This window comes from Salmo trutta, chromosome 15 (assembly GCF_901001165.1).
Source record: "Salmo trutta chromosome 15, fSalTru1.1, whole genome shotgun sequence".
NCBI classification, from domain to species: Eukaryota; Metazoa; Chordata; class Actinopteri; order Salmoniformes; family Salmonidae; genus Salmo; species Salmo trutta.
In genome coordinates, this window is record NC_042971.1 from 39,084,734 (window position 1) to 39,141,491 (window position 56,758).

General features: G+C 41.4%; 3 protein-coding genes across 14 annotated transcripts; 2 read left to right on the top strand and 1 right to left on the bottom strand.

Annotated features, from left to right (window-relative positions):
• The first annotated feature begins 5,542 nt into the window (after window positions 1-5,542).
• Window positions 5,543-34,127, top strand: LOC115148987 (ribose-phosphate pyrophosphokinase 1). Of its 10 annotated transcripts, none has more exons than XM_029691373.1 (14): window positions 5,571-5,720; window positions 5,796-5,924; window positions 7,871-8,060; window positions 13,876-13,974; window positions 14,204-14,328; window positions 14,656-14,829; window positions 15,053-15,212; window positions 18,940-19,161; window positions 27,574-28,103; window positions 28,497-28,636; window positions 28,772-28,926; window positions 30,600-30,731; window positions 32,882-33,175; window positions 33,329-34,127. In XM_029691373.1, coding segments are annotated over exons 1-8 (972 nt in total). In that variant the 5' UTR covers window positions 5,571-5,718; the 3' UTR covers window positions 19,033-19,161; window positions 27,574-28,103; window positions 28,497-28,636; window positions 28,772-28,926; window positions 30,600-30,731; window positions 32,882-33,175; window positions 33,329-34,127. The 10 variants fall into 10 exon arrangements, with proteins under 10 accessions (XP_029547237.1, XP_029547233.1, XP_029547231.1 ...); XM_029691371.1 differs by having other exon boundaries at window positions 33,335-34,127; XM_029691372.1 differs by having other exon boundaries at window positions 33,351-34,127.
• A 902-nt stretch (window positions 34,128-35,029) lies between these two features.
• LOC115148985 (zinc finger protein 711) lies at window positions 35,030-41,712 on the top strand. Of its 3 annotated transcripts, none has more exons than XM_029691366.1 (8): window positions 35,030-35,217; window positions 37,145-37,242; window positions 37,348-37,794; window positions 38,664-38,822; window positions 38,923-39,060; window positions 39,196-39,330; window positions 39,493-39,636; window positions 39,739-41,712. In XM_029691366.1, the coding sequence occupies exons 2-8, from the start codon at window positions 37,164-37,166 to the stop codon at window positions 40,914-40,916; spliced, it is 2,280 nt and encodes a 759-aa protein (XP_029547226.1). In that variant the 5' UTR covers window positions 35,030-35,217; window positions 37,145-37,163; the 3' UTR covers window positions 40,917-41,712. The 3 variants fall into 3 exon arrangements, with proteins under 3 accessions (XP_029547226.1, XP_029547228.1, XP_029547227.1); XM_029691368.1 differs by having other exon boundaries at window positions 37,148-37,242; XM_029691367.1 differs by lacking the exon at window positions 35,030-35,217 and adding an exon at window positions 36,263-36,488.
• Window positions 41,713-45,480: 3,768 nt separating this feature from the next.
• On the bottom strand, window positions 45,481-55,449 carry LOC115148988 (protein transport protein SEC31). Its single transcript, XM_029691381.1, has 9 exons — window positions 55,313-55,449; window positions 54,774-54,882; window positions 51,085-51,267; window positions 50,397-50,487; window positions 47,696-47,772; window positions 47,504-47,575; window positions 47,261-47,332; window positions 46,637-46,790; window positions 45,481-46,443 (listed from the first exon to the last, which is right to left on the bottom strand). The coding sequence occupies exons 1-9, from the start codon at window positions 55,386-55,388 to the stop codon at window positions 46,330-46,332; spliced, it is 948 nt and encodes a 315-aa protein (XP_029547241.1). The 5' UTR covers window positions 55,389-55,449; the 3' UTR covers window positions 45,481-46,329.
• Between the last annotated feature and the right edge of the window lie 1,309 nt (window positions 55,450-56,758).

Here is a 56,758-nt window from a genome sequence, read left to right on the forward strand (position 1 = left end):
CAAGGCCAGAGTGACAAATGGACTGAGCAGCCCAGCAGCTAGGGATTGCCTAAATCTCCCCTGACGTGGGCATGTTTTCAATACAGACTCCTTTTGTCATACAGTATTCCATATAAGGCATCCAGACCTTATGAAAGTTGCACAGTATACCCTTAATCTTAAAACAAATCTAGTGATACTGTACATAACTTGACATTTCTTCCATATATTGTGGGAGGATAACCAACCTTCCAATTATTGGCAATTCATTTATTAGCCACTATGAATGCTAGGTTACACAGATTCTTCTGATAACAGTCTCCAGTATCAACATTTCCAAGCAAACAAAAACAGGTATAAATGAGAATCTGTAGACATGCTGAGACAAAAGAACATACTCTTTGCCAGAATTCAGCCAGCCTTCACAAGACCACAACATATGCAAATATGTCCCCTTTAGTGTTTTAGACCTACAGCAGAATAATACAATTTCTGAGTGAATGATATTCAGTTTCACTGGCATATAGTACGTTCTATGGATGGTCTTAAACTGCCATAATTTATGTCTGAGATTATTTGAACATGACTGGGCATTCTAATATATCTGTATCCATTCCTCACATGGTTTGTGTCATCGGGAAAAGCCCCTATCAACCCTTGATACAGTTTGGAAATCAACTTGAGGTTTGTCAGACTGCCTTAAAATAGCATCTGGCTTGTCCAGTTTGCAGGAATAAAGTGTTGTATTTTCACAAATTCACCTCACCTGTCAGACTGGTCTTCCCTGGCTGCCTGACTCTGAGACCCCTGTCACCATCTGATCCTCCTAAAATGAGACATGACAAATAATTACCTTGGTGTACATTTATACATTATATTATCCAAGAATAGAATCAATGGTTCAATAATTGAAACGACCACTATTCTCAGATCCCAGACTGTTTCATGCTGGGAGCAGGGGTCAGACCGACGACTTTAGGATTACAATATTTTTGTTGTCCCACAGATTATTTTGAAATGGTCCTCTTTCTGCTTTGTATGCGTTAGCCTACCTATTGTATTAAAAACACATATGTTTCGCATTATTCACAATTCGCTGCATCAATTTAAGTAGTCTACCTCTCCTAGTTGGGCGTGAGAGTTCAAGTGCGCCTAGTATGTGTGGTCTCATTGAAATAGAGTAGGCTGCCTACATGGGCAGAGAATCACTAGGCAGTTGACTTGAATATGTGTCAGTAAATAAATATTGATAATGAAAAGAAGTGGAGGGCGCTCAACCAACGTCTTGCTGCCTCTTAAGTAGCCATACCTGCGAGATCAGGTGCGCGTGTGGTCTCAATTAAATAGACTAGGTTAGCCTATTTATACATGGGCTGAGAAGCACGGGACAGTTTTATCTTTCCAAGGAAATGTACTTCCTAAATAGGCCTATGATTATATAGTTTACTACATTGCCTAGAAATAGGCCTAAATATTGATTACCCATATTTCTGAAAATCTTCCCACTTCTAAAAAGTAGGCTATAAATATAGCTCAATAGAAAGTGCAAGTCTCTCCAACTCTGCTCTCTTCAATCTACACATCTAGCATATTGGCCGATATAGCCCTTTAATACAATGTAAGGGTCATGTGAGAATCTCTGGTAATTTAAAGTATTTCTTAAGTTATTTTTGCGGATTTGAATTTGCCTATTGGGCGCAAAATTACTGGGACCATGGCTGGCAAGTGAGCTGCGTCACATACGCCTAACTTAACATTGTGGGACTGCGGTTGGGTTTGGGACCAGTCCTTGCAGTAGCAGGTGGGAGTCGGACAGAAAGCCAGCGGGACCTCTGCTGTGCACCATGACACTGAAGCCTGTAACACTTTAGAGCTGTTTATTATTGTGTCAGCGTGAAAAGTAGGGAATTAGCTAGGTAAACTGACAGACCAATAACGTTACATTGACATACTGACTAATATAACTCACATTGCACTGAAAAAACGTTAGAATATCAATCTTCAATCGTTTGGCCGATGGTTTTTCATCGTTTGATTCGGATCTAGTTTGATCGAGGCAAAAACAAGAGCTAATGAGCCAACTTTTGGCCAGCTCTCTCTCTCTAACGCTACATATAGCTATCTGACAGATAACTAGAGGCTAGAGTTGACCTAGCTGTGGTAGCTACCCACTACTGTAGTTTATTCATCTACCTCAGTCGAGAGGGGATGAAACATTAGCTAATGTTACATGTCAGTTACAATACTAGCGCAGCAATGCGAATAAACACTAGGTTCGTTTTTTTCCTGTTAAATTAACCCGTGTGCTTTGCTGGAAAACAATTACGTCCATTGTGGTATGGGTCAGATTGACCCACACAGTTTAAACACATTCAAGACAGTCAAAGAATCAAGTAACAACAGCCCAAACTTTATTTTGTCTTTCCAGACCTTTAAAAAAAAAGAAATACAACAACATTTGATAAAAAATAAAAAACTCTATATTTAAGAACCATTTGTTAAACATACTTCCTTCTCACAAACAAGCATTTTCTGTTTGGAACTCATTTTTGAGTGCCTGTGTGAGAGATCTGCTGCTCTCGCACTGAGAAGGAGAAGCTTGGGAAAGCTCCTTTTCACCCAAACAAAATTATAAAAATGCTACCAGAACCAGTCAAAACAGAAGCTTTGCCTTCACACAGCCTGTCAGCCCACCCTTGGTGTCCACGTTGTCTTAAATTCAGTCATATTAAACACTCCAAACAGCCTACCCGACTGCTTGGAGGCATCTGAGTGGTCCTAAAGCACACCGTCACCTTTTTTGTATCGCATTCCAATTTATTTTATCTTTATTTAACTAGGCAAGTCAGTTAAGAACAAATTCTTATTTACAATGACGGCCTACCCCGGCCAAACCTTACCCCAGACAATGCTGGGCCAATTGTGAGCCGCCCTATGGGACTCCCAATCCCGCCTGATTGTGATACAGCCTGGAATCGAAACCAGGGTCTGTAGTGACACCTCTAGCACTGAGATGCAGTGCTTTAGACCACTGCGCTACTCGGGAGCCATTGATAAAACTGTAGGGGACAAAAATCCAATTTCAGAATGGGGGAGACATGTCCCAGTGAAAGTTGCGCCCCTGCTTTAAATATCATCCCTCAAAAATCGCAAAGTAACAAAGTCGTCCAATTTTTTGCGTTCATTTAATGTTCAAAGCATCCTGAATACACCTGAACTGTGTTTAAAAAAAAAATGTATCCGCCCTGGTCATACGCCTAAGCCATGTAAAAACAGTACAATTGCAGGAAATTCACTTTAAAACAGTAAAATGTCCCCCCCCCCCCGTCTAGGGGTTGTGCTCGGGCGCAATGAAATTCACATAGCAAATCTCACTCCAAGCTTTCTTCAAAAGTTGGCAGCGCTGTCTTTATTTGCAATGCTGGCTGCCATGGTTAACACAAACGCAGGACATTGAATGCTACCTGAATTGAAATATACATATGTAGGCCTACAGTATCACAGCGTGGTCAAACAGGTGTGTGTGTTAGTCAGATTATCCAGTGTCCACAGCAACACACTGATTATTCTCTACCCCCAGTGCATGTGGTGTGTACTATGGTCTTAGCCATGTTCACACTAAGCCTCATCTTTTCTCTTTCTCCACATCCAGAGGGCCTGAGGCTTTAGGACCATGACTGAGGACACCCTGGCCTGACACCTGGATATGCCTGGCCCAATCCCAACTGGACCCCGCCACCTCCTACATTCCTGTTGCTGCCTCCACTGGTTCTTTTTCCCCCTCAAGTCACTCACTCCCCACACACCTAGAAACTTGAATTCCATTACTTACCACAACGTCTTTATGAAAAGCCATCTGACCATAGGGCTTTGAAGTGTTAATACTTTCTCTATAGTCATTATGGATATTGTCTGAACCTGCTGGCCATTAATACTGGTATAGCGCTTTCCTTATTGAAATGATGAATAAAGGAAGACTATGCTTTCATTTGCAATTAAGACAATGATGCCCCAGCATTAGGAAATCATTAGAGAAAGAATTCCAGTTTGCACTAATCTTTATTTGACTTGCTGTAATACAGAGATACAGACCATATAAAAGCATACATTAAAATAACTGTGTATTTTGTCAGTTATCAGTTATTCCATATCAAGGATAGATGGGGCTGAATGGCAACAACTGCAATGCAACTAATTAATGTCATTAGTCCATGACTGTTCAGTCTTGAATATGTATGTAGATATGGTCAAAAGACTATACCGCTCCCGTGTCTAGCTAGGACTCCACAGCCCCGAAGGCCCAAATTCCTGCCTTTATCCTATCACTAACACACTTACCACAGTACAATGAATGGGAAAAAGGGGGAGACAAAATCTAAGTTACACTATTAACAAAAGGAATATATCTCAATCAGGTAAATATAAATCATAAAGGTATGTACCTAATATTTCATCATATATATTCATATATTTACACACACAGTGCTCTGAATGTTCTGTCTTTTATACATATATGTCTAAATCAGCTCTAACAGAATGTTTTATTAAACCTTCAAAAGGGACACACACCTACACAATAATGGAAGTTTATCAATCAAAGTAATTGACAGGAAAAGTAATTTACTACATCAATTATAGTAGCAGCCTCTCCCCCTCATTTGCTTAACTGGGGGAATGGAAGGGAGAAAAGGTTTACTATAGGCAGGGTGGGGCTCAACAGGTTCACTGCATCCCAATGGGCATCCTTTTCCCTGTATAATGCCCTACGTTTGACCAGAGCCCTATGGCCCTTGGTCAAAATTAGTGCACTATGTATAGGGAATAGGGTGCCATTTGGGACACATCCAGTCCATCTGTTGATGAAGCCACATGAAATCAATGGCTGCATATCAATTGTCTATCCAAGCATTAGACAGGTGTAAGTACTGGCTTGAGATACTTTATACCATTATTAAATCCCTGAGATGAGAAGAAATGTGCAAGTCCACACTTTGGGAGAAGGACAATGGATATGCAGCCAATGTTAATGGTCACACAACTTTGAGTCATTAGTAAAAATTCAAAAAAAGGTATTCTGTAAAAGGGAAAATAACTGACAAGTTGTTGCAGTAGTATGTAAGACAATGGATGCAGAGTATAGGTTAATTATGGACTTAGAAAATTGCGGTTAACAGCGCCACACTCAGGCAGAAAACGGAATGTTATATTCTCAGCCAGGCCCGTCTTTTCAAAGCAAATTTAATTATGTCTTTATTTGTATTTCTAATGTATTCCAAACACAGGTTGCAACTAGATGATCCCAATAATTTAGGTAGTAAACGATGCCCCCTCTGGTATGTTCTGTTGCGAACTGTTTGGGACTCGTTGTTTCCCTGTTTAGGACTACAAAAAAATAAAAAATGAACTGCAATACATTGGTCTCAAATATACTAGCATAACTAGTCTACACAGAACCACCGCTGACCCATAGCAAAATGACAGGCTATAAAACGTGTCCCGGTGCAACATGTTTAGCTCGGTACACTGGGGCGTGGCTTACGGAGCGCTCTCTGAAGTAAACGCTCGTATCGTATTTCAACCGATCGCGTTCTCACCACACAACCTTCCCCTGTCATCAATCTGGGCACCCGGCGTGTCCATTTCAGCACCGTATAGTAAGAGTAACCCAGCCAACCTATAGACAAAAATCATTCACCATCCCAAGCGCTCCTCTTGGCGGGTTAGCTAAAGAGAAGACTTATGTATGTTTTTGCTTGTTAGCCGTGTATTTATGTACTACGGGTGTTATTTGGTTAATTCAATCGTATCCCTTGTAGGTCCAAAATGCCTAACATAAAGATATTCAGCGGCAGCTCTCATCCGGACCTTGGCCAGAAAATTGCCGACCGCCTGGGACTTGAACTGGGGAAGGTTGTGACAAAAAAATTCAGCAATCAGGAGACATGGTAGGTTGTGTTTAAGCAATTGAGATTTTACCGAATACAAGTTATATTGCAAGCAAACGTTAGTTATTTTTGACAAATGTGTGAATTTTGTAGTAATTGTTTGCCAACGTTAGATAACGGAGAGTTATGTTAGCCCACTTGGCCAATTGAAAGTGCGAGTGAGTGGTCGTTGTTGCTAGCTATAGTGGCTAAAATGAGTTTACCACAAACCGGGATTGGAGTTTAAACAGCGGTTGGCATCTACAAACCTGTACTAGTAGTATCTAGTTAACTAGTTGTGTTGGCAATTTTATAATTTACCTTCAAATGAGACCGGGTAAGGGAAGGAGGCCTCGAACTTCTACTCCCAAAAACCGTTTGGATTGTAATCGTGGGATGTAATTTCAATGACCTTTCATGGGATCGTCACTTGTTGCCACAATGTCAAACCCCGTCTATTTCTAAAATACATAATCAAATGTGATTTCAAACCTAAACTTAACGTTACGCCTAACCTTACATTAAAACCAAACAGCAAATGTACAATTTTTCCGATTTTGACGTTGTGGCTGCTATCTAGTGGAAACCCCTTCGTGGCCCTTTACATGTATAAATAGCTAGCAAGCAGAGCGGGCTAGTTAACCTTCTCCCATTAATACATTCACAGTGAATCACATACCATTCATTGTCCCTCACGTGTGAATACTATGCGCTACTTATGCATGGATGCCGCGTTCACGTGCTATTCGGAACTAAGAAACTCCGAAATTTCTGGTTTGTTAACTGGATGAACGCAGCACGTGTATAACTACAACCAGTTAGCAAGTCTGACATTTCCGAACATTTCCATTTTTTTAGTTCCGACTATTACGGGAACGCTGCATGAGACCATGGCATCATTACCTTTCTTCAGGTTGACTGTTGGCGTTTCAAGACAACTATGAACTCGTACTTCAGAACGGAAAGTAGGAACTCTAGAAAGATGCCGCGTTCAAAACAACTGGAAACTCGAAAAAATACGAGGTCAAATCATGACGTCAGTGATCTTCATGTCGGAAATGCAGAGCTCTATAAATAGTTTCCGAGTTGGATGAACGTTAAAATCGTTTTTTCCCGCGTTCCCAGTTGTTTTGAACGCACTGAAGTCGGAGATATCAGAGTTCCCAGTTTTGAACACGGCAAGAGGCCAGAGTTTCCGATTTGAATTACCTTTAAACGATTTCCCACCAGTTTTCCGAGTTCCAGTTGTCTTGAATGCTCTGAAGTCGTAGATTTCTGAGGTCCCAGTTGTTTTGAAAGCGGCATTTGGCTAGCTAACTTTACATCCTCCAAGTAGTGGGAATCATTGACTTCTAGCCAATTTGTCAGGCTAAAAGCTTATAATTGTATTACTCTACTTCCTTTTGATGCTAGCACCCACACTGACCCTCTAGCAGTAGGGGAAGTTGGTAGGCTATATACTCTGTTGCAACAAATCATTTTCCATCCATCACAGGAGTTGTCTTATCAAACCAATTTAAATAATTTTCATATAACCATATTAGTACTTCTAAGTTGTATTGTGTTTTACTAGTGTTGTAAAATGATCCTTTTGACAGTAGACATGGGACTTGCTTGCTTGTTGCAGGGGTATAAGTAGCAGGTGCATTTGACATGTGAAAAGCTTAAGAATATTGTTTACCTGGAGGTTTGTAATAATAGCGCTCATCCTGAGTGTAGGGTTAGGGTTATAGGGTTCTTCAATATCCTCTGTTTCTTTTTCAAGTTATGATGTTGGTATAATGTCAGATCACAGAATAGTTGGTTGTTCAGAAATGTATGACTGTGAATATACAGAACATTCATTCATTGAGTTGTATCCATTGACCTGGAAGCCCATGATGCTATGATCTTAATGTTCTCTACCTGTTATGGTCCTGTCACCATGTATAGTCTACTGTCTGACACCACATGATTTACCCCTGCAGCGTGGAGATTGGGGAGAGTGTCAGAGGAGAGGATGTCTACATTGTCCAGAGTGGTTGTGGTGAGATTAACGATAACTTAATGGAGCTCCTCATCATGATCAATGCCTGTAAGATTGCCTCTGCCTCACGAGTCACGGCTGTCATCCCCTGTTTCCCATATGCAAGACAAGACAAGAAGGACAAGGTGGGGGTGAGGGAAACTTAAATAGTTTGTTCTCTATTCACAGCACCAACACACTACACCAGGGGTTCCCAAACGTTTTTGGCCCACGACCCCATTTTGACATCTAAAAATTCTCACGGCCCCAACCATGTGGACATTGTTTGTTGTAATTAACAGCCAATGTTAACTTTGTTTTATTTGGGGCAATGGCAGTCAATTGAAAAACATTCTAATACTATTTCTGATTGTCTTCTCAAATTATCACATACTTTTAATGTGGGGCTATGACAGTCATTTGCAAATTAGTCTGATGTCTCTTCTCACCGCCACTAATGAGATGGGTGTGCTTGATGCATGTCGCGTCAGGAGGCGTGGTCGAAAGTGTGCACCTCATCTCTGCTGTCACATCCAACCTGGATCTATATTTGGTTTTAATGCAGAAAAGATAACTGAATCCAGCTTCACACAGATATGAGCTGGCGACGGGTACCATGAGTTGTAATGCTTAGAGGGAGACTGCAGGTTATTCCCTTTGAGTCGGGAACAAAAACTCCTACGTTGTCTGCAGCATTACGGTCACATGACCGCTTGATCAGCTGTTCGATTTCACTTACCGGCATGTCAACTGAGTCTGGATTGGGAAGTAGGTCAGAAAGTGCTCTTCCAAGTGTTGGAGGTGCGCAGCCATCACTTGTGTGGGACACTTACTGATTCTGTTATCTGTTAGAAACATGCACAGCTGAGGGAAGGTGTCATGGTTCACTTTGGAAAGATAAGAACTCTTATTCCAATAAGAATTCTTTCCTCTGAATCCACTGATTCACTCATCTGTAAAATGTTTTTGTATTTCCCCTGCATGCTTGCGTTCAGTTTCCCAAATATGTCTGTTACATGACAACAGTTCATCGCTCAATGCGAAAAAATCTTTCCAGCACTCCATCTCGATAACTGCCAAGCCTTGGTGTGAAATAGAACATTGTCATGCTCTGATCCCATATCTCCACATAGTTTTGTGAACAGGTGTGTGTGCAGTGGATGTAGTTTAATGTAGTTTACAATCAAAGTTACCTGCTGCAATTTATCTCAGTTCTGTGCTCAGCTCTTTTGCCGCCAGTTGCTCTCAGTATATCCATATGGGAGAGGGAGACATTCATAACTAGAGTGCAGAGGCTTGCCCTGCCCCGCCATAGATTGAGCCCCATCTGTACAAAAGTCCACCGTTTGAGCCCATGGAATTTGTTTTTCATCAATATGGCCACGCAGCACACTGAACATCTCCTCTGCCGTTTTATGCTCTTGAATCGTGAGACAGAGCAATAGGTCCTCGTGAATAGCATTCCCTGACGTGTGTAGCGAACAAAAGTTAATGCGTGGGCATCTCGGCCCTCACAGCTCATTTTCATTTGGAGAGCATAAGCTGGAGAGTTTGTCATTCAGTCAGTTTTCTTTTGATTGCTAGCAATAGCATTAATTCTTAGTTTAACAGTGTTATCTGACAAAGGTATTGATGTGAGTTTCTGCACCTCTGCCTCCCCACACATTGTTTTCACTATATCAATTGCGTCCGGTGACATGAACGTCTCTGCAATAGTGTGTGGTTTCATAGTATAGCGGGCCTAGTAATTCACAGTGGGAATGAAATTCTCCCGTGACCCCATTTTTAACATCAGGAGACCACACATGGAGCTCGTAACCCCTAGTTTAGGAACCGCTGCTCTGCACTATCAATATCAGTCAGTGATTTGATTTGATTGATCTCAGCAAATATTTGACTGCTTTTCAAAAACGCCCTATTGGACGAACCACTTTGGTTGAATGGACTAACTAGGGTTGCACATTTTGGGGAATATTGAGGTGGAAACTTTCTATGGGAATTAACGGAAATATATGCAAATTATTAATACCATTTAAATTTAGATGTTTTTTGCATTGCATATATTTACCATATTATATGGAAACATAAGGTAAAATGTTTATCATAAGTAGACATAATTGCAAATTACTAAATCCTTCCAATAGAAAAAGAAAATTGCTATGAATTGAACTTTAATTAAATGAGTTGACTCTTCACATGGGATGATTTCACTGAACAACAAAAGGAAGGGAATATTGAATGATCCATCGCATCTCCCAAAAATGTTTTCAACGTGCATCTGTAAAATGATAACCAAAGCTTTAGTTTCTAGACTGTCTTCCTCAGGCTTCCATGTCTTTTCCCTGGACCTCCTCAATGTCCAACTATTGAACATCAGACTCTGAGGCCTCATCTTCACTGTCACTTTCCAACCTTGTTGAGGATGGCTCAAATTTTCCAAACAAGTACCAGTTGCACTCTGAGGTGGCTGATGTTGGTGGGATTTGGAGGATGATGGCGGCAACAGGGGAAAGAGCCTCCGATCCACAAAGTCCCTTCCACCAGGTGGCTGATGAGATATGTTGGCACGACTGCTATATTGCATCTCCATCCCAATGCCCTTGCTTGGAAGTGTACTTCACCAGACTGCCAAGAACCGTGCCCTCATCCAGGCCAAGGTGGCAAGACACGGTAGTCATGACACCATAGGCCTCGTTGATCTCTGCACCAGAAAGGGTGCTCTTGCCAGCATACTTGGGGTCCAACATGTACGCTGCGGCGTGTATGGGCTTCAGGCAGAAGTCTTCATGCTTTTTGATGTATTTCAGAACTGCAGTTTCCTCTGCTTGGAGCAACAGTGAAGGGGGCAGGGCAGTACGGATTTCTTCTCTTACATCTGCAAGCAGAGTCTGAACATCAGACAGGATGGCATTGTCTCCCTCAATCTGTTCAATGGCTACTGCTATAGGTTTCAGGCTGCTTACCACTGTCTCCCAAAATACATAATCCAGGAGGATCCTCTTGATGGCAGACTGTGATATGGCCATTTCTTGGAGAGACTGCTTTTATTTATTTTACCTTTATTTTACTAGGCAAGTCAGTTAAGAACAAATTCTTATTTTCAATGATGGCCTAGGAACAGTGGGTTAACCTCTCTAGGGTATGTGGGATGAAATCGTCCCACCTACTCAACAGCCAGTGGAATCCCGTGGCGCGATATTCAAAATACCTTAGAAATGCTATTACTTAAATTTCTCAAACATATGACTATTTTACACCATTTTAAAGACAAGACTCTCGTTAATCTAACCACACTGTCCGATTTCAAAAAGGCTTTACAACGAAAGCAAAACATTAGATTATGTCAGCAGAGTACCCAGCCAGAAATAATCAGACACCCATTTTTCAAGCTAGCATATAATGTCACATAAACCCAAACCACAGCTAAATGCAGCACTAACCTTTGATCTTCATCAGATGACACTCCTAGGACATTATGTTATACAATACATGCATGTCTGTTCAATCAAGTTCATATTTATATCAAAAACCAGCATTTTACATTAGCATGTGACGTTCAGAACTAGCATACCCACCGCAAACTTCCGGTGAATTTACTAAATTACTCACGATAAACGTTCACAAAAAACATATCTATAATTGTTACAGAACTCCTTTATGCAATCGCTATGTCCGATTTTAAAATAGCTTTTCGGCAAAAGCACATTTTGCAATATTCTGAGTAGATGGCTCGCCATCACGGGCTAGCTATTTTGACACCCACCAAGTTTGGCACTCACCAAACTCAGATTTACTATAAGAAAAATTGGATTACCTTTGCTGTTCTTCGTCAGAATGCACTCCCAGGACTTCTACTTCAATAACAAATGTTGGTTTGGTTCAAAATAATTCATAGTTATGTTCAAATATCCTCTGTTTTGTTCATGCGTTCAAGACACTATCTGAAGGGTAACGAAGGGTGACGTGCGTATCGTGACAAAAAAATTCTAAATATTCCATTACCGTACTTCGAAGCATGTCAACCGCTGTTTAAAATCAATTTTTATGCGTTTTTTTTTTTTTTTCTCTCGTAAAAAAGCGATAATATTCCGACCGGGAAACCCTGTTTTCTTTCAAAGACTAAAAATGTAAAATGGACTCTTCATGTGCACGCGCGCCCCCGTCTCATTGTTCTCTGATCGACCACTTACCAAATGCGCTACTGTTTTTCAGCCATGGTCAGCCAAAGTCATCATTCAACGTTCTGGCGCCCTCTGAGAGCCTATGGGAGCCGTAGGAAGTGTCACGTTACAGCAGAGATCCTCAGTTTTCAATAAAGAGAGTGTAGAAGGCCAAGAAATGGTCAGAGAGGGCACTTCCTGTTTGGAATCTTCTCAGGTTTTTGCCTGCCATATGAGTTCTGTTATACTCACAGACACCATTCAAACAGTTTTAGAAACTTTAGGGTGTTTTCTGTCCAAATCAAACAATTATATGCATATTCTAGTTTCTGGGCAGTAGTAATAACCAGATTAAATCGGGTACGTTTTTTTTATCCGGCCATGCAAATACTGCCCCCTACCCTAGAGAGGTTAACTGCCTTGTTCAGGGGCAGAACGACAGATTTGTACATTGTCAGCTCGGGGAATCGATCTTGCAACCTTTTGGTTACCAGTCCAACGCTCTAACCACTAGGCTACGCTTCCCCTCCAGGAGACTGTCAAACAGTTAATTATTGTAGTTAATTATTCCTTGCCCACAAACATTTGACCACCCATCAGAGATGATTGCAAAACGGTCTGCTTTCTCTATGATTTGCTTGACCTTCACTTGAACTCTGCATCCAGAAAATGAGAAGATAAAGCATATCTGGTTGGAGGGGTGTATGCTGGGCGAAGAACATTCAGAAATCTCTTCCAATACACATTGCCTGTGAGCATCAGAGGTGAACCAGTTGCATACACAGCTCGAACAAGACATTCATCAGCATTTCTGACTACGTTCCTCCATTGAGTCCAAAAAACTTCTGATTCCAGGAGGACCATGAGCTTTTGCTATCGATAAGGTGTCTGATTCATAATTTTCACCTCGAATAGAAGTAGAGGGACTCTTGTCAGAGGTTGCTTGTTGTGAGAGCTGAGGGAACTTTATGCACTTGGCCAGATAATTCTGCATCTTTGTTGCACTCTTCACATATGATTTGGCTCAGTATTTGCAAATGTACACAGCTTTTCCTTCTATATTAGCTGCAGTGAAATGTCTCCACACATCAGATAGTGCCCGTGGGATTTTCCTGTAAAGATTAGGAAAAAATGAGTAAAAAAATAATAAAACAACTCCATGTACAGAAATAGTTTAGCAGTTAGATTAAACAACTACTTTCTAAGATATATTTTTTTAAATGAAGCATGTATGGAAACAGGCGAATTAACACTCTTCAGTTAGCAGGCTCAAGCAAGCTAAAACCCACATGGTACAAAAAACTAACTAGCAGAAATTAGCAAGTTAGAAATGATTTAAACACACTTTCCTGTAGGCTAGAAAACATGTAGTCCTTGACTCAGACAGTGTAGTAGTGTGGGCTCGATAGCATCTCATTAGTGTGCAAGATCTTCAGAATCAGCTGTACATGTGATGGAAGAATGCACTGTGCATGCAGAGGGTTGCAATTCCATTGAATTGGGGATAGTTTAACCAAAATATGCCACAAGACCTAGAATTAACTTATGTGTACCGCACAAAAATGGTTCACTGTTATAAGCACATTTTTGTGATGAATTTAAGCAACATTTCCAAAATCCTAGGGCTTAACTTCCCATGAAAAATTTCTGGAAATTTACCAGAAAGTTTCCAACCCTTTGCAACCCTACTGACAAAGCTAATTCAGAAAGGAGATGGGTATTCCTCTTTTTTATATATATAATTACAGTGGCTCAATGGTCCTTCAGGCATTGTATAAGCATAAAGGTTAACAATGTTTTTCTTCAGAGTCGGGCACCCATCTCTGCAAAGCTGGTGGCCAACATGTTGTCAGTTTCAGGAGCCAATCACATTATCACCATGGACCTGCATGCCTCGCAGATACAGGTGAGCAATCTGGCACATTAGTTGTCTCATTCCATCAGTATATTGCGGTCACTATTGTAGTATTCACAAGTAAGATGTAAAAACTATTCATTAGACTATACTTGTGTTACATACTATAATGAGTCACATTACATTTTTTCCAAAAAGCTGTTGCAAGTAAGGAAGTTTGAGGACACTGACTAATGATCCTGTATCTTATAATGGTTTTGCTCTCTGTACGCCTCTATAGGGGTTCTTTGATATCCCTGTGGACAATCTATACGCTGAGCCAGCTGTGCTGAAATGGATCAAAGAGAACATCAATGAGTGGAAGAATTGCACCATTGTGTCTCCTGATGCCGGAGGAGCAAAAAGGTAAAGCAGGTACCAATGGGCCTACAGATGCTTCATCAATTCAAAGGGAGACATTTTAGTTGTTAGAAATATCAGCATGTTGAAAGGATGATTGTGGATCAATTCATTAACGTGTTTGTTACTTTCACCTCGTTCATTATTACAACCATTTAGTTGTAATAGGCAACAACCTTTTTGATACTGTCATCAGTGCATGCGTTTGCAATTTGGGATTTATCATATAGTAAGAAACAGGTTTATAGTTCTATGTTAATTGTGATGTAACTTTGTGGTGAGGTTATGGTACTACAGATGTCAATTATTCCAATCTGTGGATTCCCCTTGCAGGGTCACCTCTATAGCAGACAGGCTGAATGTGGACTTCGCGCTCATCCACAAAGAGAGAAAGAAGGCTAACGAGGTGGACCGCATGGTCCTGGTGGGGGACGTGAAGGACAGAGTGGCCATCTTGGTTGATGACATGGCAGACACCTGCGGCACCATCTGCCATGCTGCAGATAAGTGAGTCACTACTGTGTTTTAGCTGCATAGATCTTTACAGAGCAGAGACTGAATATTCAATCTTTAAATGTACTACCGATACTGACGAGCTATTACATTTGTTTAGGGAACAGTCTCTGAAAATATACATTTGATAGCAAGGTTGTTTGCAAACAAAAGGGGGGGAATTTGACCTATTTTCTTTTTCTTTTTTGTTTGTCTTTTTTTCCTTCTGGACATCCAGGCTCGTCTCTGCTGGAGCTACAAAGGTCTTCGCTATCCTGACCCATGGGATCTTTTCAGGCCCTGCCATCACCCGCATTAACGATGCCTGTTTTGAGGCTGTGGTTGTCACGAATACCATCCCTCAGGAGGACAAGATGAAACACTGTTCAAAAATACAGGTCAGAATAGGGCTGGGCGATATGGAGATTCGCAATATATATTTTTTGTACAATAAAGGTAAAATACACTGCATGTCAAACAGTCAGCAATAATCTAATGAATTCAGGGCTTGTGAAATTATACCTAGGCTAAAATATAAGCCTTCCACAACCATAAGACCCACTAATAATTAGAGCGACTAACTGAAATGTAGGTTATTTTTTGTTTTTTAAACAACTGACAGATGTTGACTACATTTGTTTGAGTTTCATTTCATTAGTTTTTTTTCCTGTGAGCTCAAGGCACACGTTACACAGTTTCTCTACGGATAAATCAGATCCATCCTGAACTGTGTGATGTAGTAGGGAGTTGTAACAGGCCAATATTCTACATACAGTACCAGTCAAAAGTTTGGACACACCTACTCATTCAAAGGTTTTCCTCTATTTGGACTATTTTCTACATTGTAGAATAATACTGAAGACATCAAAACTATGAAATAACACATGGAATCAAGTAGTAACCAAAAAAGTGTTAAATATTTTAGATTCTTCAAAATAACCACCCATTCTTTTCCTTGACAGCTTTGCGCACTCTTGGTATTCTCTCAACCAGCTTCACCTGGAATGCTTTTCCAACGGTCTTTAAGGAGTTCCCACATACAGTGAGGGGAAAAAAGTATTTGATCCCCTGCTGATTTTGTACGTTTGCCCACTGACAAAGAAATGATCAGTCTATAATTTTAATGGTAGGTTTATTTGAACAGTGAGAGACAGAATAACAACAACAAAAAATCCAGAAAAACGCATGTCAAAAATGTTATACAATGATTTGCATTTTAATGAGGGAATATATTGGAATCTGATAAGTATGGGAAAAAAATCGCTAAATTGCACTCCAGACCAAAGGATTTACATAATCAAACCAACCTCGAAGCACTAATCGCTCAGCACTACTAATCATTTATTTATTTTATCAAAATAGTTTAACTTGCTTTTTTTTTTAATAATCACTGATCTGGCTTTCAAGTCTGAAAATGCCTTTTGGTTACAAATTTAACCAGAACCATGCACATTCACTAATAATGACCAACTTAGCAGGCAGTATAGAAAATGAACACTGGCCTCATAAACATCTCTCAAGCACAAGCCCACGTGCTGGGGAGTAGCCAGCTAATATTTATATTTAAAGTCTAGCTAATTTGGATCAATTTGCTTGCTAACAAGGTAGAACAGTTGAATAATTAACACACCCTTCTGTTAGTCTCCAACTGTTTGAACAGCATGATAGACTATCCACTTTGTTCAGATGTTGAATTCAAGTGGCCTACCTTATTTGTCAGAATGAGAACGAGTTGCCAATTCCTTATATAATTGTTGTTTATGCTCATTGCACATTTTATAAAATAAGTCTGGCTAAAATGCTGCTAAGGGTATCCGCACCTGACAAACTGAGCATTCATTTTCCAGACTCAATATTCATTGATACTCCTGTTTTTCCAGTGTCTGCTCATTGAGGAGTTGAGGCACAACCTTTCCAATGATACCCTTTTTAAGTTCTCGTCTATTACAGTAAAATAATTTCTCAATGTGTTACGGTGTCCATATGACCGATTCTGTTGGACCAAACCTCAAATGCAAATGGAAGTTGAAACCACTTGTCAGAAGGTTTTCTTTAATCTTTGTTGTGCATGGGAGGGTGCGTGTGTGATAAGAATGTGCACCATCGCAGAAGTGAAAACGAAGGAGACCAAAAAGACATGAGAACAAGTGGGCTTAAGCGCTTATACATGAACATTTTTTTTATAGAGATTCTTGTGATATAGGCGTTTGGAATATCGCACTAAAACATAATTAATTTGATAAATCGTCCAGCCCTAGGTGCTGAGGCAGGGATTCACACCTAATGCTTTACGTGTTGTTGCAGGGTTTAGGTCACTTGGAGAATTTAAACATATTATTTTCTAAAATTTAATTGTAGTTCATTTTCTGAACTGTAAGAAATTCACTGAAAGTTGCTGAAGTTTGGACAAATGTTTTGCTTTCACAAATAGCAGATCACGTGACACCAGTACAGAGCACACATACCAACCTCCCTCCACTCCATAGCAACCTCTTTAAACAATGATTAGCTAAGCAGCAGGCTGTCAACATCTTCATTTCCATGGCTCAGCATGTTGCCTTAACTACAGTATCTGCTTGATTCATTCTTACTGTGTATTGCATTGTCCTCGCTCTTTACTGTGTTGAAACTACGCTACAGTGTCTTCAGAAAGTACTCCGACCCCTTGACTTTTCCCACATTTTGTTACGTTACAGCCTTATTCTAAAGTAGGATTGAAATAATTGTATCTACACACAATACCCCATAATGACAAGGCGAAAACAGGTTTTTAGAAATGTTTGCAAATGTATTACAATTAAAAACAGATGCCTTATTTACATATGTATTCAGACCCTTTGCTATGAGATTTGAAATTGAGCTCAGGTACATCCTGTTTACATTGACCATCCTTTGTTTCTACAACTTGATTGGTCCACCTGTGGTAAATGGGACTTTCCAGAAGGACAACCATCTCTGCGGCACTCCACCAATCAGGCCTTTATGGTAGAGTGGCCAGAAGGAAGCCACTCCTCAGTAAAAGGAACATGACATCCCGCTTGGAGGTTGCCAAAAGGAACCTAAAGACACTCAGACCGTAAGAAACAAGATTCTCTGGTCTGTTGGAACCAAGATTGAACTCTTTGGCCTGACTGCCAAGCATCTGGAGGAAACCTGGCACCATCCCTATGGTAAAGCGTGGTGGTGGCATCATGCTGTGGGGATGTTATTCAGTGGCAGGGACTGGGAGACTAGTCAGGATCGAGGATCGAACACAGAAAAGTACAGAGAGATCCTTGATGAAAACCTGCTCCAGAGCACTCAGGACCTCAGTCTGGTACGAAGGTTCACCTTCCAACAGGACAACGACCCTAAGCACACAGCCAACGCAGGAGTGGCTTCAGGACAAGTCTCAATGTCCTTGAGTAACCCGGGCTTGAACCCGATCGAACATCTCTGGAGAGACCTGAAAATAGCTGTGCAGCGACGCTCCCCATCCAACCTGACAGAGCTTGAGAGGATCTGCACGGAATAATGGGAGAAACTGCCCAAATACAGGTGTGCCAAGCTTGTAGCTTCATACCCCAAAATACTCTTAAGGCTGTAATCTTTGCCAAAGGTGCTTCAACAAAGTACTGAGTAAAGAGTCCGAATACTTATGCAAATATGATATTTCAGGTTTACTATGCAAAAATGTCAACCTGTTTTTGCTTTGTCATTATGGGGTATTGTGTGTAGATTTTAATTGGGGGGGGACTATTTTTATCCATTTTAGAGTAAGGCTGCAACGTAACAAAATGGGGGAAAAAGTCAAGTGGTGTGAATCATTTCCGAATGCACTGAGGTGTGTGTGTGTGTGTATACATACCTGCATGCATACATACACATACACATACATACACACACACACACACACACACACACACACACACCTCAGTGCATTCAGAAATGATTCACACCACTTGACTTTTTCCCCCATTTTGTTACATACATACACTGGTCAACTAAACACCAGTGTGTGTATATATATATACTGGTGTTTAGTTGACCAATTGTTTTATCTTTGGCGTTTTGAAGTTATCTGTGGGGAAATATTCAGTAAGTCTGAGTGAGATTCTGGTTTGTTAATTAGTTTTCTCATTTCAGGTTATTGACATCTCCATGATCTTGGCAGAGGCTATTCGCCGGACACACAACGGGGAGTCTGTGTCGTATCTCTTCAGCCATGTTCCCTTGTAACAACCCCACCCTTTTTCCCCGGTGAACCTGTACCAAAGGAGGGATGTCTGGAGCACCACCATCACAGCCCATTCATTCCCCGTGTCAAGAGAAGGGATGGAAGTAGTTAGTAAATACTCCTACTGTGGGGTAGGCTACTTTTTCCAATATTCTGTTATTGCACTGGCTATCTACAGGTTTGACCTTTTGACTTGTCAAATGCAGATTTGAGTTACTTGGTGTAATAATATGCCAGGTTGTTGTTTCATATAAGCATTGTCTATTGAAAGTTGTAGGTTACATTGCTGCTGACGCCACATTTGAGAGAAACGCTCCAAGATGGCTAGTTCTGTTTTATGAGCATGTTTTTTTTGTCACTGATATTTTTTTTTTTATGTTGGGGGGGACTTGGGCCTCCTTGAAAAGTGAAGCTACCCATTTGCATTTCCTAGACACTATTTTTAGTTTTACGACAAAGGTGCTTTTGGCACACTTGTTCAAGAATAAAGGATTGTGTATTGTTTACATCCTTGCTTTAGTTAAGCTAGTCTCTTTAGTTGTCTTTATGCTAAATAAGCTTGTTTTTCATGCGATATTCTAGGAAGCGCTTGCCGTTCACAATTCCGTTAAAGTGTCCTTAATTCTATGCCTTGGCGTGTTGATGCCATGACTTAAATATTTAGTTGCATGGTTTTATGTAATTGTAATCAAAACATCACTTGCTGTGCGCACACACTGAGTGTACAAAACATTAGGAACACCTTTGCCCTCTGAACAGTCTCAATTTGTCTGGGTGTGGACTGTACAAGGTGTGACGTGTTCCACAGGGATGCTGGCCCATGTGTGAAGTTTGGCTGGATGTTTTTTAGGTGGTGGACTATTCTTGATACACACGGGACACAAGTGTGAAAAACCCAGCAGCGTTGCAGTTCTTGACTCAAACCGGTGCATCTGGCACCTACTACCATACCCCGTTCGAAGGCACTTAAATATTTTGGTCTGGCCCAATCACCCTCTGAATGGCACACAATCCATGTCTCAAGGCTTAAAAATCCATTAACCTGTCTCCTCCCCTTCAGCTACACTGATTTGAAGTGGATTTAACAGGTGATCTCAATAAGAGCTAGCTTTCACCTGGCAAGTATGTCACAGGTGTCAAACTCATTCCACGAGGGCAAAGTGTCTGTGGGTTTTCGCTCGTCTCTTGTACTTGATTGCTGAATTAAGGTCACTAATTGGCAAGGAACTTACCACACCTGGTTGCCTAGGGATTCATTGAAAGGAAAACGCATAAACCTGCGGGCACTAGGCTCTCCGTGGAATGAGTTTGAAACCCCCTAGTCTGTCATGGAAAGATTTTGTACACAGTGTATACCTAATGAATGTGATTCAATGTCTCGTGCACATCTGCCATCTTTTATTCGTCAAGCAATAAGGCCTTTAATGCATGGAGCTTCTAATGTCGCTGTCACATTCATTTAGCTTTACTAACCCAAGTATTTTTACGAGGTATTGGAAAGTTCAGCGCTCAAACTCGGGAAGCCTTCAGGCACTCGCCGCTTGGGGTAGCATGTGTCCCTTCAACTTCAGTTCAGTCTTCGTCCATTTAGAAAACAACGGCTTGCGCAGCTCAAAAGCCTGCGTATGTGTAAGGCCTAATATTTTCTCCTTTTGATTGATTATAAAGTATTGTCAGCCATATAACTCTCAAACAAGGCTGTATCTGCGTTAATAACTGGTAAGCGCAATACACTGCAAGGCCGTTATACCCCAGAATCAAATCTTTATGATGTTTTTACTATTTAAATTAGTCCGATTTTTGAGCTGAAATTATAACTCCCTTTAAAACCGAGCCAACTCTAAGAAAGACATCTGCAGATTGATTTGAGGATCCTTGTTGCCTTATGTGGAAAATGGGCAGGATTTAACATTGCTCCCATGATATGAGATATCCTGCCCTCCACAACATGGATACTTGAAATGGATTTATTGGGTTATGATCTTGGAACAATAAAATGATATCTGTAACTTTGAATTGTTTTCATTATTTGTTATGTTTTTTTTATCTATGCAATTCAAAGTGAAACTATGATTGGGGAACTTGTCAGTCAGCAGAGGTCTAAAGTTGCTGTTTTAATATGTATGCCTTATATTCCTTTGCTGTAATAAACCATTTATTTTGGGTAGATGCATCACACAAAAACAGTGCATGCCTACCACCAAATAATGAGAGTAAAGTAAGGTGTCCACATCAGCCATAGTACTAGGGCAGTAGTAGCCTACCTGGCACTGCTGACAAATTCAAAATGAATAGAACAATCTGTAATGGGGGGGGGGGGGATGACTTTGGCGGTGGGCTGACCCCGGTTGTCTACCGTTATCAACTGGCCTTGTGTGGTGAGGCGTATCAAATAATGGCTATCAAACAAAAACACATTGTTTTTACTAATGGTACCATATATTCGATTGTTATACATATAAAACGTGTAGCTAGCAATTTCTATCGTTAGAATAGGAGAATGTTAGCTGTGTGTGTGTATATTACAGTTGAAGTCGGAAGTTTACATACACTTAGGTTGGAGTCATTAAAATTAGTTTTTCCAACCACTCCACACATTTCTTGTTATCAAACTATAGTTTTGGCAAGTCGGTTAGGACATCTACTTTGTGCATGACCCAAGTAATTTTTCCAACAATTGTTTACAGACAGATTATTTCACAATTCCAGTGGGTCAGAAGTTTACATACACTGAGTTGACTGTGCCTTTAAACAGCTTTGAAAATTACAGAAAAGGATGCCATGGCTTTAGAAGTTTCTGATAGGCTAATTGAGTCAATTGGACCTGTGGCTGTATTTCAAGGCCTACCTTCAAACTCAGTACCTCTTTGCTTGACATCATGGGGAAATCAGCCAAGACCTCAAAAATAATTGTAGACCTCCAGAAGTCTGGTTCATCCTTGGGAGCAATTTTCAAATGCCTGAAGGCACCACGTTCATCTGTACAAACAATAGTACGCAAGTATAAACACCATGGGACCACGCAGCCGTCATACCGCTCAGGAAGGAGATGCATTCTTGTGTAGTCCCATGTAGCTCACTTGGTAGAGCATGGTGTTGCAACGCCAGGGTTGTGGGATCGATTCCCACGGGGGACCAGTGCGGAGAATTTTTTTAGGAAATGTATGCATTCACTACTGTAAGTCGCTCTGGATAAGAGCGGCTGCTAAATGACTAAAATGTAGATGCATTCTGTCTCCTAGAGATGAACGTACTTTGGTGCGAAGAGTGCAAATAAATCCCAGAACAACAGCAAAGGACCTTGTGAAGATGCTGGAGGAACAGGTACAAAAGTATCTATATCCACAGTAAAACAAGTCCTATATCGACATAACCTGAAAGGCCGCTCAGCAAGGAAGAAGCCACTGCTCCAAAACCGCCATTAAAAAAGCCAGACTACGGTTTGCAACTGCACATGGGGACAAAGATCGTACTTTTTGGAGAAATGTCCTCTGGTCTGATGAAACACAAATAGAAATGTTTGGCCATAATGACCATCGTTATGTTTGGAGGAAAAAGGGGGACGCTTGCAAGCCGAAGAACACCATCCCAACTGTGAAGCACGGGTGGCAGGATCATGTTGTGGGGGTGCTTTGCTGCAGGAGGGACTGGTGCACTTCACAAAATAGATGGTATCATGAGGGAAGAAAATGATGTGGATATATTGAAGCAACATCTCAAGACATCAGTCAGAAAGTTAAAGCTTGGTCACAAATGGGTCTTCCAAATGGACAATGACCCCAAGCATACTTCCAAAGTTGTGGCAAAATGGCTTAAGGACAACAAAGTCAAGGTATTGGAGTGGCCATCACAAAGCCCTGACCTCAAGCGTGTGCGAGCAAGGAGGCATACAAAACTGACTCAGTTACACCAGCTCTGTCAGGAGCAATGGGCCAAAATTCACCTAACTTATTTTGGGAAGCTTGTGGAAGGCTACCTAAAACGTTTTGACCCAAGTTAAACAATTTAAAGTCAATGCTACCAAATACTAATTGAGTGTATGTAAACTTCTAACCCACTGGGAATGTGATGAAAGAAATAAAAGCTGAAATAAATCATTCTCTCTACTATTATTCTGACATTTCAGATTCTTAAAATAAAGTGGTGATCGTAACTGACCTAAGACAGGGAATTTTTACTAGGATTACATGTCAGGAATTGTGAAAAACTGAGTTTAAATGTATTTGGCTAAGGTATATGTAAACTTCCGTCTTTAATCGGGGTGGCCTAGTGGTTAGAGCGTTGGACTAGTAAGCGCAAGGTTGCAAGTTCAAATCCCCGAGCTGACAAGGTACAAATCTGTCGTTTTGCCCCTGAACAAGGCAGTTAGCCCACTGTTCCTAGGCCGTCATTGAAAATAAGAATTTGTTCTAAACTGACTTGCCTAGTTAAATAAAGGTAAAATAACTAAAATAAACTGTAAAAGAAACATTCCTTTTTCAGGACCCTGTCGAATTTGTACAAATCCAAATAACTTTACAAATCTTCATTGTAAAGGGTTTAAACACTGTGTCCCATGCTTGTTCAATGAACCATAAACAATTAATGAACATACACCTGTGGAACGGTCGTTAAGACACTAACAGCTTACACACGGTAGGAAATTGAGGTCACAGTTATGAAAACTGGGGACACTAAAGAGACCTTTCTGCTGACTCTGAAAAACACCAAAAGAAAGATGCTCAAGGTCCCTGCTCATCTGCATGAACGTGCCTTAGGCATGCTGCAAGGAGGCATGAGGACTGCAGATGTGGCCAGGGAAATAAATTTCAATGTCCGTACTGCGACGCCTAAGACAGCGCTACAGGGAGACAGGACGGACAGCTGAACATGTAACAACACCTGCACAGGATTGGTACATCCAAACATCACACCTGCGGGACAGGTACAGGATGGTAACAACTGCCCGAGTTACACCATGAATGCACAATCCCTCCATCAAATCAAATGTATTTATATAGCCCTTCTTACATCAGCTGATATCTCAGTGCTGTACAGAAACCCAGCCTAAAACCCCAAACAGCAAGCAATGCAGGTGTAGATGCACGGTGGCTAGGAAAAACTCCCTAGAAAAGCCAAAACCTAGGAAGAAACCTAGAGAGGAACCAGGCTATGAGGGTTGGCCAGTCCTCTTCTGGCTGTGCCGGGTGGAGATTATAACAGAACATGGCCAAGATGTTCAAATGTTCATAAATGACCAGCATGGTCAAATGATAATAATCAGAGTAGTTGTCGAGGGTGCAACAGGTCAGCACCTCAAGAGTAAATGTCAGTTGGCTTTTCATAGCCGATCATTGACCACTCCTGCTGTCTCTAGAGAGTTGAAAACAGCAGGCGCTCAGACTGTCCCCAATAGGCTGAGAGAGGCTGGACTGAGAGAGGCTTGTAGGCCTGTTGTAAGGCAGGTCCTCACCAGACCTCACCGGCAACAACGTCGCCTATGGGCACAAACCCACCGTCGCTGGACCAGACAGGACTGGCAAAAAGTGCTCTTCACTGACAAGTCGCAGTTTTGTCTCACCAGGGGTGATGGTCAGATTCACGTTTATCGTCGAAGGAATGAGCGTTACACCGAGGCCTGTACTCTGGAGCGGGATCGATTTGGAGGTGGAGGGTCCGTCATGGTCTGGGGCGGTGTGTCACAGCATCATCGGACTGAACTTGTTGTCATTGCAGGCAATCTCAACGCTGTGCGTTACAGGTAAGACATCCTCCTCCCTCGTGGAGGGTCATCCTGACATGACCCTCCAGCATGACAATGCCACCAGCCATACTGCTCGTTCTGTGCATGATTTCCTGCAAGACAGGAATGTCAGTGTTCTGCCATGGCCAGCGAAGAGCCCGGATCTCAATTCCTTTGAGCACATCTGGGACCTGTTGGATTGGAGGGTGAGGGCTAGGGCCATTCCCCCCAGAAATGTCCGGGAACTTGCAGGTGCCTTGGTGGGAGAATGGGGTAACATCTCACAGCAAGAACTGGCAAATCTGGTGCAATCCATGAGGAGGAGATGCACTGCAGTACTTAATGCAGCTGGTGACCACACCAGATACTGACTGTTACTTTTGATTTTGACCCCCCCCCTTTGTTCAGGGACACATTCAATTTCTGTTAGTCACATGTCTGTGGAACCTGTTCAGTTTATGTCTCAGTTGTTGAATCTTGTTGTGTTCATATAAATATTTACACATGTTAAGTTTGCTGAAAATTAATGCAGTTGACAGTGAGAGGACGTTTCTTTTTTTGCTGAGTGTATTTATTTATTTATATGTGTAATATAAATACACTGCTCAAAAAAATAAAGGGAACACTTAAACAACACAATGTAACTCCAAGTCAATCACACTTCTGTGAAATCAAACTGTCCACTTAGGAAGCAACACTGATTGACAATAAATTTCACATGCTGTTGTGCAAATGGAATAGACAACAGGTGGAAATTATAGGCAATTAGCAAGACACCCCCAATAAAGGAGTGGTTCTGCAGGTGGGGACCACAGACCACTTCTCAGTTCCTATGCTTCCTGGCTGATGTTTTGGTCACTTTTGAATGCTGGCGGTGCTTTCACTCTAGTGGTAGCATGAGACGGAGTCTACAACCCACATAAGTGGCTCAGGTAGTGCAGCTCATCCAGGATGGCACATTCTTGCGAGCCGTGGCAAGAAGGTTTGCTGTGTCTGTCAGCGTAGTGTCCAGAGCATGGAGGCGCTACCAGGAGACAGGCCAGTACATCAGGAGATGTGGAGGAGGCCATAGGCGGACAACAACCCAGCAGCAGGACCGCTACCTCCGCCTTTGTGCAAGGAGGAGCAGGAGGAGCACTGCCAGAGCCCTGCAAAATGACCTCCAGCAGGCCACAAATGTGCATGTGTCTGCTCAAACGGTCAGAAACAGACTCCATGAGGGTGGTATGAGGGCCCGACGTCCACAGGTGGGGGTTGTGCTTACAGCCCAACACCGTGCAGGACGTTTGGCAATTGCCAGAGAACACCAAGATTGGCAAATTCGCCACTGGCGCCCTGTGCTCTTCACAGATGAAAGCAGGTTCACACTAAGCACATGTGACAGACGTGACAGTCTGGAGACGCTGTGGAGAACGTTCTGCTGCCTGCAACATCCTCCAGCATGACCGGTTTGGCGGTGGGTCAGTCATGGTGTGGGGTGGCATTTCTTTGGGGGGCCGCACAGCCCTCCATGTGCTCGCCAGAGGTAGCCTGACTGCCATTAGGTACCGAGATGAGATCCTCAGACCCCTTGTGAGACCATATGTTGGTGCGGTTGGCCCTGGGTTCCTCCTAATGCAAGACAATGCTGGACCTCATGTGGCTGGAGTGTGTCAGCAGTTCCTGCAAGAGGAAGGCATTGATGCTATGGACTGGCCCGCCCGTTCCCCAGACCTGAATCCAATTGAGCACATCTGGGACATCATGTCTCGCTCCATCCACCAACGCCACGTTGCACCACAGACTGTCCAGGAGTTGGCGGATGCTTTAGTCCAGGTCTGGGAGGAGATCCCTCAGGAGACCATCCGCCACCTCATCAGGAGCATGCCCAGGCGTTGTAGGGAGGTCATACAGGCATGTGGAGGCCACACACACTACTGAGCCTCATTTTGAGTTGTTTTAATGACATTACATCAAAGTTGGATCAGCCTGTAGTGTGGTTTTCCACTTTAATTTTGAGTGTGACTCCAAATCCAGATCTCCATGGGTTGATAAATTGGATTTCCATTGATTATTTTTGTGTGATTTTGTTGTCAGCACATTCAACTATGTAAAGAAAAAAAGTATTTAATAAGATTATTTCTTTCATTCAGATCTAGGATGTGTTGTTTAAGTGTTCCCTTTATTTTTTTGAGCAGTGTATATATATATATATATATATATATATATATTTATAATGACATTTTAATATATATATATTCACAGTTAAGTCAGAACGCTAGCTACCGTTAACTTAGCAGACTTGTAATATCAGTCTTAGGGTATGTTGAGATGTAGATAAGCAAGCTATATTAATAAATCTAGATGGTTAAAACCCCTTCATATCCTTAACTTGGTCATTTAAAAATGTCTCTGTGTTGGTTTTATTAGCGGTCACGACCATCTGATCTGCTAGGCCAGAACAGTAAGGGTTCATGGCCGAGGTCGAGTATGATGAGTGACTGTGTGTGACCTGACCTATGATGGCTAGCAAGTCATTACTCATCACTTATGAATGCAGGTGTCACCAAGTCGGCTCCTCGGATTTCCTTTGGTTTTCTTCAGAGGCAGCTTGTCAGACTCTTTAATCCACATTAGAACCTGGCACTGAGCTTTAAAGCCATCCAAGCTGCAAGTCTGGGTCAGTACACAAGAGTGTAGTGGATGTATACAGTGGCTCTACATTTCGAGAGTTGTTTTGGACATTGATAATATTGGGTTTACTTGATGTTACTTTTAGATACATTTTACATTTGGTTTCTGAATTCAGTGTATATTTCAGCTGGAGCTTTTTATTTTTCAGTGTGTTCATCTGGTCAAGTAGTGCTGTTCAATCAGTGAAAAGTAAAGAACGCTGCAGAATTGGAGAAAGGTTGAGGGCGGACACAGGGATGAGCAGGCCATTACTGCACTGGAACTGGGAGAAGTGCGCAAGATACATGAATTAGTGCGGAGACTGGAAATTGAAAATGAAGCTCTAAGCGAGAGGTGAAGAAATATCAACACCAACAACCAGGCTCTCTCTGGTGGGCTCATCAGCTGTCCCTCTTTGCTGGAGGAACGTCAAATTGTATGTGATTTGCTGGACCCTGAACCAGCGGAGGTTGAAAGCCTGACAGAGAAACTAGTGGGGCAGGATGTACACATATATGATGGCTGTTATGCACACTTGCCCCACACTGACATGTTGGAGAAGACACACTGGCAGGGATGCATGGGGTCAGAGGAGCTGGTAGACAGGGACACAGAGAAGGGAGCAGAGCAGTCTGCGCTCAACCTGGTGGACCTCCTGGGCCTAGAGGAGGGCTGTGAGCTGGAGAATGAAGAGAGCTGGTAGGTACCTGCACTTTTTGATAAAAACTGAACTGTGTATACTGTCAGTAATAAGACTATTCCAAATCATTGCAGCAACATTTTTGTCCATGTATCCCTTTTCAAACAACCTGCTTTTGTAATACCTCAATTGCTTAGTTTTAATTCAGTGCTTAAAGAGATGCTCCAGAACTTTTGTATAATTTCAGCCAGTAGTTTTGAAAGTGGTGCTCACGAGCCAAAACAGTCCCTGTTATTTGTGTACTACATCATCCAATTGTGTACTACCTCATCCAATTCATATGATATGTTATGAATCCAATTCATACAATATGTAACAAATGTATTGTGTTTAAGATCCTGGACTGCATCTTTAATCAGAATCCAATAACATACTATCTCATTCGTTCTTAGATTATATGAGTCACCCAAGAAACAGGCATCTGCTGAAAGAAGCGATAAGTCACCTATAAAGTGGTGCAGACAGGTTCTGGACAACCCCAACCCTGAAACAGAGGTGGCATGTCACACATTAATTGATATCCTGGACCAAAGTAAGTACTGCACAGTATATTACAATCTCTCATTCAAATTGACACAGACTAAAATTGGCCAATTGGTCGTGTCTATGCTTTATTATCCTGAACAGGTAGCTTCTATTAATTAAATATCCCTCTTCTTTCCCTTAGAGACAAGATGGAGGAGTATCTTTCGCAGTCGCTTCCACAGACATCCTGTAGCCTTTCCTGACACTGGCTATCTTTGCATGGGCTCACCTTCCACTCTGTACCACAGATCAACTAACAGAAGTCAACAAACCAATAAACCTAACAGCTCATGTAGGGTACGATCTGTAGAAAATAATTCCCAATTCTTAAAACTGTTCTTTACGAAGGGTGCCTGTACATGTAGTGATATACAGTACATTCAGAAAGTATTCAGACCGCTTGACTTTTTCCACATTTTGTTACGTTACAGCCTTATTCTAAAATGGATTAAAGAAAACATTTCCTCAACAATCTACACACAATAGCGAAAACAGGTTTTTAGACATTTTTGCAAATGTATTAACAACAGAAATACCTTATTTACATAAGTATTCAGACCCTTTGCTATGAGACTAGAAATTGAGCTCAGGTGCATCCTGTTTCCATTGATCATCCTTGAGATGTTTCTACAACTTGAGACCACCTGTGGTAAATTCTATTGATTGGACACGATTTGGAAAGGCACACAACTATCTATATAAGGTCCCACAGTTGACAGTGCATGTCAGAGCAAAAATCAAGTCATGAAGTCGAAGGATTGTCCGTAGAGCTCTGAGACAGGATTGACTCGAGGCACAGATCTGTGGAAGGGTTCCAAAAAATGTCTGCAGCATTGAAGGTCCCAAAGAACACAGGGGCCTCCATCATTCTTAAATGGAAGAAGTTTGGAACCACCAAGACTCTTCCTAGAGCTGGCCTCCCGGCCAAACTGAACAATTGGGGGAGAAGGGCCTTGGTCAGGGAGGTGACCAAGAACCCGATGGTCACTCTGACAGAGCTCCAGAGTTCCTCTGTGGAGATGGGAGAACCTTCGAGAAGGAGAACCATCTCTGCAGCACTCCACCAATTAGGCCTTTATGGTAGAGTGGCCAGACGGAAGCCATTCCTCAGTAAAAGGCACACGACAGCCCTTTGGAGTTTGCCAAAAGGCACCTAAAGGACTCTCAGACCACAATAAACAAGATTCTCTGGTCTGATGAAACCAAGATTGAACTCTTTGCCCTGAATGCCAAGAGTCACGTCTGGAGGAAACCTGGCACCATCCCTACGGTGAAGCATGGTGGTGGCAGCATCATGTCGTGGGATGTTTTTCAATGACAGGGACTGGGAGACTAGTCAGGATCGAGGGAAAGATGAACAGAGCAAAGTACAGAGAGATCCTTTATGAAAACCAGGCCCTCAGACTGGGGCAACGGTTCACCTTCCAACAGGACCCCGACCCTCAGTACACAGCCAAGACAATGCAGGAGTGGCTTTGGGACAAGTCTCTGAATGTCCTTGAGTGGCCCAGTCAGAGCCCGGACTTGAGCCTGATCTAACATCTCTGGAGAGACCTAAACAATAGCTGTGCAGCGACGCTCCCCATCCAACCTGACAGAGCTTGAGAGGATCTGCAGAGAAGAATGGGAGAAACTCCCCAAATACATGGTGTGCCAAGCTTGAGGCGTCATACCCAATAAGACTTGAGTCTGTAATCACTGCCAAAGGTGCTTCAACAAAGTACTGAGTAAAGGCTCTGAATACTTATGTAAATGTGGTATTTCAGGTTTTTGGGGGGGTATTGTGTGTAGATTGATGAGGGGGAAAAACAACAATTTAATCCATTTAAGAGTATGGCTATAACGTAACAAATAGTGGAAAAAGTAAAGAACTCTGAATACTTTCCGAATGCAGTGTAACTCCCACCGACTACAATTCCAGATTGTCCTGGTTGTATTTACTCAGTGTCTCTATTGCTTTGGTATTTCAGATAACAATGATGCTAGTTTACCACCCTGCATGGATGAGAATGAGCCAAGTGTCTCAGATGACTCCATCACCATGGGCTACAGGCTGCAGGACCTCACTGACATCCAGGTCATGGCTCGCATGCAGGAGAAGAGTGAGTGTGGAAACCCTCTAGTTTTAATTCATACATAGGTCATTCTTGGGCTGCAGTAATATTTTTTACAAATATACTTTTTTTTACTAGAATAAATGCATTTTCTGAACACCCCACAACATTAAGTACATACTAAACCTTCAAGAAAAAATATTTTCCCACCTCAGGCATTAAGGCTCTTTTATTATTGTCAATTTTTGTTTGACATGGACACTGTTGATCTTCAATATGGAAGTTGTCTGTAAATGATTATAAAAGATAATTGTGTCCCCCAAACCAATTCAATTATTATAAATATAAAATATATGTCAAATCTCAGAATTTTGTTGTATTAAACCCTGAAATAGACACATTATTTTAAAAAATGCTTTCAATTCAGAATTTTAACATAAATCTAGTCTTCTTGGGATTGTCCTTAACATTTCAGACTGAGCTCAGAAAACATTAAATTCATATTTATTCATCTTTGCCATTTTATTTAATACATATTGTCATGTGACAGGGTTGAGACTAGGGTGACAGGGTTTAATACTGTAACGGGGTTAAAGAGACATATCGGTTTCCAGATAAACTAGTTCAGTTTACTATCAAAATCCCTCCAAGATTTACCCCAAAACATTGCATTTCATTGTATGCAACCATGTAATAAGGACATTAGATATATTTAGAATAATCTGGGTTTTATTAACCAAACTGCAGTAAATATCGAAACAAATAAAAACACAACAGGTTTCATCATCAAACTGTAGGAACATTTTCCAAGGGCATTTAGAATTTGAATTTTTACCTTTTGTTTAACTAGCCAAGTCAATTAAGAACAAATTCTTATTTACAATGACAGCCTAGGAACAGTTAGTTAACTGCCTTGTTCAGGGGCAGAACAACAGATTTATACTTTGTCAGCTCGGGGATTTGAACTAGCAACCTTTTGGTTACTTGCCCAACACTCTAACCACTAGGCTACCTGCCGCCCCAGGCTGTTCTAGAATGCTAGAACAGCTCTAACTACAGCACTAGTGTCAGCATGACTATCCTTCTCAGGAGCACCATATTCATTCATTCATGGTTTTCTTCCTGAGAGTATCCCACACATCTCTCTCAACCTCTACGTGGCGGGATGTCACACGCTGTGAGGGTGGAATCATTTCAAGGACTTCATCAAACTGATACCAGTGGATGTCGTTTCAAGAAGACCATAAAAATCTGTTTGGTCCTACACGATGCATACATTTCACTTGTACACTCATTTCATCTGTGCCGAGGATGATGCCTGGATAAAGGTCATCATTATATTCCACTACACACCACTGACCAAGAAGACATTGAATTTCGTCCATGGGTTGTGGATTTTCCTCATTGGCTGACTGTTCTGGAGCAGCCAGGACCTTCTGCCTGGAACTGAAGTGCTGTGAGTTAAAGCATGTAAAGTTTAGGTCCTTTGTTGAACAAAGGCAGCTGATATCACGAGACATCAGCTCATCAGGAGCAAGGGTGATGACCTGGTGTATTCTCATGGTGGAGGGCACTGCTTTTATCGGGCTTGGCATCATCTCCATCGCACGTTCAACATCAGCACTCTTCATAAAGAACAGCTTCACTGACGTGTTTGTCTCACGGAGGGCTTTGTAAAAGCTCCTGTGCGTCACTGATATCACGGCCTTTAGCCACCAACCTGTCCGCCGTTCACTTCAACGTTCCTCCCACACCATCAGGAGACCCTTTTCTATGGCTTGACTCCAAAAAGTTCCATGTACCAGCTTTGAATCCACGTTTGTGTAATTCTGTTGTGAAAAGCAGGAAGTTGCCATCTCTGATGCTCTCTCTCTCAAGGTATTGTTCCCTTTTTTCTGGGTCAGCATTTTGACGTGCTCGACACTACCTTTTGTCTTCTTAAAATATATACATGTATACACTATAATCCTTGAGTAATTTAGGATCTAGAGCGACTTAAAGGAACAACTGAAGTTAAGATCCTTGCACAACTCTCCTAACACTAGGCTACCTACCTTAAAATATATTTTTTGTGACCCAATTCTTGTAATATAAAAAGTCAGAGGGACTGAAATATTACCTGAGCCCAAGAATGACCCACTATGCATAATTACTTTACTTGTGAAGAGGGTGTTTGACAGTGTTTTCCTTCTCCCAAGGTTTAAGACAAGACTATTCCTCCATCCCTGCTGCTGCCACACCATTCAGGAGTGTTGGTACAGCCATGCTGTCACCTTGTAATTATGGCTACAGTGATCTGGAGTTCGACAAGTATAGTCTGGAGAACACAGTCGCATACACAACTCCTCCCAGCCAGCTGCCCCACTACCGGCCCTCCCCATTGGGCCAGTCATCCAGATCCATAGCCCAGCCTGGTCACAGCAGCCAGCTGCCAAGGCTTCCCAGTCAGGCCACCACTCAATCTAAGCTGCTTAAACTCGCAAAGAGAATAGGTAAAAAGAGCGCCTGAATAGAAAATTAAATTTGACACACAAATTCACATATTGACTTTTACTTGAAAACAAAAAAAAATCGACACTACCAGTTTAACATGATCTGCTATGTGTGTTTGACCGATTGTATATGTGAAATGGGAGTTGACCCAGATGTAGGTTGTTGTTGTTGTAGAGGAGCTGAAAAGCTGCATGCAAAACATCCTGGAGGCTAACGGCCAGCTCCCCACAAACCAGCCCACCTCCCGCCTGACCCCTATCGCTGGTTCAACCAGATCTCCACCTGGTGGGTTAGTATTTTAGTAGGGAGAGCATATACTAAACCATAATGTCTATACACACCATCATGTACATATATATTTCGGACTATGACATTGTTTATTCTGATATTTTTGGGATATTGTTAGGTATTACTGCACTGTTGGAGCTAGAAACTGAAGCATTTCACTGCACCTGCGATAACATCTGCAAAATATGTGTACACGACCAATAAAATTTGATTGCATCTCAGCAAGCGTATAGAAATCCATAGGAATTGAATTTTGTACTTGCTTTTATTTCATACACATGTTTAGGCCATAATTCCAAACTTATGATTACCTCCTACAGTAGGTGCGTCTTCAGTCAAGCTTGGGAGTGGTGGCCGATCTTCATTTGTCCCTACCAAAACCCTGAGCTCCAGTGACCCTGCGACTGAAGCAGTACGCCAGTCCCTGAGAGAATGATTTCAGTCCTCTTCCATCAGAGGGCTGCAGAGACCCCAGTCCCTTAGCCCCGCTGGTTTGAGGAACCCCTGTCCCAGTAAGGACCTCTCAGTTGGAGAGTACCTGTCAAGTCATGGTCGTGTCTATGCCTCCCCTGAGAGATCCACTACCCTGGCTTGGGACAGAATGGGGCAGCCTGCCAATGCACGTAGGCAAAACGGTGTACTCAACATTCCTTAGTAATCTGTAACTAATGTATTAAAGTACATTAAACAGTAGGTTTGATTTCTGTGCATTTCAATTGAGTTGTCATTTTCTTCTGCCAATCATACAGTACTGATTTATTTAGTATGGCTTCACAATCTCTTCCACTGGAACTGGACACATCCCTCCTTTCTCAGTTATAAATGCAAGGTGCTGCACAATGCTACATTCCAAACGACCTCCAACAAATCAATCTTAATTTGATTCAAATGTTTTGATTTGACACACAAATCCACATACTTAGAACTGATACAGTATATCATTATTAACATAAAGTATCACACAGGTCTCGGTCATAAAACACCATCCTTTTCTTCATACTACTTTTACACTGGTTTACATGTAAATGTCTTCCTCAATCACTCCAGTACCCCTGCACATTGAAATAATGGTACTGGCACTGCACTGACCTGTATATAAAACCTGTATATAACTGCATTCTCGTGTTTCATTTTTTTCTTATCTCCATTTCACTTGTTTTATTTCTTAACTATTTTACTATATCTATTGTGCATTATTGGAAAAGAGCTCACAAGTTAAGCACTGTACTGTTTTACACCTACTATATTCTGTGCATGTGACAAAAATTGTAACAATTTATACCACAACATGTTTCAGTTGAAAAGTCAGAATTTAACACTGAGGACAGTTACAATATTGGGCAGAGGAGCTCCAACTTCAGATAGTCTTGGCAATTTGTTGCAAAGTGAGTGAGCAGTTGTGGTATACACTGCACTTCCACCTATACTTAGTACATACAGACATATGTTTAAGATTTCTAAACTTTACAATAGTTACATGACGTATGTCTAGTTGTAGAGACAGGGACCAGCAGTTTTGGAATAAAATATTGAAGACTGAGCGCAGTCTACTCCCCCACCGCCCCCACCCTTCCGAGCTATCAGGGAGCTACGTGATTGGTCCAGGCCTGAAAACAGCCTTAAGGATCTAGAATGTTGTACAGGCCTCTCATTTGCACCATGAGAAATATAACCTAATTTAATAAGAAGACTGCGGAAAGACTGTTCGAACCCGAAAAGTGTAATTTAAAAAAGACACCAGTGACTTGGTTTGGTAAGTATGTACTACGTTTAATGCAATATGACAACGGGCCTCCACCCCAGTCGAAAAAAACAACAATGGTGGCTAGCTAGCCAAGCTAATTAACGGCATAGCTAGCTCGGAAATATATCGTGACTTTTGCAAGCCGATGTTCATTTGTGTTTTCTTTCAGTGCATACTTTCTAAAGTATATACACAGTTGTGGGTTTACTGCGTTTATTTTACTAATAATATTGATTACAATTGCTGGGAATGCTATTGCTAACTAGTTAGCTCGCTAATTTAGCACAGAACAGAAAAACATTTGCAGAGCGTCAGTATTGCACACTTGTTGGATCCCTGAAAAAAATCATAGATTCGATGTATGCTTAAATATCATTTAGCATGTTATTCATGCGTATTCATTATTTTTGCTACATTCACCTGCGCGCTCGAGCTATACGTCATTGTTGGCGGGGTTATGTGCCCACAATGTAAACAGAAGCCGCCATATTTATTGCGTCTGGGCGCTCTCTCTGCTGTCTGTCAGTGGGTTGTAACTAGATGGAGTACAGCTACGACCGGAAGGGACTTTTCCTAGCAGGTTGTAGCTAACCATTTTCCTAACATTAACCTAATTCTCCTAACCTGACACGTTAATTATTCTAACCTGCTACGAAGAAGTCACTTCCAGTCGTAGCTATATAACACCTAGTCAAAATTAACTTAAGCAGCAGGTTATGAAAATTAACGTAGAGGTTAGTAGAATTAGGTTAAGAAAAATAGTTATGGTCGCGTGGAAATTCTTACACAGGGACACTTGAATGATTTAGCATAATTAATTGATCATTACCGTTTCATTCATGTGACTGACCAATACTGGTTCATAACATGTGACAGAGCATTACCTCACAAGGCTTCTTCTCTCTAAGCTGAGACCTGGAAATTGAGATCTCTTTCTCAAAACAATGTCTGGGTGTACTGCCAAATTGCAGATACTGATAGGTGAGGATTCGTTAAATCAGTCACTTGCATTAACACAGAAATTGGTTATTAGAACAATACATGAATAGACCACAGGTATTAATTATCAGAAAAGCACAAACATTAAAATTCCCATTATAAGGGTTAGCTAAAATGTTCTCCTAACCTGCTTCGAAATGTTAACTTCCGTTCGTAGCTGTACTCCATGTAGTACCAACCCAGTCAGTGGGCTACTGCAAGACTGTCAAAGCACTGTAACTACAGTGGTTACAAAGTGGCATTGATTCATTACTGTCACCCACAACAAAGTTCAAATTCTGGTACGTTATCAAATCCTGGAAGTATGTTTTTTTTTTTCTTCATGTGAACTCCAGAAATATCACAACTCAACCTATCCAAACGTTGTACATCACCTGTGAGAATGTATGAATATAAACATGATGTTGTAGATTTTTGCTTCCCATTAAATTTAGCAATGCATCATCAACCACATTACTTCTGCATTTATCGGATAGTTGACCCTTTCTCCTTATAATATAAGATATTATAAAGGCCCATCCAATCTTATAAAAAGTAATCAAGCATTATAGCTGTCTGCTTTATTTCCACAAAAAAAAAAAAATTCAGGATAATATAATGGAAACTGATTTATCGGCTGTGTTTTCCTTTTCTCTATTTCAAGTGTCTTCTCCCTTGCTGATGACAACAACAAAAAAGCATAACACTTCACTGATGGTTTGAGAGCTCAGCATCAATTATGAATGCTGAAATGCAATGTGTTTTTAATCTTAACATTTAGTAATTTTATGTCAATGTTTATTCAGCATTGATTACAGCATTGATGAAGATCAATCTGTTGATTATTTAATTGAATCAAGTGTGTTGACACATTTGTATTGATTTATGCATTGACAGAGGTCCTGATTGATCAGATAAAATGAGATCAACTTAATCCTCTCCTCTTTTGTGTTTGTAGCAGACAGGATACAAATAGAATGGACCATGGTGGAGGGGTCCTGAACTTTCAGATGCAGAACTCAAAGATGCAACACACAATGATAATGCAGGATTTTGGTATGTCATCTTTATCAATACTCCATGGCCTTTTGTTTATTTGACTGTGTCTGTGTATGTTCGAACTGATAAGATGAGTCTAACAGTTCCTCCTGACTTCCCCAGTGGCAGGTATGGGTGGCATGGCTCACATCGACGGTGACCACATTGTGGTGTCTGTGCCAGAGGCGGTGCTGGTGTCAGATGTGGTGACTGATGAGGAGGGCATCACATTTGAGCATGACCTGGGCTCCGAGGTTGTAGAGGGGCCAGACATCTTCTGCAGTGACGACCCTGACGGCATGATCATGACTGAGTCAGTCCTGGGGGCCGAGGTGGCCATCGATGAGGTGCTGGACTCAGACCACCATCAACATGTGCTGACAGCAGAGCTCATAGAGGAATCTGACAATGTTCCTGACCGGGTGTTTGAGATGGTCACGGAGGAGATCATGGTCTCTAACTGCAACTCAGAAACATATGTGGAGGAGATGGAAGACTCTGCAGTCACCATCGAGGAGCAGGACGATGAGGATGGGGGGAATGTCTCTGAGGACTACCTGGTGATCTCCTGTAAGTCGCATACATCTTCTGTTCTTAGAACTACTAGCATTTCATGTTGTATTCGGCCCATGTGACAAATACAATTTAATTTGATTTGCTCCAACACTCACAGAATAATTGCCTCTAATAGGATGAATCAGAGAATGTGCACACCCTACATATTTATTTGGACAGTGAAGCTTAAACGGTTAATTTAGCTCTATACTCCAGCATTTTGGATTTAAGATCAAATGTTTTATGACGCGAAAGAACAGAATGTCACCTTTTATTTGAAGGTATCTATTTTACCGTTTACAAATGAAAGCACTTTAGGTATCTAGTCCATTTCAAGATGTGCTAAGTATTTGGACAAATTCACTTATAGTGTATTAAATTTAGTCTAAAGTTTAGTATTTGGTCCCATATTCCTAGCACGCAATGACTACATCAAGCTTGTGACTCTACAAAGTTGTTGGATGCATTTGCAGTTTGCATTATTTACCATACATTTATATTGGGCACAACATAATCTGAAACACAACCAAAACAAACTGCAAATGCATCCAACAAGCTTGATGTACTCATTGTGTGCTAGGAATATGGGACCAAATACTAAACTTAAGACTAACTTGAATACATGATAAGTGAATTTGCCCAAATACTTAAGACACCTTCAAATGGGGTGACTAGATACATAAAGTGCATTCATTTGTAAACGGTAAAACAGACATGTATGAAAATACCTTCAAATAGAAGGTGACATTCTGTACTGTCGCCTCATATGAAACATTTGATCTCAAATCCAAAATGCTAGATTATAGAGCCAAATTAAAAGTTTTTAGCTTCACTGTCCAAATAAATACGTAGGGGAGTGAACAATAATTGTGCTGTTTGTGCAGTGGATGATGTTGAGGAGAAGTTGGACATGGAGGACACACCCCTGAAGATGGGTTCTGAGGTGATGCCTGAGGAGGATGGCTCCAAAGATGGCGACTATGACTCTGAGTGCATCAAAGTCTACATCTTCAAGGCAGAGGCTGATGATGATGTTGACATAGGCGAGGACTGCTATTATTTGGCTTTCTGAAAGTTACGACTTATTTGAAAGGCACACCTCTGTTTAGTTTTCCTGACTTCAGACGTTTACTGTGAGTGCAGGTGGCACAGAGATTGTAGCTGAGAGTGACTTCCACAACGGTCACGCAGTGCTGGAGACTGGGGGCATTGGCAAGGTGTCTCGAGAGAAGATGGTCTACATGGCAGTGAAAGACCCTTCCCAGGAGGATTCAGAGATCAGTGAGTCCCCTGAATTACCAGCACTTCCTCCAATCCCTTATACACATCAGATCATATGTCTGTCTTATTCTTTTTGTCCCAATAAGTGGTTGTAGTATTAAATATAGTGACTACGTTTTGCTTGTCTCTGAGCAGACTGTGCTGAGATGGCAAATGAGGTGTATATGGAGGTGATAGTGGGAGAGGAGGATGCCCCTGCCATTCAGGACTCACTGGAAGACTCCAGCCACAATAAGAACGTTGGCACCATAGCCTGGGCTGCAGCTTATGGTAAAGCTGACTCCTTTCCTTCATAGACATACACATACTGTATGCAGTAAGATAGAATTCTACATTTAGCCTTACATTTGGATTTTGTTCACATCATGATTTTTGAGTGTGTTGAATTGGTGGATGTTGTATATGACATAGGCTCAAAATAATTTTCTCTAGGTAACAGTCTGGACTCCAGGCTGGAGAACAAGAACAACACAGGTACACAATACCTGAAGATCAGCGACAGCCTGAGTACAAGTAGAGCTCTCAAACAGAATATCAAGAAAAAGAAGAAGGGAGAGACACGTCAGTGTCAGACAGGTATGGGGTTCTCTGTTCATTAAACCATACCATTTTATAATATTAGTTTTTAGCTGTAGTCCTAACACTGCCTGGTCTTTTTTCTTCCACTCTTCTCCCCAGCCGTGATCATTGGTCCAGATGGCCAACCTCTGACTGTGTACCCCTGTCACATCTGCGGGAAAAAGTTCAGATCACGAGGCTTCCTGAAGATCCACATGAAGAACCACCCGGACCACATGTTCAAGAAGAAGTACCAGTGCACAGACTGTGACTTTACCACCAACAAGAAGGTCAACTTCCACAACCACCTGGAGGGCCACAAGCTCATAGTGAAGAGTGACAGGGTACCAGAGTTCACTGAGTTCACGCGGCGTTACTGTGTGGAGAGCCCCGTCAGCTCCAACAAGCTTATCCTGCGTGACCAGGAACCCAAGCTGCACCACTGTAAGTACTGTGACTATGAGACAGCCGAGCAGGGTCTGCTCAACCGCCACCTGCTGGCCGTGCACAGCAAGAGCTTTGCCCACGTATGTGTGGAGTGTGCAAAGGGTTTCCGCCACCCCTCAGAGCTCAAGAAGCACATGAGGACCCACACAGGTGAGAAGCCTTACCACTGCCAGCATTGTGAGTTCCGCTGTGCCGACCAGTCCAACCTGAAGACCCACATAAAGAGTAAGCACGGCGCTGAGCTGCCCTTCAAGTGTGGACACTGCCCCCAGGCCTTCCCTGACGAGCGGGAGCTGCAGAGGCACATGGAGATCTTCCAGGGCCACAAGACACACCAGTGTCCGCACTGCGAGCACAAGAGCACCAACTCCAGTGACCTGAAGCGCCACATTATCTCTGTGCACACCAAAGACTTCCCTCACAAGTGTGATGTGTGTGAGAAGGGATTCCACCGGCCCTCGGAGCTCAAAAAACATGCAGAGACTCACAAAGGTGCCAGGCTGCACCAGTGCCGCCACTGTGACTTCAAGACGCCGGACCCGTTCATACTCAGCCGCCACATCCTGTCCGTCCACACCAAAGACTTGCCATTCAAGTGCAAGCGCTGTCGACGGGGCTTCAGGCATCAGCTGGAACTGAAGAAGCACATGAAGACCCACAGTGGACGGAAAGTGTACCAGTGCCAGTACTGTGAGTACAGCTCCTCTGACGCTTCCGGTTTCAAACGGCACGTCATATCCATCCACACCAAGGACTATCCCCACTGTTGTGACTACTGCACTAAAGGCTTCCGTAGGCCCTCTGAAAAGAGCCAGCACATTGCGCGGCATCACAAGGATGTTTTAATGTAGAGTTCTACTTCACACACCCTTTCCCATATTCAGAACAATCCTATTCTCACTCACTATAGAGCAGGGAAATACAATGGTTTCAATGTGGTAAAGGATGACAATTGTCACATTTTCTTACAACTTTATTAGTTATTTAATAACCTTGTCCTCACATCACCATTAGTACTCAAACCTAGGGTGCTATTCAAACAAACCTCAAGTCAGGCAAGTCCTGAATCAGAACATTGCTGAAAGCACTTTTTTTTTCAGTAGTATGCTTGTGCATGCCTGGATTGTTTGAAAAGCACAACACTTGTTATATGCAGTATCAGTGCTAAGATAATTTGATTTGAACTAATGCCATGTTTGATTGACTGCTGACTATTCTCATTTTGACCTTGGGATAACTGTTCTCTGACAAGTCATTGTATGGTTTTTAGTACTGTTTCTGCTAGCAGTAAATTGTGAAAATAATGCATTTTCAAGACCCAGTTATAATTGCAAATGTAAACAGTCATCTGAGTCAGTTTTCTCTGTATTCAAAGGGATGGAAAGGGGATGTGGACGACTCGGCTTTGTACTCGTATGTGTCCATTATGCATTGAAATAATCGTTTGTCAGACAATCAGGGGTTTTCATTTTTTTCACATGTGTGCGCTAGTAAAATCATCTTGCTCCGAGCCAACAACATCATGTTCACTATCAGGAATGTCTCTCATGCATCAGACAAAATCAGTGTTATCTATTCTCATGTCTCAACTGAAATGTTAGGAGCTCCTTTAGTAAATAAAGACATCTGATAAATTGTTCACCTCAACCTATTACTTTCATTCACTCTTCATATTAACTTTTTGCCATCATTCACTCAGTAACAAATAATGTAGCAACAGGTGGATTTGTGTTAAGATGACACTGCTTGCATCTTACATGGGCACCTACTGACATCAAGTCATCCCATGATTGACCTAGAGAGGTGAAATCAAGATTGTATTTTGTTTATTGATTTAGAATGATGAACATCTGATTTAGGGAAATGTACTTTTTGAAATAATATCTTTGAGGGGTATAGATACCCCCCCCCCCCCATGACAAAAATGATCAGTTTCTCTGATTTTACTATTTATAGGTATGTGTTTGGGTAATATGAATATTTTTGTTTTATTCTATAAACTACTGATAACATTTCTCCCAAATTAAAATATTGTCATTTCTAGCATTTATTTGCAGAAAATGACAACTGATCCTCCACCAAATTTCAGTGGGTGCGAGACCTGGAGAGGCCTACAAGCCACAGTGTCTCTCACCCACTGTGAAATTTGGTGGAGGATCGGTGATGATCTGGGGGTGCTTCAGCAAGGCTGGAATCGGGCAGATTTGCCTTTGTGAAGGATGCATGAATCAAGCCACTTACAAGGTTGTCCTGGAAGAAAACTTGCTTCCTTCTGCTCTGACAATGTTTGCCAACTCTGAGGATTGGTTTTTCCAGCAGGACAATGCTCCATGCCACACAGCCAGGTTGATCAAGGTGTGGATGGAGGACCACCAGATCAAGACCCTGTCATGGCCAGCCCAATCTCCAGACCTGAACCCCATTAAAAACCTGGAATGTGATCAAGAGGAAGATGGATGGTCACAAGCCATCAAACAAAGCTGAGCTGCTTGAATTTTGATGCACCAGGAGTGCATCAATGATGTCGCTCTCGCTGCTGGTGATTCTCTGATCCACCTCTACGCAGACGACACCATTCTGTATACTTCTGGCCCTTCTTTGGACACTGTGTTAACTAACCTCCAGACGAGCTTCAATGCCATACAACTCTCCTTCCGTGGCCTCCAACTGCTCTTAAATGCAAGTAAAACTAAACGCATGCTCTTCAACCGATCACTGCCCGCCTGACCAGCATCACTACTCTGGACAGTTCTGACTTAGAATATGTGGACAACTACAAATGCCTAGGTGTCTGGCTAGACTGTAAACTCTCCTCCAGACTCACATTAAGCATCTCCAATCCAAAATTAAATCTAGAATCGGCTTCTTATTTCGCAATAAAGCATCCTTCACTCATGCTGCCAAACATACCCTCGTAAAACTGACCATCCTACCGATCCTCGACTTCGGCGATGTCATCTATAAAATAGCATCCATCACTCTACTCAACAAATTGGATGCAGTCTATCACAGTGCCATCCGTTTTGTCACCAAAGCCCCATATATCACCCACCACTGCGACCTGTACGCTCTCGTTGGCTGGCCCTCGCTTCATACTCGTCGCCAAACCCACTGGCTCCAGGTCATCTACAAGTTTCTTCTAGGTAAAGCCCCGCCTTATCTCAGCTCACTTGTCACCATAGCAGCACCCACCCGTAGCACGCGCTCCAGCAGGTATATCTCATTGGTCACCCCCAAAGCCAATTCCTCCTTTGGCCGCCTTTCCTTACAGTTCTCTGCTGCCAATGACTGGAATGAACTGCAAAAATCACTGAAGCTGGAGACCCATATCTCCCTCACTAGCTACCTCATCCCCATACTGTATTTATTTATTTATCTTGCTCCTTTGCACCCCAGTATCTCTACTTGCACATTCATCTTCTGCATATCTACCATTCCAGTGTCTAATTGCTATATTGTAATTTACTTCGCCACCATGGCCTATTTATTGCCTTACCTCCCTTATCTTACCTCATTTGCACTCACTGTAAATAGATTTTTATTTTTTCTACTGTATTATTGACTGTATGTTTGTTTATTCCATGTATAACTCTGTGTTGTTGTATGTGTTGAACTGCTGTGCTTTATGTTGGCCAGGTCGCAGTTGTAAATGAGAACTTGTTCTCAACTAGCCTACCTGGTTAAAAAAAAGGTGAAATAAAAAAATAAAGTCACTAAACATCAATGTGAAAGACTGGTGGAGAGCATGCCAAGACGCATGAAAGCTGTCAGTGAAAATCAGGGTCATTCCACCAAATATTGATTTCTGAACTCTTCCTAAGTTAAAACATTAGTATTGTGTTGTTTAAAAATGAATATGAACTTATTTTCTTTGTGTTATTTGAGGTCTGACAACACTAGAAGAGCCAACACTGCATTTTTTGTTATTTTTACCAGTTGTCATTTTCTGCAAATAAATGCTCTAAATGACAATATTTTTATTTGGATTTTGGGAGAAATATCAGTAGTTTGTAGAATAAAACAAAAATATTAATTTTACCCAAAAACATACCTATAAATAGTAAAACCAGAGAAACTGATAATTTTGCAGTGGTATCTTAATTTTTTTCCAGAGCTGTATATGTGTGTGTGTGTGTGTGTGTGTGTGTATATATATATATATATATATATATAGTACCAGTGAAAAGTTTGGACACACCTACTCATTCAAGGGTTTTTCTTTATTTTTACTAGAATAATAGTGAAGACATCAACACATCAACACTATGAAATAACACATATGGAATCATGTAGTAACCAAAAAAGTGTTAAACAAATCAAAATATATTTTATATTTGAGATTCTTTGAAGTAGCCACCCTTGATGACAGCTTTGGCATTCTTTCAACCAGCTTCATGATGTAGTCACCTGGAATGCATTTCAATTAACAGGTAGGCTTTTTTTAAAGTTAATTTGTGGAATTGCTTTCCTTAATGCTTTTGAGCCAATCAGTTGTGCTGTGACAAGTTAGGGGTGGTATACAGAATATTGCCCTATTTGGTAAAAGACCAAGACCATATTATGGCAAGAACAGTTCAAATAAGCAACGAGAAATGACAGTCCATCATTACTTTAAGACAGTCAATCGGGAAAATTTCAAGAAGGAAGACCCAGAGTTACCTCTGCTGCAGAGGATAAGTTCATTAGAGTTACCAGCCTCAGAAATTGCAGCCCAAATAAATGTTTCACAGAGTTCAAGTAACAGACACATCTCAACATCAACTGTTCAGAAGAGACTGTGTGAATCAGGCCTTCATGGTCAAATTGCTGCAATAAAACCACTACTAAAGGACACCAATAAGAAGAAGAGACTTGCTTGGGCAACGAAACAAGCAATGGACATTAGACTGGTGGAAATCTGTCCTTTGGTCTGATGAGTCCAAATTTGAGATTTTTGGTTACAACCACTGTCTTTGTGAGAAGCAGAGTAGGTGAACGGATGATCTCCACATGTGTGGTTCCCACCGTGAAGCACGGAGGAGGTGGTGTGATGATGTGGGGGGGGCTTTGCTGGTGACACTGTCAGTGATTTATTTAGAATTCAACCCACACTTAACCAGCATGGCTACCACAGCATTCTGCAGCGATACACCATCCCATCTGGTTTGCCCTTAGTGGGACTATCATTTGTTTTTCAACAGGACTCAACAGGACTCAACACTCCTCCAGGCTGTGTAAGGGCTATTTTACCAAGAAGGAGAGTGATGGAGTGCTGCATCAGATGACCTGGCCTACACAATCCCCCGACCTCAACCCAATTGAGATGGTTTGGGATGAGTTGGACCGCAGAGTGAAGGAAAAGCAGCCAACAAGTGCTCAGCGTATGTGGAAACTCAGCATATGTGTAGAATAGTAAAAATAAAGAAAAACCCTTGAATGAGTAGGTGTCCAAACTTTTGACTGGTACTGTGTGTATATTTCTATATATAATTATTTTTTTACAAATCAGACTGGTCTAAAACGGGTATTACTTAGCAGGGTTGGGGTTCGTTTCACAAATTCAAATTAAATTCCCTCCCTGTAAATTCCATTTAATTAAATTCAAATTCCAGGTCAGTTTAGAGAATTCAATTCCTCTCAATCCAGTGTTAGGTATATTCCAAGAATTCAATTACCAATTTCATATTATCCACAATGCCACAAATTCCCATTTGAATTCATTTCCATCAGGCTTTCAGACTGATAATGTCACCGTTCAGGCAGCCTAGCTATACTGGAAATATAGAAATACAAGCTGAAATGATTTAAAACAAATCCTGCAGTCAATGTTTGATACTTGTGCATTAATTAAATTAACTGGGAAATGTACACATTCCAATTCCAATTGAATTCCAAAGATTTGTTTTTATTTTTCAATTCCAATTCAAACAGTCAAATTCCATAACTTGAAGATTGTTGAAATTGGAATTTAATTTAATGTAAATTCTCCACTTCATGAGTGAATTCAAGAATTGAATTGGAATTTCAAATTAAATTGGAATTGACCCCAAACCTGTTACTAAGGCCTAGATTAAATCCGTAGCACAGAAGATCCATCTTATTGCGCGATTAACATTTAAAGGTAATTTTTCTGTGAATGTGGGAACATTGCCTTTAAATTTAAAATGTTTACTATGTTAAATGAAAGTTGAAATTAGATATGAATTCTACTTTGGTCATTGTAATAGTGAAATTGGTGGAGCTCCACTTCCTTCCTAGTTCAGTCCAGGGTCCCTCTGTTTGTCCTCAGTAGAGTCTCCCCATCTGGGCTCGGGGAAAGTGGGACCTGGGGTTGTACTCCGAAGCTGAGTAGAGGGGAGCAGGTGAACTGGGCACAGGATACCCAGACATGCCTTCTCTCTAGAAGATAGAAACATATCTCATGTCAAAACACTGCTTTCTATATCAGCCTGGTCATCTAGGGACTAACTAACATGGACCTTTAGGCTAAGATTAAAGCCACGTTTCAGCCACAGTTTCGCCCTACAGTTTGCTTGTCCAGTTGATCAGTTGAATTTATCATACTGTTCAATAGGGCGAAGCAATCACTCACCATCATGCCGTTGTATCCAGGTGGGGGCTGTGTTGGTCTCATATGCTGGTCGTCATAACGGTCTGGAGGTGGCGCTCTGTCTTCATACGGGTTCCTTGGCGATGGAGACTTGGGATAGGGGTTACCCAGGGGCTGGGTCATACCTGTAGCATAGCTGACAGTTCAAAACAATACTTATAATTAGTTGAAAGGGCACATGATCATATAACTTGACATAGAACAAAGTACTGTATCCGATTGAAAGCACACAAATCAAAAGAAACGGGCTTGTATGGCTGGCTCCTAGGGTTGGCTAAAAATGATCTATTTAAAGTAGGTCGCATACTACTTGGTGAAGGGCTGAGAGAGCATAGAGATCAACATTTCAACAGTAGATTTTTTTTGTCAATAACAAAAGATAAAATAACATGCTGGAAATGGGTATGGATAACATCAGTGTCATGCTCCTCAAATCACTGGATGACTACTAATACTGTGTAGAGGGAGCATTGTCCTGTTGTCGTCTCTAATTTTGTTGAAATTTTTGTCTATCACAGAGTATTTTATGTTAACACAAATAAAATGTGTACAACATCACTGCCATTGAACAAAGTATTACATTGAAAAACACAAAAACTAGCTTACTTGTATGGCTGGCTTGGAGGAATGGCCAAAGACGATCTATCTAAAGAGGGTCGAATACTGTTTGGTGAAGGGCTAAGAGAATGAAGAGAACAACATAGTAAACGGGATGATTTTTTCTTTTTTTAAAAGAGGACCACAGTAATTCCTGATTACTTTTGGGGGTTTAATAACAAAGTAAAAACATTTTTTTTGCTTAGAATGTATTTTGGATACATTCCATTTGACAGTCTTACATGGGCTTACCTGTACAACTGGCTTGTAACGTTTGTCAAAGACAATCTATCTAAAGTGGGCTGCATGCCATTTGGTTGGGGGCTAAGAGAGTAGAGAGATCAACATTTCAATTAAAGCACATTATAACATTGCAGACCAAATAAGGATCCCATAATGAAAGTGAAAACCAGTGGCATATTGAATTTTGTTCAGACAGCTAACCTGTAAGGGCGATTGGGTAAGTTGGCCATGGGAAACCTCTCCTGAGTGGGCTGAATACTGGAGGGCTTTGGCCGATTCTTCAGAAATAAGACAAATAGAGACAGTTGCTCAGGGCAATGTTTACTGTTCAAAATGTAAAAATGTAACTTGACAGTGTAATAAACTAAAACAGAGATTGTTGCTACATAATAAATGTTAATCTAACGGGGCAATATAATGTACAATAACAAAGACAAAGAAATGCTTCAATGTTGTGGTGTGAAACTCCTGGTGAAATGCATAGCACATAGAATTAAACAGGTTTCACTAGATAACTGTTCATTCTGATCAGACAGGCTTTTTACATGGACGATACATTGGAGATAATATACGACAATTACTTGAAATAATAGAACACTATGGAAAATCAAAGAAACCGGGCTAGGTTTTCATAGCTGATTTTGAAAAGGCTTTTGATAAAGTACAATTACAATTTATATATACAGTAGCAGTCAAAGGTTTGGACAAACCTACTCATTCAAGGGTTTTTCTTTATTTTACTATTTTCTACATTGTAGAATAATAGTGAAGACATCAAAACTATGAAATACCGCATATGGATTCATGTAGTAACCAAAAAAGTGTAGGACAAATCAAAATATATTGTAAGTTTTAGATTCCTCAATGTAGCCACCCTTTGCCTTGATGACAGCTTTGCACTCTTGGCATTGTCTGAACCAGCTTCACCTGGAATGCTTTTCCAACCGTCTTGAAGGAGTTCCCACATATGCTGAGCACTTATTGGCTGCTTTTCCTTTAGTCTGCGGTCCAACTCATCCCAAACCATCTCAGTTGGATTGAGGTTGGGGGATTGTAGAGGCCAGGTCATCTGATGCAACACTCCATCACTCTCCTTCTTGATAAAATAGCCCTTACACAGCCCGGAGGTGTGTTGGGTCATTGTCCTGTTGAAAACAAATGATAGTCCCACTAAGGGCAAACCAGATGGGATGGCGTATTGCTGAAGAATGCTGTGGTAGCCATGCTGGTTAAGTGTGGGTTGAATTCTAAATAAATCACTGACAGTGTCACCAACAGGGCACCCCCAGACCATCACACCACCTCCTCCATGCTTCACTGTGGGAACCATACATGCAGAGATCATCCGTTCACCAACTCTGGTCTCACAAAGACACGGCGGTTGTAACCAAAAATCTCAAATTTGGACTCATCAGACCAAAGGACAGATTTCCACCAGCCTAATGTCCATTACTTGTGTTTCTTGGCCCAAGCAAGTCTCTTCTTATTATTGGTGTCCTTTAGTAGTGGTTTCTTTGCAGCAATTCGACCATGAAGGCCTGATTCACACAGTCTCCTCTGAACAGTTGATGTTGAGATGTGTCTGTTACTTGAACTCTGTGAAGCATTTATTTGGGCTGCAATTTCTGAGGCCGGTAACTCTGATGAACTTATTCTCTGCAGCAGAGGTAACTCTGGGTCTTCCTTTCCTGTGGCGGTCCTCATGAGAGTCAGTTTCGTCATAGTGCTTGATGGTTTTTTCGACTGCACTTGAAGAAACTTTCAAAGTTCTTGAAATTTGCCAGATTAACTGACCTTCATGTCTTAAAGTAATGATAGACTGTCATTTCTCTTTGCTTATTTGAGCTGTTCTTGCCATAATATGGACTTGGTATTTTACCAAATAGGGCTATCTTCTGTATACCAACCCAACCTTGTCACAACACAACTGATTGACTCAAACGCATTAAGGAGGAAAGGAATTCCACAAATTAACTTTTAATCAGGCACACCTGTTAATTAAGATGCATTCCAGGTGACTACATCATGAAGCTGGTTGAGAAAATACCAAGAGTGTGCAAAGCTGTCATCAAGGCAAAGGGTGGCTACTTTGAAGAATCTCAAATTGAAAATATATTTAGATTTGTTTAACACTTTTTTGGTTACTACATGATTCCATATGTGTTATTTCATAGTTTTGATGTCTTCAATATTATTCTACAATGTAGAAAATACAAAAAATAATGTAAAACCCTGGAATGAGTAGGTGTGTCCAAATATTTCACTGGTACGTACTGTAGATATCTATATATATATTAAAAAAAAGAAAAATATATATTTCTGTTACCTGAACACTGTGTAAAAAATTGCCATGCGTGTATGTATGTATGTATGTATGTATGTATGTATGTATGTATGTATGTATGTATGTATGTATGTATGTATGTATGTATGTATGTATGTATGTATGTATGTAAAATGTATATGTAAAATGTATGTATTGGTAGCAAAAGAGCTGTAAAAACAAAAGCTATTTTTGTCCTCCGAAGAGGGGGTTAATAAAAAAAATACAAATTAAACACAAAAAATTTGAAGACTAAGGAATTCTGGACTATTCAGCTATGTACAATAGCCATGGCGGTGTAAATCATCCTGTGATTTGTACCAGTGCAAAGGCTGTTTCTTGCCATCTCCTATGGTCACTAGAGTTTAGTACCCTTGATTTGGTTGGTTTTATGACCTTAGAAGAATAGCTGCAGTTGAATTTATCTGAGGTAAAAGATTGACTGCATAATTGCTGGGAGATAAAGAATCCCTAATTTAGCAAGATCTCTGGATGTGTCATCACTTTTGGAAATACCATTATACTATATGTGGGTCAAATACCATGTGGAGATTTAAGTAAAGGACTCAAGCTACTCACCGGCATGTCTGAGGCAAACACAGTGTTGGTGAACATGTCATCTTGGTTATTTCTATCATATGTTGTTGGTGACATTGCATTATTTGTGTAACTGAAAAGAGTGAAATGTACATTATAAAAATATGATAAGTGTCTAGTCATTTCAAACCTGAAACAAGACTGTGGACAAATGTACCCTACAGAGGGTAGTGCGTACGGCCCAGTACATCACTGGGGCTAAGCTGCCTGCCATCCAGGACCTCTACACCAGGCGGTGTCAGAGGAAGGCCCTAAAAATTGTCAAAGACCCCAGTCATAGACTGTTCTCTCTACTACCACATGGCAACCCTAACCCTAACCGGAGCGCCAAGTCTAGGACCAAAAGGCTTCTCAACAGTTTTTACCCCGAAGTCATAAGACTCCTGAACAAGTAATCAAATGGTTACCTGAACTATTTCTTTACTTATCTATTGTTCAACAATTACCTATTTTTTATTTAAAAATCGCACTGTTGGTTAGGGCCTGTAAGTAAGCATTGCACTGTAAGGTCTACACCTGTTGTATTCGGCACACGTGACAAATAAACTTTGATTTGATTTGATCTGAATCAATTCTGCTAAATATTTTTAACAAGCTTATTTCCTGATACTAGGTGCCATACAATGTGCAAAACACATGGAAATAATGAGCCTTGTCCAAACCCTCTCACCCCTCTGTCCGATCCTTTTGTTTCTCAGCTGGTTTCCTTGAGTAATGGACACACTGGACCGTCACACAAACAATAGCAGCCAGGGCCAATCCTGGTAGAGTTGCTACCAGGGCAAAAGTCAAGATGGTCCACTCAAAGTCACAATTCTCCCCTATGTACCACGTGTTTATGTAGTTGTGACACCTGAAAAGGAACACAACAGCAAATTCTGAATACTTTTCTAATTAGGTCTGATGCCAAAACCCAAAATATAAAAATATATACAAATGTGCACTGAGTGTACAAAACATTAAGAACACCTGCTCTTTCCATGACATAGACTCACCAGGTGAATCCAGGTGAAAGCTATGATCCCTTATTGATGTCACTTGTTAAGGGAGAGATCAAAATGTACACAATAGTTACCCAGAGAAAAATGAGGGAGGGTCATGCTTTTTCAATTTCAGGCAGGGGGAGGGTTTAGTATTTTTTTTATTTTGTCCAGGGGAGGGTCATGTAATTTTTAATTGATTAAATTATTATAGTAGGCTATCTCATGGCTTTACGAAATGCATGCTCGGAAAGGCACTGGGCAAATTAATATTTCTAATGTACTTCTTTCCCAATCATGCCGGCCTGCCCTGCTCTTGCTGATGTAAACCCTTTCGTACTGCCTAACCGATGACTGACTGTGCTGTGTACGTTGGCACTTCAGGAGGCGAGACAGAAAACAAGCCATAACTGTGAGCACGGACTACGTATACTGATGTCCTGTTCAGTTTGAGACGGAGAGCATGAAGGTGAGAATGAGGACCGTAGGTAAGCTTGCTACAGCTATAATTGATTTTAATAAAAACAATGTTTCTTTGCCCATAATGAAGCTATTTATCAGAGTTATTGACCTTACATAAGCCATATTCGAGTAATTTACAAAACTTACATTACTATGATGCGGCAGCCGTGGAGATGGACAGTGTATGGATGCTGAATAGACTAATTCGAGAAGGCCTAATTCATTTATTCAGTCTTCATATTGTAATTTAAGTTAGGTAAGTTACTCGAATTGTAATTTAGGCTATTAACAACAAGAGGTATTTGTGTTGGAGGCTATTTCTTCCTATTCAAGAAATTATCGAAAAGCCTACCTGTTTGACAGACAAAATGATAGTCTACTATCCAAACATAATAGTCCATAGATGTAGCTATGCTCTCCTGGGCAAATAAATGAAACAAGCTCCAGGAGGCTAATCATTTTGAGTGTGGACTGTATTAATGTACTGTATTGTAATATATGGACTGGATTTACGCTCCTCGTTCAAACCATGATGCTGGGAGAGAACATGCGATCATGGTGCAGGACATGTGGCCTAAATAACTGCAATTATACATGTAGGCTAGAGAATTTGATTTTAATTTTGAAATATAATAGGGCCTGTTTTACATTTATATAATTAGTAGGCTGACGCATATACACCTTTCATAATATTTCCCCTAATGTTATTGGCCAACCGACTCTTTCTCTCTCTGTTGTTGCTTCATTCCTTCCTGGCTTTTAACAATTCAATTAAATACGCTTTGTTGTCCTTATCTTCATCATTGTAATGAATAATATAGGACTAGAATAAGATGCAGACGGCTTTCACTTCTCTTCATTAAGATTGAATGGTTATGGTTTCTGAATAAATAACTGCTATAGCCTACCGCCATCACGCGTTGGCTCTTTCAAACTACACGTGAGTTCTATTGGCTGCTGTATTTAACGTTCAGAATAAGAGCTAAGTACTATTTTGACTGGTACTGTATATAAACTCAGCAAAAAAAGAAATGCCCTCTCACTGTCAACTGCGTTTATTTTCAACAAACTTAACATGTGTACATATTTGTATGGACATAACAAGATTCAACAACTGAGACATAAACTGAACAATTTCCACAGACATGTGACTAACAGAAATTTAATAATGTGTCCCTAAACAAAGGGGGGGGGGGGGGGGGTCAAAATCAAAAGTAACAGTCAGTATCTGGTGTGGTCACCAGCTGCATTAAGTACTGCAGTGTATCTCCTCCTCATGGACTGCACCAGATTTGCCAGTTCTTGCTGTGAGATGTTACCCCAGTCTTCCACCAAGGCATCTGCGAGTTCCCGGATAATTTTGGGGGGGATGGCCCTCACCCTCCGATCCAACAGGTCCCAGACGTGCTCAGTGGGATTGAGATCAGGGCTCTTCGCTGGCCATGGCAGAACACTGACATTCCTGTCTTGCAGGAAATCACGCACAGAACGAGCAGTTTGGCTGGTGGCATTGTCATGCTGGAGGGTCATGTCAGGATGAGCCTGCAGGAAGGGTACCACATGAGGGAGGAGGTCTTCCCTGTAACGCACAGCGTTGAGATTGCCTGCAATGACAACAAGCTCAGTCCAATGATGCTGTGACACACCGCCCCAGACCATGAAGGACCCTCCACCTCCAAATCGATCCCGCTCCAGCGACGGTGGGTTTGTGCCCATAGGCGTCGTTGTTGCCGGTGAGGTCTGGTGAGGACCTGCCTTACAACAGGCCCACAAGCCCTCAGTCCAGCCTCTCTCAGCCTATTGCAGACTGTCTGAGCACTGATGGAGGGATTGTGCCTTCATGGTGTAACTCAGGCAGTTGTTGTTGCCATCCTGTCCCGCAAATGAACTGTTCGGATGTACTGACCCTGTGCAGGTGTTGTTACACGTGGTCTGCCACTGTGAGGACGATCAGCTGTCCATCCTGTCTCCCTGTAGCACTGTCTTAGGCGTCTCACAGTACCGACATTGCAATTCATTGCCCTGGCAATATATATATATCAACTCTTCAAAAAAAGAAACGTCCCTGTATATATATATTATATATATATTATTTTTTGTGTCTGCATAATATGCGTATTTGGGAATATTATTAAATTTTATTCCATGATATTGTTGTTACAAACTAGATTTGTGTTGACTGTGACATTCTTGGGAAGTAGGGTTGTAGGGCAACCTCTGAATATCATAGAGACAAACCAGGCCTACCTGATGATACGCGGCTGCTGTATTCAACAATGATTGGCTTTCTCTCTAATTCATTGATGGTCAGATACTTCAGTTGTAACTGGTTCTGCTGCGCTCCATTTTTGCAGTTGACAGACAACTTTAGCACTGTTCCAAACTTAGACTATCCTATTTTTGAACAACAGCTTGTATAGAAATCAAACCGTCTCTGGTGCTGCAGCATGGGCTAATTCGTTGTCATGCTCTGCTGTAGTATTAAAACACATTCTAGTTGTCTCCATTCATGTAAAAGGACATATAATTGTATGAAATGCATTTATAAAAAGCCATTTTTTCAAGGACCGCAAATAAGATGGTAGATTCATGCAATGCTTTTAGTGTAATGGATATCTTTTCACCCCTACCCTTGTCCACAGTGGTCTGCGAATCCACAACCTTCTTGCTACTTTGCCATGTAAAACTGCATATCTAAGGCTCTGGTCTGTCCTAGGAGTGAGGGTAAATGGTAGGCATGTTCTCTGCTATCAACTTTATGTTTTAATTAGTATATGGCAGGGTTACTTTTTTTAAGCGTTCAGAGAGTAGGGCAAACAACAATAACTCAATATTAGGAAGATGTTCTTAATGTTTGATATATGCAGTGTATATACAATTATTGAAGGAAAAGATTGTGGGAAATGCTGAAACATACCTACAAAATGCTTTATTGTCCTTACAGTAGCATTTGCTCTTGTCACTGCATTTAGGTGGTATATGTATCCTGCACACTTCAAAGTCCTTTATTCCTACACACAATGTCACTGGACGTAAAAAAAAAACATGTAATTGAAACATTACATTTTTCAATTGTTTTGGCCAAACAACATCATGATCAACTAAAGACACAATTTGATAAAGAGCACTACCTTCAAACAAAGGGCCTTGCCAACAAAGAGCCCATAATGCAGCAGGATAATTATTTAAACCTATTTTTAACATGCCCATTTTAGAAATGCCATCAGTGCATAACTGCAGTAATGTTACAATATGCCATTTAGCAGATACTTTTATCCAAAGCAACTTAGTCATACATGCATACATTTTTATGTACAGGCGGTCCCGGGAATCAAACCCACTATCCTGGTGTTGCAAGCATCATGCTCTACCAACTGAGCTACAGATACTATATAATACAGGCTTGCGTTCCAGATTTCTTCAAAAGATTGCATTGCAGAAAAAGATGCTACTCACGATCTGGTGCAGTATATTGTCCAATAACTGTGACAGGGGGCAGACATATTAAACCCAGCAAAATATAGCCCTTCATCTTCACTCTTCTTACTGTACTATGACCAAATGTGTATGAGAGAAGTAATACCAGTCAAACATTTATAGCCTTCTCCCACGTCAGAGCTATACTCATGTTCAGAGAATGAGACAATGTAAAGTTTATGGTTAGGCAGGGTATGATCACAAGTACTATCGTAATGATTAGAGTGGTTCTTCCCAATGTAGTGGGGTAGTTCCATGAAATGAGCGCCTTTTGCATCCATTTGGTATTCAAAAGAAACATTGAACATATAATAGTCAAATCATATTGTAAAAGCAGATGAGCTGGTTCTACTCTTTTTGGCCATTTTCTGGTGGGTGGCAGACCAGGGGGTTTGATCAAAAGGTTTACACTGATTAGACACGGATACAAGTGTGAGCTCAGTTCCAAGCGGGTTTATTAAACCAATAAAGAAAAAGAAAATAATAGGTATCCTCCAGGAGACCTCCTCCGGGTTACCGTCTTCTGGGCTCCGGGGTATTGCTGTCCCCTTTGGGGGGAAACCAGAGCCCCCTCGGTTCTAGCAGACGACTATACGGGAGCAACACAAATCTAGTTTGTAACAACAATATCATGGAATAAAATTGAATAATTTTCACAAATAAATTTTTATGCATATTATGCAGACACAAAAAATAATATATATATACAGGGACGTTTCTTTTTTTGAAGAGTTGATATATATATATTGCCAGGGCAATGAATGGCAATGTCGGTACTGTGAGACGCCTAAGACAGTGCTACAGGGAGACAGGATGGACAGCTGATCGTCCTCGCAGTGGCAGACCACGTGTAACAACACCTGCACAGGATCGGTACATCCGAACATCACACCTGAGGGACAGGTACAGGATGGCAACAACAACTGCCTGAGTTACACCAGGAAGGCACAATCCCTCCATCAGTGCTCAGACTGTCCGCAATAGGCTGAGAGAGGCTGGACTGAGGGCTTGTAGGCCTGTTGTAAGGCAGGTCCTCACCAGACATCACTGGCAACAACGACGCCTATGGGCACAAACCCACCGTCTCTGGAGCAGGATCAATTTGGAAGTGGAGGGTCCGTCATGGTCTAGGGCGGTGTGTCACAGCATCATTGGACTGAGCTTGTTGTCATTGCTGGCAATCTCAACGCTGTGCGTTACAGGGAAGACCTCCTCCCTCATGTGGTACCCTTCCTGCAGGCTCATCCTGACATGACCCTCCAGCATGACAATAAACGCAGTTGACAGTGAGAGGACGTTTATTTTTTTGCTGAGTTTAGCATATTTTGTCCACACACAAAGTCCTCAAGGAGGTATACTTTATACTTGACACATCATCTATGTGACTCCCTACAATAATAATCTATTTACTGTGGAGCAGAGTTC

Coding starts and splice junctions, on each gene's coding strand:
- LOC115148987 (XM_029691373.1), top strand. Junction 8,061..13,875: donor ACAAGAAGGACAAGGTGGGG/GTGAGGGAAACT, acceptor GTTTTTCTTCAG/AGTCGGGCACCCATCTCTGC. Junction 14,830..15,052: donor ATCTGCCATGCTGCAGATAA/GTGAGTCACTAC, acceptor CTGGACATCCAG/GCTCGTCTCTGCTGGAGCTA.
- LOC115148985 (XM_029691366.1), top strand. CDS start 37,164: ATGGACCATGGTGGAGGGGTCCTGAACTTTCAGATGCAGAACTCAAAG. Junction 37,243..37,347: donor AATGATAATGCAGGATTTTG/GTATGTCATCTT, acceptor TGACTTCCCCAG/TGGCAGGTATGGGTGGCATG. Junction 39,061..39,195: donor CCAGGAGGATTCAGAGATCA/GTGAGTCCCCTG, acceptor GTCTCTGAGCAG/ACTGTGCTGAGATGGCAAAT.
- LOC115148988 (XM_029691381.1), bottom strand. CDS start 55,388: ATGAAGGGCTATATTTTGCTGGGTTTAATATGTCTGCCCCCTGTCACA. Junction 51,268..54,773: donor GACAATAAAGCATTTTGTAG/GTATGTTTCAGC, acceptor GTTCCTTTTCAG/GTGTCACAACTACATAAACA. Junction 46,791..47,260: donor CCTCCAAGCCAGCCATACAA/GTAAGCTAGTTT, acceptor TTGAACTGTCAG/CTATGCTACAGGTATGACCC.